Source organism: Carassius gibelio, chromosome B23, assembly GCF_023724105.1.
Source record: "Carassius gibelio isolate Cgi1373 ecotype wild population from Czech Republic chromosome B23, carGib1.2-hapl.c, whole genome shotgun sequence".
NCBI lineage: Eukaryota > Metazoa > Chordata > Actinopteri > Cypriniformes > Cyprinidae > Carassius > Carassius gibelio.
The window spans coordinates 13341074-13392097 of NC_068418.1; the positions used below are offsets into that span (position 1 = coordinate 13341074).

Below are 51024 nucleotides of genomic sequence, written 5' to 3' on the forward strand. Positions count from 1 at the left end.
TATGTAACATGAGAGGAGAAAGGGAGTTACTTGCTAGGGATGATGTTAGGAAGTGATGTTCAGGTTGCTACATTTGTAATGATTACAGTAGTTAAAACAGCTAAACTTCAGCATTTTAGCTGTAAAATGTAACATGCAGTAGCTAATATTAAGAAATATGTTGTTCTTTTACTTTTAAAAATGTTGGTAACGTTACAGTTAATATTTACAAATGTTGAATACAGAAGTTACAAATGTAATGGTGTATTTTCATTTAGATGTGGTATTATTATCTGTGCAGTAAGATTAATTACTGCATAAATTAAGATTATTAAGTAATAAATTCATTTTAAGACAGCATGGAATAGATTGTATAATATACTGTTATAACAGCATATTATATAAACTATGCTATGCTATCTTGGAATAAAACCTGTTTTTTGTGTGTGTTTTTTTTATCCATTCCATCGTTTGTTTATTCAATTACATCAGTGCTATTGCTATAATTTGGATGGTAAAGTATCATGAGCCACAATTAAAGTCTTGTGACACTCATGCCAGGCGTTATTTTTGTTGTTGTCGAGTTTATGCGCGCCGATTGCTTTTGGCCGGGCCTAGTCAAAGTCCACGGCCATTTTTAGTCCCAGTCCGTCCCTGAAAAAGGGTGCTTTTATTATGATGTTAGAATATTTATTCAAATAAAAAAGAACATCCATCAATGTTTGTTTGTAAACTAAAATAATAATTATAAAAAAAATTACCTTGAAATCTCAAAACTATTTATATTAAATATTTTTAAAAAAATATGTACTGTCTCAGTACAGACCATTTCAGTGATAAAAATAAAGTTTTTTAAAGTGACATTTAAACAACCAATAGTAATAAATGTGTTGAGCAATAAATAATTTGTTGTGATGCAAGTGATATGCAGAAATAAATGTTCATAGAGCCAGACATAAATCACATTTTTTAATTAATAATCTATTGGCCCATAATGCAAGCTTTGGAAATGTACCACAGCATTATAATATGAATTAATGGACACACTGTAAAGGTAACTAGAATAGCTCAATATTGAGACCAGGCTGTTTGAGATGAGGCTCTTAAAAAAATATTCCAAATCACCGAAGCAGCATGTTTGGAGGTGTAATGTCAGAAATATCACCTGGGCATTTTGAAGCTCAGGGATTCCAAACATATCTGATAGATCGTTATAATTAATTGTGTGACTGTCTTTTTAACATTCGTGAACTATAAAGATTATATAAAGATAAGTTCTGCGTCACCCTGTCAGTTTATTTTACGATAATGACTGGCTGATTGTACAATGTCTGCTTATTGCACAGCTATTCCAGAAAGCCATGTAATAAACTAGATCAATAACTGTAAAACTAAGATAAAATATCAAATTCAAATTTCCTCCTCCAGATTTCCCAGCTGTCCCAACACATGAGCCTGATGAGACCTCAGAGTTCTGTGTAGGCAAACTGGACGGGTCATATGTAAACCCAGACGACCCTACGACCTTCATTCAGTGTTCTAATGGTGGGACCTATGTGATGAATTGCCCTGATGGAAATTTCTTCAATCCTGACTTGTGCTGCGACTGGCCTAAGAAATAATCAGTGCTCCACCTCGGCAAAGAAAATGTGTCGAATTTTGATGTAATACTACTCTCTTAAACATTGTATAAATTTTTTGTTAAAAAATTCAGTACTCTCCAACTTAACCTATTGACTGATCACATCTAAATTTTTCAATTGGCCAAATTGAATTAGTGTGAATTTAACTTTAAAAGTTCAACTAAAAAATAGATGTAATCAGTCATAGAGAGACTGCATTGATAAGCTTGTGACATTTCTAAACATTTTTAGATAAAGGTGTTTTTTTCCCCAATGTCTGAATGTTAATTAGAATGTTAATTATAAATAAATAAATAAATAAGAGAAAACACCAATCTGTTTCTATTAAAACAATTTATTAATTTAAAATTTAAATTAAAAATTCATGTAACATTCTTGACATTTCAAAATGATTAATGCAAAACATTTACACTCATTTTCAGTCTCAGCACACTCCATTTAAATTACTAAGGATTCAAAGTAACATTTAAACAACCGATAACAATACCTTTGGGTCGAGTTACAGGTGATATGCAGAAGTAAATGTTTATATCCAGACATAATCAGTCATAATAAATCACTTCAGTCCAGCGCTATTGGCCCATAATGCAAGCTTGGAAAATGTAACACAGCACTAACTTAGACCTTAATAAAATCTGAATCAATGAAAACACTATAAAGGTAAGATACATATAATAGAGCTCAGGCTGTTTAAGATGAATCTCTCAGAAATGTATTTATAAGTATTTTGAAGCAGAGTTAACTAATTCAATCATGTCCTCTGCACCCACTCACACTTTCAAATATCACAATCCCCATTTCTTCTGATTTATTTGCATACCTACAGTTTTTGAAGGGGCTCAGCTGAAGTGTAGTCGTGTTCAGCAATGCTTCAGGGTGTTTTTGGTCATGGTCAGGATTGCTTACAGTAAACTTACAGTAATTTGGCTGGTCTAACTGGCAAAACCCATTACTTAAAAGTCAGGGTGATAATACAGTTTAAAAAGAAATACATGCTAAAACAAAGCCTTCTAAATCTTCAGTGTTTTGAGATCCGTGTAAGTAACATCGCACCATTTACAGCTCATGCTGGCTACTGTGAGGTGGCGGCAGCTTCCTGATGTCATTATTCTGGATGAGCTGAAAGTAGAACTGCACGATCTCTTCATAGTTCTGAATGGAGATTCTCTCGTTCACACCGTGAAATCTACAGGAGGAACATTAATGTTTACTTATATAAAAACATGACATTTCTAGCTGGACAATATTACAAAGAGCATATCTCCTGTGTCTTACCTCTGAGGATCACCTGGTTTGAACCATGACGGAGCAAAGCGATATATATCTTGAGTGATATCCTTGTAGTGACGGCTGTCAGTGTTGCCAACACAGACACCTGTTAGAGGAAATCAGCTCAGTTAGAAGAGGCTCTTCACAAGTCAATGATGTATGTAAGAGACGGAAAGCAGAAATGCATCACTTGTCTTACCAGGAGCCACCGTAAGCTGAGGAAACATGCTCTGCACCGTTTTCTTTATGATCTGAAAGCCAAACGCCTGCTCATCATAGGAACTGATGGGCAGTGGGTCGAATCCATTGACTAGCTCTACCTTCACACGCTCATCTGACACAGTTGACTCGACTAACTCCAGAACCTAAAAGAAGACACTGAATCAAACTATGAAATAGTTCAGAGGAAAAGAGCGTTTATTAAACAATTGTAAATAGCATTTGTTTTAAAGGGATAGCCCACAAAAAAAAAAAAAAAAGAATCATTATTTACACACTAACCATCTTCAGTTAATCAGTTTTTAAATCAGAGTGATTCATGAGATACTGGTTGGTGTGAAGAAGGTGCGAAAAGCAAAAGTTAATGGATGATCTATCAGAGTTATTGGTTGAACTGAATGAGTCATTGCTGTGGCACACGGTGTGACCTCTCACCTCCTGCAGTGTTTGGGATGAGTGGATACGGAAATTAACCAAAGCTTCAGCATATGACGGGATTATGTTAATCTGTCAGAGAAGGAGAAATAATCAGATCTACCTTCACGCTACTTTGTGAACTAACTTACAACAAAAAAGAGAGACCCACCTTTACACCCGAGTTAAACATAGTGACGGCAGTTGTGGTTCTTACAAAAGCATTTGTGTCAGGTTTTCTCTCCAACACCCTGCATATGAAAGGGATTCTCCTGGGTTTTAAATGCTTACAGGTGCATCTCAAAAAATTGGAATATCATGGAAAAGTTATTTATTTTTTGTAATTGGATTTTTAAAAAGCAAACTTTCTTATATTCTAGAATCATTGCACACAAACTTTAATATTTAAAGAGTTTTTCGTTTTAATTCTGATGGTTATAATTTACATCTTAAAAATTCAGTATCTCCAAAAATTGTAACATTTTCTCAAAGATCAATAATAATAAAAAAAAAGATTCACAAAACAGAAATGTTCAAGATCTCCAAAGCAGGTTTTGTTATACACTCAATAATTTGTTAGGGCTCCTTCTGTATGAATTACTGCTTTAATGAGGCGAGGCATGGAGGCGATCAGCCTGTGGCACTGCTGAGGCGTTATTGAAGCTCAGGTTGTTTTGATAGCGCCCTTCAGCTCCTCTGTATTGTTTGTGAGTTTTTACTTATCTTCCTCTTCACAATACTTGTCCCTTCATCCCTGTTGCTTGTGCACCTTTTCCTACCACACCTTTTCCTTTCAGTCAACTTTCTATAAATATATTTTGATACAGCACTCTGTGAACAGCCAGCCCTTTCAGCAATGATCTTCTGTTGCTTACCCTCCTTGTGGAAGATGTTGATGATCGTCTTCCAGACAACTGTCAAGTCAGTAGTCTTTCCCATAATTGTAGTTGCATGCTCTAAACTAGCCCAAGAGGTACCCAGTATTTATATTAAAAGTGAATCAAACTAATCAAGCTCAAAATGGAATATTCTAATTTTTTTAGATACTGAATACGGAATTTTCAAACTTGACTTAAGTCATAACCATCAGAATTAAAAGAAAATAAATAAATAAAAAATCTTGAAATATTTTAGTTTGTGTGCAATGAATCTAAAATATAAGAAAGTTAGCTTTTTTAATTAAATTTCAAAAATAAATACCTTTTCTATAATATTCTAATCGGAGATGCACCTGTACATGATGCAATTAATTAATAAAGTGTTTAATTAATTAGTTATGAAAAATAACTTGATTAAAATATTTGAATGCAGTTAATGCGCTAGCCCTGCCCCCAGACCTGTAATATCATCTTATTCATACAGTTGACTGCTGACAAATATGACTCCATAAATGCAGTTATGCCCTAAAATTCAAGATATTTGGGCAAAATTGCTCCTGATGAAGTAGGGTTCATGAGCACAGCACTTCTTTGTTTACAGTCGTTACTGAGTTACCCCTATATTTTTGACATTCCACAAGCACCTGCTACTGACAGAGAATCAAACTGGATTTTTAATAAGCCTGTCTGCTGTTTCACCCCATCCGCCCATATGACCCTGTTTTAAATATAATAATTTATGCTTCTGACTCGTCTCTTTACTTTAAAAAAAAATAATAATGGTTTAATGACTGAAATATGAGGTTTTCCTTTTAGATATATTTTTTTGTTTTTGTGAAAACCTGTATCTCAACTGTAATTAAACCAGTTTTTACAGTTTAATGTTACCATAGGCACTGCCCTACCCTGTTCTTATGGTATTCATTTTTATTTTTAAATACATTTTTGCAGATCTTATAAAAGGTCTTAAAAACAAAGGGCTCTTAAACATTGTTATATTTTACAGTTTGTCAATTGATATAATTGTTACAGCATAATTTACAATATAACTGTTAATTGTTTGTTAATTGATTTTGTAGGCTTGTCAATTTTGAGCAATTTAATGTATCCTTGCTGAAATAAATTATTAATTTATATCACAAATCAATGCTATGAATTATTATCATATGGGTACAAGGCAGACTCTGGCTTTAAATCCTGACTTGTATAACAATCTTTTCATATAAAAGTACAGAATGGGATGTGATGACAGTCATATAGAGAGGGGAAAAAAGCCCATAACCATTATTAAATTGTCTTTGGAGGGTCCGAAAAGTTTTCAATGCAGGAAACATCCTGTATATAAAACACTTTGATATGACATTACTTACTACATTAAGGTAACCAATATGAGCTACCTGCTGAGTAGCGGAGAGAAGAGCCACAGATTAGACATGATGAATTTGAGAGGCAAACCAAACTACAAAAGAAAATAAGAGAAATGTTTTTCACATATATAAAATAAGGTCAGTATTTCATAAACTATGGCCTGCAAAGTCTTGTAGCATTTTACCTTATGGGCTAGGTGTTCAAACATACCACGCTCAGGACCATATCCAAACAGCCTGGGCATTGGATTTTCCTCCAATCTGGGAAAAGATATTACCGTAATTGATAACATTACATACAATAAATCTTAATTTAAATACATGTAGCTTGGTCTAATACTACTGTCATGCAGCTGGTTTGAGAATAACTTGGATCCATCTTTAATCTTTTTTAATTGTTTTACTATTCAAAAATAAATAAAAAAATAGATGTTTCTGCTTGCCTTTTGACTGCTGAAGCCAAGATGCCGATGCTGCTTTCTCTGGGAGGCATGGACGAATGTCCTGGAGCGCTGCTGACACTCAGCTTCACTGTGGCCTGACCTTTCTCACTGATACCTATTCTACAAAAACACACACACAGGGCAAAAATTACACACTAATACAATTACTAAATGACTCTGCTAGTAGAACCACTCAGAATAACAGTCTCACAGGGCAGCAGGTCCATCCAGGCCACTTATGACACCATCCAGCACTGCCAGGCCTTCATCTAAAACATACTGGAGCTTCACCCCACGACTCTTCAGGAGCTTCACGATATTGACTGCCCCATGTAAACCATTCACCTGACAAAACCATAGAAATAAGTTCATATAAATACATATTCTAAACCACAGTTAGTCAATTAACTTGAGACAGACCTCCTCATCGTGACCCAAGCCAATGTAGAAGCTTCTCCGAGGAGTGTAACCTCGTTCCAGCAGGTATTCCAACGCCTGAAGGATCCCCTTCAAAACACACATCGCTACAGTTAGCATCAGGTTGAACTGAACAGATGTGAAGACGATGCAGTGCTGATTCACTGTACCATCACAGACTGTTTATTGTCGATGGTTCCTCGTCCATAAATGAAGCCATTGATCTCTTGAGCAGAGAAAGGAGGAGCATCCCACCCATCTGCCTCATCGGCCGGCACTACATCAATGTGTGCCAGCAGCATGTAGGGCTCCAGATCAGCCTCGCTTCCCGATACAGTCAACAGGTGGCTGTAGCTTCCCACCATCTCATGCTGGACCACACTGGATGAGAAGACCTTCGGGAAGACTGAGAAAGAAAAGATTCTTAAATAACACTCAATACAAGAAAAGGTTTTTTTATTTATATATTTTTAACAATTAATATTTATAAACAATGTAAAAAGAAGTGCTTTACTTTTAGAAAATACTTTTCGTTTTATATATAGTTTGTGGTTTTTGTTATCCTGTTACCAAATTAGTAAAAGTTTAATGCCTTGAATTAGGCTATATATTACAATGTTTTCAAGCAATAAACATTGAACATAAAAATGTACTTGTTTTAATTATATTATGCTAATTAATAAATATAAGTAATATATTTACAGTAAATTAAATGATCACATAATAATGATGTTCTAGGTTAATAAGTAGGCTACTAAGGAAATGCAAGTAATAGGGTTGCAGATTTAGCCTAAATTATACTTTTTTACAATTTGAGAAATCTTAATATGAGTTTTTTTATGCTTTTTATGCTGCAGAAAAGGTTCACATTATGTAACTTCATGTGCACAATTTTATAAAATGTCTAATTTTATTAATTTTTTTATTGTATTTTTTGTAGTGGGGGAGTTCAAGTGGTAACAGGATTGAACTCAAAATATACGAATCAGCTAAATATGTTTTTGGTAATTAAAATTAGTTATATTATATTTATATTATAAGTATTGAGGCATGGTGTCTCACCCTTCCTCAGCAGCGCGTCAAACTCACGCAGCGCGCTCGTGTTCACATTTGTCTCAGTGAATGACACAGTGGGAATCTGGATGGCCGCTATAAAAGAGACGAAAACAACACATTATAATATTTTTAATATCTACAGCAGCAATCTGCTCATGTTGACAGCACATCCTTTATCTCCGTCAACTGTATGCGTTTTCCAGAGCCATCTATTCATGTCACGTGATGAGCTACTGGTTTAGCAATCTGCACAGAGAGGTGTTCTTCGTAGTATTTATTCGTTGTATATTACCTTTGAAATGTGCCAGCTGGTTCTTTCTCTGTTGTGGACTTAAATGAAGAGAAATGGCTGTTGTATTTTCCCATTTTCCCAACAGAAGCCCCGCGTCCGCGTCAAATGTAAACGTCTTAACTGTGGCAACAAGGAACAAAACTGTAATCAAAAATATGACACTAAACAGCAGCACTTTGAGAAACTTAAATAATTTCCACTCAGCGTTTTGGCCTGTCATGTTTCAGGAAGTGCAAAATACAGTCATTTCATGGCCAGAGTTCATGTTTATTTAATACCTCACCGATAACACAGTAACGCCATCTGCTGATGTGGATTGCAGTCGCATGTAAAAAAAAAAATAGACATATATAAATATTTTGAATTACGTTTTATTATATTTTCTTTATAATTTTAATTGAAGTTTTAATAATTTTGTTGTGTGCTACGGTTTTTAAATTTATACAGTATATACACATTTCATATTTTATTTTTAAATAAATATAAATCATATATTTATTTCTGTTTTATTTCAGTTAAAAAAATAAAATTTAAATAGCTTAAATTAATAATAACAATTCATTAATATTAATTTTTTTTCTATATTTAAAAAAACATTCAGTCATGTTTGCAATTTGATTTGCACAATAAGAATCATCCGTAGGCCAGAGTTATAGATGGCAGGTAATACAAAATTCGTTGCAGACATTAGGAGAAAAGCAACAAGGAAGTAAATGAATAACTGTTTGTGCATGAGATTTGAGTTCCTTCTGAAAAGCTGCACTTTATATGAGACATACATATACCTCCCAGTTTCGCAGACTTGGCTTAAGGCTAGTTCCAGACTAAAATGCATGTTTGAGTTGTCTCGACTGAACATATCTTGCTCTGACATATCTTCGTCCTGCCTCAAGATGCACACATTTAACATTTTTCTAAGGCATTCTACACACTAATTCTTACTGGGCTGCTTAAATATCTTAATTTAACCAAGGCCTAGTTGTGGCTTAAGCTAAGCCCCGTCTGTGAAAGCAGGCCATAACAATCTTAAAATGAGGCTCAGCTCATTCTTGTGAAATTAAATTATAATATGAAGCACTAACACTGTATAGACTACCACTGGAAACCAGTGTCTGTTTAATATGCTGTAATGTTGTCGTGACAATTATCTCAGAATAATTTATATATTTTTTCTTTTTAGGTCTGCACTTTCTTTTAAGGTTACTTTTGATGCAACCAAGGAAATTATTGACTAGAGTCTGACACCAAGGAGAGCAATGATACAAAGGTAAAATGCATAACAAGGTTATAAACTACATAAAGGCAATGTCATTTTGAAGAAGTCTTTATCTGCTCTTTGTAACTTGATGACTTTACAGGATAGTTTTATAGGGCAACTATCCTCTCAGACAGATCCATAAACATTTACATACTGGTCCATTTTATGTAATGTTAGAATTATTAATCATTGACAGCTTGATAGAGCAAAGTCAAGAATATAAACTTTGACATACAGAATAAATATTACATAAAGATGCAATAACCTGCGACCTAAGATTGTCTAGTCAGTGAAGAAGAGCAGTGATCTGTGCAGACAAACAATAAACCGGCTGATGTCCTCCACTCACAGAGAATCTCTGCATGTGCAGCGACTGGCCTCAGACCTATAGCCTCCAGTTACTCTGCACTAACAAAATAACCGGTAAACAGCATTTCAGATATTTTTTTTTCAATAACAAGAAAATCTGATAATTGCAATATAGCAAGGAGTATTTTGCAAAGACAGAAGATGCATAGGTTACCCTTTTGAACTTTAAAAACTAAAACAGCTTTAAAATAATAAGTGCAAGCACTGTGGTTTAGCATGAAGGAAGGAAATGTTACTTGTCATATCTTAATAACATTTCCATTGGTATGGCATGAGTAACCTTGTGATTTGTATTTTAATGTAGCAGAAAGTTGACTCACCCTGGGAAAACTAACTAAAGAAAAAAAAAAAAAAAACACACACGTTTTTATTATTATCCATTATGTAATTCCACAAGCAAATTAAGAAAATATATTTACAAGAATTTTCCAAAGTTAGATGCATTTATTTTATCAAAAATACAGTAAAAAAAGCAATATAGTAAAATATTAGTAATTAATTTACAGCCTTCAGTGTCACATGATCCTTCAGAAATCATTCGTACTGTATATGCTTATTTGCTGTTTAGGAAACATTTAGGTTTAGGTGCGAGGTCCTGGCAAGTTCCTGATGTCACTGTTCTGCATGAGCTGAAAGTAGAACTGCACAATCTCTTCATAGTTCTGGATGGAGATTCTCTCATTCACACCATGAAATCTAAAGGGAAGAATAAGCGGTTTATTATTTTGTTATTTTTATAGTACATGAGGCCAGTATGTCGCTTCAGCATTTCTGAGTGTCCTACCTTGCAGAATCTCCAGGTTTGTACCATGATGGGGCAAAACGATAAATGTCCGGAGACAGTTCTGTGTAGTGACGGCTGTCAGTGTTCCCCACGCAGACACCTGTGAGAGGAAATCATTGACAAGACTAAGAGTGGGAGAAGCTCTTCATTGGTCAATGATGTATATAAGGGCCACTTAAACCCCTTGAGCTCTTACTAGAGAGAGCAAACATGCAGTATTTAATGGCACAATGCTGAAAGCCATACCAGGAGATACAGTGACTTCAGGAAAAATGTCATGCACTGTTTTCTTTATGATCTGGTAGCCGAATGTATCCTCATCATAGGAGCTAATGGGCAGCGGGTCGAATCCACTGACAAACTCTACCTTCACTCGCTCATCTGATATAGTGGATTCAATCAGCTTTAGAACCTAGAAAGGAAATAGGAAATCAATCAATGAACTTTTTGCATTTGTAAAATGTAAGACTTTTATTAAAGTTTGAAAATCCTTCACTCACACTGAATATATTTGAAGTAACCAACAGCAACATCCTATCAACATAATATTTGTCTAATTCTTACTGCTGCTCTTGACTTTCAATAACTATTTATATTATTTTTCTATATATTTATTTATACAGTATACAATTTGAAACCAACATTATATAAAAAGAGATGGGTATAAGACTACTTAAAACATTGAACAAAAATGATAAACAAAGAAAAAGAAAAAACTTGAGGCAACTAATAATACCAGACCTATCTCCCCGACTTCACTTCCTGTAAACTTTAAACTGCCCTATCATCATAAAGTCCAAAAAAAAGAGGTATAAAATCAAGTAAATACATACAGGTGCATCTCAATAAATTAGAATGCCGTGGAAAAGATCATGTATTTCAGTAATTCAACTCAAATTTGGAAACTCATGGTAAATTCAGTGCACACAGTTTGAAGTAGTTTAAGTCTTTGGTTCTTTTAACTGTGATGATTTTGGCTCCACTATCTCAACAAATTGGAATATGGTGACATGCCAAACAGCTAATCAAATCAAAACACCTGCAAAGGTTTTCTGAGCTTTCAAAATGATCTCTCAGTTTGGTTCACTAGGCTAAACAATCATGAGGAAGACTGATCTGACAGTTGTCCAGAAGACAATCATTGACACCCTACACAAGGAGGGTAAGCCACAAACATTCATTACCAAAGAAGCTGGCTGTTCACAGAGTGCTGTATCCCAGCATGTTAACAGAAAGTTGAGTGGAAGGAAAAAGTGTGGAAGAAAAAGATGCTCAACCAACCGAGAGAACTACAGCCTTATGAGGATTGTCAAGCAAAATCGATTCAATAATTTGAGTGAACTTCAGAAGGAATGGACTGAGGCTGGGGTCAAGACATACAGACGGGTCAAGAAATGTGTCTAAAGTTGTTGTATTCCTCTTGTTAAGCCACTCCTGAACCACAGACAATGTCAAAGGTGTCTTACCTGAGCTAAGGATAAGAAGAAACTGCCACAAACTGTTGCCCAGTGGTCCAAAGTCCTCTTTTCAGATGAGAGCAAGTTTTGTATTTCATTTGGAAACCAAAGTCCTAGAGTTTGGAGGAAGGGTGGAGAAGCTCATAACCCAAGTTGCTTGTAGTCCAGTGTTAAGTTTCCACAGTCTGTGGTGATTTGGGGTGCAATGTCATCTTCTGGTGTTGGTCCATTGTGTTTTTTGAAAACCAAATTCACTGCACCAGTTTAACAATAAATTTTGGAGCACTTTGTGCTTCCTTCTGCTGACCAGCTTTTTGAAGATGCTGATTTCATTTTCCAGCAGGATTTGGCACCTGCCCACACTGCCAAAAGCACCAAAAGTTGGTTAAATGACCATAGACCAACGCTACTTTGGCGTCATCGAAGGTTAACGCCCCTTTTTGGGGGAAAACAAACGGATTCCTGATACAGAACTCGCTCCAGGGACCTTTTGTTTTTCATTGTTTCTGATGTGTCACACAATTACAAACAGATATTGTATAATAGTTATATCGTTTAGTCCTAGCCTGCGAATATTTGAAACTTAAAATCAATTAACAGCCAAGGTAGCGTGCCTAATGAGAGCTAACGTTAATCACGTAGCTACTAGCAGCTTCGTATTTCTAACTACAACAAAACTGTCAATAGCTTAAATCAAGTGAAATATGATCCAAGTAAACCACCGACTCCTCTTGACATGGCCTCATCGTCTAGTTTATCATACTGGGAGTATGTTAATGACAAAAGTAGGCTCCTTGGTGATTCCACGAGATAATGGTAACGTTAGATGTCCATATTTGGCCACTGCGTGGGGTTATTAATCCAGTTTTTCGACCATTTCAAAGGGAAACCTCTGTAAACACCGTATCCAGTAGCTTCATTAAATACCTCTCACGGTCCTCGGCCGGCAAAGAGAGTGTGTATGTTTCTGCCATTTTTGCTATCAAGAAATTAGAGCGAGTTCTGTATCAGGGGAATCTGTTTGTTTTCCCCCAAAAAGGGGCATTAACCTTCGATGACGCAAAAGTAGCGTTGGTCTATGGTGTTGGTGTGCTTAACTGCCAGCAAACTCACTAGAAATGGACCCCAGAGAGAATATATGGGCTATTGTCAAGAAGAAAATGAGAAACAAGAGACCAAACAATGCAGATGAGCTGAAGGCCACTGTCAAGGAAACCTGGGCTTCCAGACCACCTCAGCAGTGCTACAAACTGATCACCTCCATGCCACGTTGATTTGAGGCAGTAATTAAAGCAAAAAGAGCCCCTGCCAAGTATTGAGTACATGTACAGTTAATTAACGTACTTCCCAGAAAGCCAACAATTCATTAAAAAAAAAATTTTTTATTGGTCTTATGAAGTATTTTAATTTGTTGAGATGAATTGTTGGGTTTTTGTTAAAAGTGAGCCAAAATCATCACAATGAAAATAACCAAAGACTTAAACTACTTCAGTCTGTGTGCACTGAATTGATTTAATACACGACTTTCACTATTTGAGTTGAATTACTAAAATAAACTTTACCACGACATTTTAATTTATTGAGATGCACCTGTAGATAATTTAAATAAATACTTTATAATCATTATTTTTTAACATGTAAGATTACTTAACTCTTAAGAGTTTATTTTTATTTTATTATTTTATTGTTCAGAGAGTAGAGAGCCTGGCTTCAGAAGAACATAAAATAGTATATAAACAGTATATTTCTGTAACTGTAGGTTTAACTAAGGGTTGGGCTTAAACTTCCTTTGTTGTCTTCCAAGCACTGGTTTTCTTTAGGTATAGCAAATCTTATAAAAAATATCAACTAGTTAATGTGCTAATGCTGACCTCTCACCTCTTGTAGTGTCTGGGAAGAGTGAATGCGGAAATTGACAAAGGCCTCTGCATATGCTGGCATTACATTGATCTGTCAGAGAGAAAGAGAGATGCGGGAGTTAACAGTTGGATCTTCATTAATGCTAAGAGTTACAGTATTTTATGTGAATATATGTATAAACAGAAAATAACTGATGTGAATGGCAGCCCACCTTAACACCAGAGTTAAACATTGTGACAGCAGTTGTTGTCCTCACAAATGCATTTGTGTCTGGCTGTTCTTCCAAAACACTGCACATGTGATTGGAAAGTACCACAGATCAAAGCATGTACTCATTAGTTACTGTAGTGAGAAAAAACACAGCCTACCTGCTGAGCAGTGAAGAGAAGAGCCACAGATTAGACATGACCATTCTGTATGGCCAGCCAAACTAGAAGGCAAAAGAGAACGTATTAAACTATTTATTATTGTAGGAGTGTCATGAGCATTTTATATCATGTTTGTTTTATTACCTTATGTGCCAGATGCTCAAATGTGGCACGCTCTGGACCATGACCAAAAAGATTGGGCATCCGGTTCTTCTCCAACCTGGGTCAGTTTTAACCAAAACACAAAGAATTACCTACATAATTACTTTATGTAGGATTTATTTATTCATTAATTTATGCATTTGTTTAAATTATTTATCTTATTTCATATCTGTAAACATCAACATACATTAAGAAAAACGTAATATTACACAAAAATAGACATGAAATTACTTCAAAATCAGATACAAAGAAAAAGAAGAATGCAAGGCAGAATGATTTATTCATAAAACAAAATGTATAAAACAAATTCAGATTCATCATTCAAATAAATACTTTAAAAAGCTCACAAATATTTCTTAAAAGTTGAATATTTCTTTAGTAAAATTGGCTTGTTTATTTAGACAGCAGAAAACCTGGCTTAATTTAATAAGACCATATGTTATAAATTGAAAATTTACATTTATGAATATGAAATTCAATCAGAATTATATAAACATAAATTTTTATTTTAATTATAAAAACATGATATCATTATGAAAATCGGTACTTTACACCACAGTGTAACTAAATAAGTAGAATGGCAAAATAAATGAATAAAAATGCAAAGAAGGTTTATGGTATTTTACTTAATTACATGCTAGAATACAGTGTAATACAATTTTAAGAGCAAGATTTATTAATTTTTTTACATAAATGTGCCTGATGGATATTGATTATGGCTTTTGCGTTGGGTTTATTCCATTCTGTCTTGCTTTTTTTAAATGCAAGATCAAGTCAACTATAATATTTAATATTTAAATTAAGATCATGCTCTCAGTTTTCATATTACAGTAAATGCTTTTGTCTTGCCTTGCAACTGCTGAAGCCAAGATGCCGATGCTGCTTTCTCTGGGAGGCATGGATGAATGTCCTGGAGCGCTGCTGACACTCAGCTTCACTGTGGCCTGACCTTTCTCACTCACACCAATTCTACAAAAACATACAAGACGTATATTAAACACTAAATCAATATCTACATGATCATATTAACGCAGTAAAACGAAGGTCTCACAGGGCGCCAGGTCCGATCAGGCCATCTACCACACCATCCATGATCGTGAGACCTTCATCTAAAACATACAGAAGCTTCACCCCACGACTCTTCAGGAGCTTCACGATATTCACAGCACCTTGTGGGCCACTGATCTGAGAAAACCAAATTAACAGCTGCATTAACACAAGCTTTCTGCTGGGATATTAGCAGATAAACTATGATTAGAACAGAGACGGACCTCCTCATCGTGACCCAAGCCAATGTAGAAGCTTCTCCGAGGAGTGTAACCTCGTTCCAGCAGGTATTCCAACGCCTGAAGGATCCCCTTCAAAACACAAATCACTACAGTTAGCATCAGGTTGAACTGAACAAATGTGAAGACGATGCAGTGCTGATTCTCTGTACCATCACAGACTGTTTATTGTCGATGGTTCCTCGTCCATAAATGAAGCCATTGATCTCTTGAGCAGAGAAAGGAGGAGCATCCCACCCATCTGCCTCATCGGCCGGCACTACATCAATGTGTGCCAGCAGCATGTAGGGCTCCAGATCAGCCTCGCTTCCCGATACAGTCAACAGGTGGCTGTAGCTTCCCACCATCTCATGCTGGACCACACTGGATGAGAAGACCTTTGGGAAGACTGAGAAAGGAACAGTTCAGTATTAACCTTTTACAAATAAAGCATGCAAAAATAATCCTTAAATCATCACTTTCTCACCTCTCCTCAGTAGTAGGTCAAACTCTTGCAGGGCAGTTGTGTTCTGGTCTGACTCTGAAAATGACACTGTGGGAATCTGAACTGCCACTGTGGGAGATTAAATTAAAAATAATAAAATAAATAAAAAAAGAAAATCTGACTATGTTTATATGTATGTCAATATTCCGATTAAGCCTTTACTCTGAAATTAGATTTTCATGAGGTTTTTAGGCCCTGAATTTTCATTTATTTTATTCAGACAAAAGCTCAATAATTAACAAACAAAAAAACAGGACTTAACTTAGCCTAGATTGTATTTCACACAATTTCATTAGGGCTCTACCTTATCAATATATCAGCAAAAAAAACTTTGCTGCAAAATTTGTTTACAATCGGCTATATTTTATACCATATTAGCAAGTAAAAGCCCTTTTGGAATAATTGTAAAAATGTCCATGCTTATGTATTTAAAAAAAAAAATCATAAGCATAAAAGAGTACTTTTAAGTTGTACTATGTTATACTTTTAAGTAATATTTTAAGATGAACACTCGCTGTACTGACAGATCTTAGGTTTACTTAATAATCTCTTTATAAATACAGGTGCATCTCTATAATTTAGAATGTCATAGAAAAGTTCATTTATTTCAGTAATTTAACTCAAATTGTGAAATTCGTGATAAATTCAATGCACACAGACTGAAGTAGTTTAAGTCCTTGGTTCTTTAAATTGTGATCGTCTGGAAGCCCAGGTTTCTTTGACAGTGGCCTTCAGCTCATCTGCATTATTTGGTCTCTTGTTTCTCATTTTCCTCTTGACAATACGCCATAGATTCTCTCTGAGGTTCAGCACACCAATACCATGGTCATTTAACCAACTTTTGGTGCTTTTGGCAGTGTGGGCAGGTTCCATATCCTGCTAGAAAATGAAATCAGCATCTTCAAAAAGCTGGTCAGCAGAAGGAAGCACAAAGTGCTCAAAAATTTATTGGTAAATAGGTGCAGTGACTTGGTTTTTTAAAAAACACAATGGACCAACACCAGCAGATGACATTGCACCCCAAATCACCACAGACTGTGGAAACTAAGCACTGGACTTCAAGCAACTTGGGCTATGAGCTTCTCCACCATTCCTCCAAACTCTAGGACCTTGGTTTCCAAATGAAATACAAAACTTGCTCTCATCTGAAAAGAGACTTTGGACCACGGGGCAACAGTCCAGTTCTTCTCCTTAGCTCAGGTACGACGCCTCTGATGTTGTCTGTGGTTCAGTAAATTGCTTGACACGTCTGTGTGTGATGGCTCTTGATGTCTTGACCCCAGCCTCAGTCCATTCCTTCAGTCCAAGTTCACTCAAATTCTTGAATCGATTTTGCTTGACAATCCTCATAAGGCTACAGTTCTCTCGGTTGGTTGAGCATCTCTTTCTTCCACACTTTTCCCTTCCACTCAACTTTCTGTTAACATGCTTGAATACAGCACTCTGTGAACAGCCAGCTTCTTTGGCAATGAATGTTTGTGGCTTACCCTCCTTGTGAAGGGTGATGTTGTAAGGTGTTGTAATGATGTGCTATCTGACATTATCAAGTATATCACCAAATCACACAGAGTGCCCCCATGTGATTTATTAGTTTAATAAAACTCAAAATTCCAGGAAAAATGCTTCTGTATCCTTTTCTGTTTATAATTTAATATAGTTAACAATCTACATTACACAAAGTGTACCGTTTTTTTTTTTTTTTTTTTTTTTTGCAAATGTCAGCATGAACAAATGTAATAATAATTTTTATAAATTTCAGTAAAGAAATAAGTGACTTAGGGTTTAGACATAATATCGCTTGTTTTGATCAATTTTGCTAACGAAAAAAGCTCCAAAGAAACATCACAGCACTGTTTTGTGTCTCTAATCAATGGACGGTGTTTACTTATTGAAAGAAATGAATCAGCTTTCTGAACGAATAAGTTGAATAAATGATTCAGTGATTCACTCATTAACAGTCAAATGCTTTGTTTCTGAATGAAGCAGCCCTTTGAATGAATCGGTTGAATCTCAATGACTCGCTCATTAACAGTAACTTGTTGCCACCTACTGGTGGTTTTAATTTCACATTGTGACTTTCTTTTTTTTTTAATCAGTATTCAACATTTTGTTGAAAACAAAACATTATCCATCTGTAACTGCAGATTAAATGCATCCGTGTTCTCTCTGAGATACATAAACTGTAAATATACATAAATGCTTTTTCAGATGCAGATTACAGAAAGGTTTTCTTTTGTTGGAAAGACACTAAAGTACAGATGAAGAGCTTCTTGGTCATCCAAAAATACAAAATGGATAGAGATAAAATGAAACAAAATCTTTCTACTCAAGCTGTGTATGAATATATTTGCTTATTTTCCATTTTGCACTTGTACTATGTACAATTGTTTTTACTTACAAAAACGTGTGCGTTTAAGATAAAAAAAAAAATAATAATACTTTTTGTACTTAAGTACAATAAAAATCACATATTTTAAGACTTTCACTTAAGTAATATTAAAAATTGTGACTTCAACTTGTCATTTTCTGGTAAGATATCTGTACTTTTACTTGAGCATGGCTTTCAGGTGCTTTATACAGCACTGCAAATAAGTTATCCCAATCAGGGTATTTCATTGAATATTTAAATTTTGCATTGTCTGAAAATAACCAAATTCTGATTCTTTACTTTTTTATTATTACTTTCTACATTCAATTTATAAAGTATTTATGTATGAACAAGTATAATTTTAATATAATTAGGCATTTCTTACCCTTGAAATTTTCCAGCAGCTGCTTTTTCTGTTCTGGATTTAAACTGGGATAAATTGTTGTTGCATTTTCCCATTGTCCAAGTTCGGTGTTCACTTTAAATGTAAACGCCCTACCAATCACAACAGCAAATAAAATTAAAACTGGAAGCACAAGGATTAACAGCAGTATTCCAGAAAACTTCAAAATTGTCTTCTTAGTGATTTTGGTCTTCATCTTTCAGAAGTTCAGGAGGAATTACATCTGCATGATCAGGGTTCACATTTTTATAGCCTTATTGTCAACTGGTGATGCAACATAAGGGGCCTGGGTTGGTGTGGAGCCAATCACAAAGGTAAAAAGCAGTTGAGATTTTTTTTAACCACCTGCTGGGGGTTTGAATAATCAGCAACAGATATTTAACAAAATTATCAATCATTAAATATTGAAGTATTTACACAAATTTGGCATCTAGAGACCCTCCTGGTGTTAATAAATTAATTTGCAAGTGTATCTTCATTAAGACAGAACAATCACAGGAGAACAATTTTTATTTACTTTAAATAAAACAAACAAAAAGTAAACATTAAAAACTGCAAGATATCCCATGACTCATTAGTCCAACTGTATAAGACTGTAGGAGAAGAATGTGATTGTTTCTGTGGGAGTTCAAATCTCAAATAAACTGTATAAAATACACATCTATGGTAAAAGATCTATCAGAGAAAACACCATGCACAGGATCAGCCAACAACATATCTCATCAATTCAAGTTTAACATCCTATATGATCATTGAAAGCAAGTGAATGCAGGTGTTCTGATGTAGCTCTCTTTGGGTTTCATTCAGTCCAATCACACGGTTTCCTCTGATACCGGTTTAAAAAGATAATCGTCTGAAGGACTCTTGGCCTGAGGTAAATTTGAATGAACCTTCTTTAGCATCCGTGTTGCACACCTAAGCTGTAGAGTCAGTGGTGGATTAGTCCTCTGAGGTGAATATGAGAGCAGCTTCTTGCAGATCTTCAAGTAGATCAGTGAAAGTATTGGAGAGCGGCTCCTCCATGGATGCATAGATGAGGTACAGCATGCAGACAACCAGGAGGAAGACCACGATCTGAACCCACAGAGGCACCAGACGCTGCTGAATCTCCTGCCTCTCCAGTGAAGTGGGACTCAGTAGTGGCATTTCAGGGTATTTAAACTGCACAGGGCGGCCCGCTGCTCCCTTTATAGGCCGCCTCTTTGTAGCACTGCAGGCAGAACAAGACGTACTTACAACTAATTTACAATGGTGTATTGAAATTTAGGCATGCAAGTCCATAGTTTGTGAACAATGTAGTATTTAGCTGGGAGTAAAGTATGACAGGTGTTACTCACTAGATGCCAGTGGGGGTTCTGGCAGTGTCAGGAAACATCTCTGAAAGAACATCCGTCACAGGTTCCTAATGGCCAGAAGAAACCAATTAAAACAGACGGAATAAGAAAATATACTTTAAATGCGTGGTCAACAAAAAACAAGGAAGAGAATTTAGAGTCAAACAGACACCACCAAAAAAAAAAAAATAATAATAATAATTGAGGGAGGATGGAGTGAAAAAATATAGAGATGAAGCCCAGGCTCATGAAAAGCAGATTTGGAAGTCATGTGGAAAGCACAAATCACAGTCCATGAGTGATAAGATACATTTAAAGTTGAATGTCACATGCTCCTTTAGAAATCATACTAATATGCTGATTATACCCTGATAGTTTTTTTTTTTTTTTGATTAGTAAAAAGAAAATCTTCTGTAAATGTCTTTACCATCACTTTTAATCAATTTAATTGGTCTTGAAAGAGTTACTTTTTCCAAAACAAAGTCTTACTGACCCTAAACATTTAAATGATGTATACTAATGTTATCTGAGAATTATATTTTCATGACAATAAAGTATTTCATCAGAATCTCAAGTTATAAGTTACATTATATTATAGATAGATAGAGGGGTGTAAAACGATTAATCACATCCAAAATAAAAGTTTTTGTTTACATCATATGTATGTGTATTGCGTTTATGTATATATATATATATATATATATAGTACGGTATATGTTTTGAAAACATTTACACATTTCTATATTTATATTATTAGTTGCTTAAAAAAGCCAACTTACTGAAATCCTAATTAAACAACTTCTTCCGAGACCATATTTTAAAGTGTATTTCCTACAACCACCAAACATGCTAATCATGCTAACACAATATAATTATCACAACGATCGGTACATTTAGGAAACTTTTTCCTAATGCTTCTGGATTGAAATATGGCACAAGAAGAAGTGTAACAGTGCAGCTCAGCCGTACAGGGCTTAAGCATCATGTGATCTGCATTCATGTGCACAGCATTAACATCTAAGAAACACGAGTCAGAAACAAGAAAGCCAGGCCTTTGATAGAACTTTTCTCTGTCTGATCTACCAAACATCAATGCTGTGATTAAACTTTACACTACCTTTTTACATAAAATAAGGAAGAGAGGAATACAAAAAAACCCATCTCTCTCAAATTAAAAAGATGCATTTTCCTGACATTTTCCTTTGAACATTTCACTGTGAGTACAGCTCTTTCATCTGAAAAGCCAGTGCAATAAAGGGAGAAAAGGAAGAAACTAAAGAGAACTCAGAAGTATTTCCCAAAGGACAGAGGGAGTGTGAAAGCCCATTAGATGTCTGGCAATGCAGCATGTCTGCTGAATTAAACATCCACCGAAAGAGTGAGGACAAACGAAGAGGCAGACCCTGAGGAGAGAAGAGGAAGGCTGAGGGGGAAAAAGCAGTTACTGTGACTGTTAGTTTCTGATGGGATGATGGAGATGTTAAACAAAGAGATCTGCCAGTCATGGTGTCTTTATCCAGTCTCATGAAGTCCTGATGAGAAAACCAGAGCTTTTGTTAGATTTGTTGAAGGATGCTATTAAAGCAAACATATCTGTAGACACAAACCCGCAGGACCCTGCTGTCCACCGTCTGCTTGCTTCTCGAACCAGATCGCCTCTCAATCTCTGTTTGTTTTGACTGAGGACTGAATCTGGTCTCAATCTGTTGACAAAAATACAATCCCACAGCAATAATAAACACCCAAGGCTCACATAACTTACAGTTACCACTGAATATCATCCTAAAATGATTGAGATTCTCAGTTTACACACACACACACACACACAAACACACACACTCCCCTCTTCCACCATCTGAGTGATGCTGAAGGATCTGTACGGGGACCCGCTTTGACTCAAAGATTCATTCTGGGTGGCATCTGAAGACTTGTGCTGAATCTTTCCCTGCAAGTGAACTAAACTGAATAAGCAGAACTGAAAAGCATTACGATATCTTGAATAGTCAATCAGTTGCTGCAACAAAAGCCCACAATCCTTCAGTGAAATGGAATCCAATGTTTTCTAAAAACCGAAAAGTGCAAAATATTCAAAATTGTTCACACCACAAAACAATCTGTGGAAGAAACAGAATTACAGTGCTGTTGACTTCTTTATCCCCTGCATCCCTGTGCCAAAAGGAAATGTTCATACTGTACATTTATGAATCCAGCTGAGGGGAGAAAGCAGCGTGGGTAAAAATCTCTGCTCTGACTGACCGTCCCTGTCTGTGGATGTAAAAATTGCAGTATGACATTCATCGCAATTTAATGTCATATCAATTTTAACCACAGAGTGGTACCATTGTTCATCCTACTGAATAACAGAGACATTAAACTGCAACATAAATTTTTATATGTTAAATACTTTCTCCTGCCCAGCTTAATAAGCAGAAACAACTTCTTATAGGGCGTCTCTGTAGGTTGAAACAATGAGGCTCTGCAGTGCTAAACACTGTTCTGCTCGTAGAGCTTGCCTCACTTTGGTGTGTGGGTGCAATTAGGTTAGATGCAAGCTGCAGAAATTGAATAAAGCCCATACAAAATACCTGCAAAGAGGAAATCAAAGGAAAATGGCTCAAAATTGACATTTATTTAGCTAAAGGTATTTTCTTAACAATAATGACAAAAAAGCAATTTAATGACTTTTCTACTTAGGTGGCTATAGATGCACAGCACCAACTGCTCAGTTTGTTTAAAGGCTATCGGCAGGATTTGTCAAGTCAAAATTAAGGCTTTTTAAGGCCCTTTAGAGATCTGCACTAATAGCAATACTGTCCATTCAGAACAAACTTACATAACCTCAAAAAAATAATTAAGAAACTCTCTCAAATGTTAAAATCTTTTGCTTAATTAAACAGACCGCAGCACACATTTAATGAGGACTTCACACTGCTAATCAGCAATGTAAAATAATCAAGACATGTTTTATTCACTGTGTATTAAAATGGTTTGTGTCAATACACGGTCACCACAATGTGCATGGATGGACTATCCATAACATGCATTTATAACATAGATATTTTGATTTTCAATTTCATGCCATTTTAAGATTTATATCCTCATATTATAGAACGGAATTTAAGATTAGGAACCTTGATGTATCCTGAGCAGGCCAACACAGCAGCATTGGCTCTTTAGGGCAGGATTATCTTGTTTGTCATTATTTATCACAGCATTTTGTGATGCTAGAGGCACTACAATTACACACTTCAGCTTTAAACTCATTATACCACCAAATCAGCTTGAGTTACCATCAAGAGCTTCTATGATGCATCAAAAGTGTCCGTCCCACATACATAATTTATATAAGTTACACAACAAAACTGACAGACAGCTGGTTGTTTGACCTCTTTACAAGCAACAACTTCTGCTCATGTTAATGATCAACATACACTCATTGCAGAACAGGCAGTGGAGATAATGGATGAATCATGTTTAAATCTAGGGGGGGGGGGTGGAGGGGTTGAGGTGCATGTAAAGCCACTTACTCTGCTTGCCGTTTTGCTGGTCTCAGTCCGGGCCATCGTATCAGACCGAAGCTGCTCTGACTCTAAAGAAACATGTAAAACACATGTATAACCAGCAACAACAGTAATATACAGCCTTTATATGAAACAGACAATAACTATAACTTAGTGATGACCACAAGACATCCACTCTTCAGAAGTTAGTTTAGATCATTTTACATCCACTTCTTTACTTGCACATCCTATATGAGGCTGTAAACCGTTCTAATTGGGGTCAGGTGAACTCAAACAAGCCTAATCATTCATGGTTTTGTTTTTAATGGCTCAGTCATTCAGGCAACCCCAAGACTTTTCAGGAGTCGATGATGCTCCTTACCGGAGGACTCCTTGTCCTCGTCTTCCTCCCTCCCGTCCTCTTCCTCATTGTCTGAGTAGAGGCCTGCATCCCTCGTGCCATTGACCCTGTGCTGTGAGGCCTGTGCTGAAGAATCCATCAGCCTTTTCAGCTTCTTTTCATATAAAGCTCTAGTAGAAGCTGCTCAAAACATACACACAGACACCATAAGAACATGTTACATTTATTGCATTTTCAGTTTTGGAAGGAAATGAATTTAACTCAAACAGACTAACCTACAATGGGTCCAGCTTTGACTCCATACTGGAGCAGTTTGGCTTTTAGCTGATCATCAGTCAGTAAGCCCAGGTCTACCATTTTTGCTTTCTCTTCCTTTTCGGCCTGTACAGTGGAATACACACAACGAACAATTTAATAAACAAATCCTGTCGAGGCAGTGAAATTATAGCGATTCATCATGCTGGAGTGAGGAATCAGCACATTTTAGCATAATCTAATAAACATACGCTGACACTAGCTTGCCAAAGGGTGAACCTCGGCTCATGCAATCCTCAACAGACTCTTGTTTTGAGGCTTTTTTCGCCTTCGCATCTTGCACCGACACGTTCTGAAAAAGGGGTCACATCCAATATTAGCTGCTGTTGCAGTTTCCCAACCAACCTCAGGCTGAAGAAACTTCTTCACTTTTTAGCAGAATTGAGCAAAAACTCTTTGTACAAAATAAAAAGATAGCGATTAAATAAAGTTTGAGTCCGGATGCAAAGTCAACACAATTGTGACAAATTGAGAAAAAGTATAGAACAACTTAAAAAAAAAAAAAAAGAAAGAATGATGCTGGACAAATATTTGAGGTCTGCATTATGTAAAAATACTCAGCAGTGCTAATGGCTCAGAACAGATGGCATTTATCTGAGCCATTTCATCGTTACATTTAGTCAAAAATCCCTTTAGGACTTTGTTCTTCAAACTTACAGGCGGCAGACCACTCCAACTATAAAACTAATTGCAGAAAACCTAATAGTCTCATTTGCTAATAGACTTCACTGATCCTGCCTTGAGCCTCCAATATTATCCATCATTTTTCTAACAAAATAAAAAAACAACACTAGACAGCAGTTTGGAATGAACTAGAATGCTACTATCAGATAATGAGCCTAAATAAGCCGACTGTTAGCCAAGTTAAGCCAAACATTTACATACACTGACGCATAACTGAGTCACATAAATCAGAAACTTAAAAACAATCTATATATGTATAATATATATGCACATTACATTTAAAAAAAAAAAAAGATGTATTCTTAGTATTGTTTTTACACTATTATAGTATTTTTGGTTTACCTTTTCATTTATAAATGTTAGTAATTTTATAGTTTATACAATTTATTTTCATTCCAGTTTTAGATTTTTTTTTTTTTGTGTGATTTTAGTGCTTTAGTTATTAATACTAGATATAGATTCAAAAGTACTAGCTTTAATGCAAAATATAAAATAGAAATGGCCAACTCCTGAATCTGGCAAAGACCTGCTACTTTCCAGTGCAACACCACTTTGGTCATCGCACATTAAACACGTCTAATCATAAACTGAGAATTTGACACCCAAGTCTAAGATGGCTCTGACCCAGATTCCCCAGCCCCCATTCAGGGCCCCCTGACCCACACACACACACACACCTGCAGTGGTCTCACACACTTCCAGCGAGTGTGTGTGAGACAGCTGGAGCTTTATTTCACAACTAAGAAATCATGTTTCACTCTCAAGGAAGAAAAAATATCCCCATTTTGACAGAGCAGTCTTTGATGTTTTGAGAAGCATGCGTGCTTTATCTGTATTCCACTGCAGTTGGGAGCTGACAGGCAATAACCCACAAACCTCTCAACAGCTTGAAAGCAAAGAACATATGGGTATGAATATTCACAGCATAAATCAAATCTATTTCAATCACGCCACCTTGTGTCAAGCTGTTGGACAGACAAGGGCGGATATGGAAAGATTTTTGGGGAATCCTTCAGAATCAGTCTGCAAGACGTGAAAACCCGTCAATCACAGAAAGACAGTCTCCGGGAATCACGTTTAATAACGTGACCTCTACAGCTGCTACACCGGCGTCTTTCTTTAACTCACGCTGCCACCGAGATGATCCTCCTCTTCATCGCTAGAGAAATCCGTGGTGTTTGTCCTCACGTGTTTGAGATAAAGCTCCACATAAGCGTGTTTCTTGCTCTCCGGTGGGGGCAGATCCACATTATGCGCCATGAGCTCCGACTTGAGCCTCTCTTTAGAGAAAAGAGCGGGGTCTTCCACAAACACTGGCATGTTGTCAGGTGTGGGAAACTAATGCATCTGAAAACACAGGGCCTGAGGAAAATGATTTCCGATGCTCGGTGAACGAAACGTCGGCTTTGTTTTCCAGAAGACTGTCTAAGTAATGTTAGTAAGCTCGCTCGGTTTTGAGTGTCCCACAGCCGTGTCGGCAGCACCAACAGCTGTTCACAGGGGTCTGTCTCTCTATATGTTCACAGAAACGCCTTTCGGTTCATTCATGTGGCCGTGGAAAATACCACAGACAACAATTTCCAAGTTTAAATCAGCAGAGAAGACACGGGAAACTATATACGCGGATATTAAGTCATATTTAAGGTGAATAACTCATGTAGGCTGCATGTGTTTAATATAAATCTACGTTAGTGTGTCTGGTCATGTAACTTAAGTTAATGTTTTAGCGAGAAAACGAGTGTTTAATGTGTGAATTAATTTATAAACTCGATTACATTTACTAACTCACCTTGTTAGAAGCTGGTGTGAAATTTACCTGGGACAAAGAACAACATAGTGCTTTAAACAAACCTTAATGAGGCCGCTTTACCTGAATAGTATTTCTACGTCCACGCGGTGAGACTCACGCGACGTCCTCTGGTGATTAGTGACAACGTCACGGGTTGGGTGTTTTCCCGCCATTTCTTCAATGAAATTTGAACTGCAAAAAAATATATTTTTATTGTCAGTGTTTATGTATTTTAACAATACAATTGATTTCAAATGTATATGTAAAAGTGATAATTACCTGCTGACTGCACTTCATCCTTCTTTTCACTGGACTTCATACATACTGCATGCCAAAAAATAAGTAGTGTAAATAACCATTAGTATATTTTGTTATAGAAAAGTCTTTTATTTTGAAATTTATATAGTGAAATGGTTGACTTCCGGTTTTAAGTTACACGCATTCCCTCTTCCTTTGGAAGCGCGCGCACCCTGGTTAGCGCAGTTTCAGTATACAGCTTGTTAGCCCAAATACGGTAGTAACTTCAACACGGAGCAGTGATGAACATTAAATTCATATTTGCAGCCCCTCCAAAGAGGCAAAAGGTATTTAAATAATATGAGATATGATCATTTTGCTTGATAATGTGTTCGTTTTTGCATCAATGTAAGACAGCAGTATGTGAACAATGTTAGCTAATCGGTCACATGTTTTGTATGCATTTCAGCTCTTACGTTGGTGATATGGTGTATGGTTTATAGTTCAAAAAGAAGGATTAAACATCATAAAACCATCAGTAAAAGTCTCATTCTTCTACGGGGGGCCTGCCACAGTAAGAGCTTCTCCTCAGCGAGCTACATCGAACGGCACGTGCTACGTAAAGAACAACGGTAATTGCACAGTCAGTAAGCTACAACGACACGGAAAATGGACGGTATCGAAGAGCAAACACGTAAGCTACAAACTGAAATCAATGAAATGAGAGTTTTATTACATCAAGGAGATGTAGAGAGCATGTCAAGACAGGAATTGAAGGAAGATATTGAACGTAAAGAAAAACATTTAGCCGAACTTCTTAAAATGGAGGCTGCGACCGAGTTATCGTTACCCAGGCGTTCAGAGCGGCCTAGTGTGCTAACGGAGAAAATGCTAGCCTACCAAAAAGACGAAATGATGAAAAAGGACAGAAAGTTGATGAGTCTCTACGAACAATGGAAAGGGCTAATCAGAACATCCAGAGAAAGCTTAAAAACTGACTTATCAGAGCACGAGTTGTGTGTAATGGCCGATGATATTGAAAAGGGTTTGAATGACATGATGAAGGTGTACAGTGAAATAAGGGAGCGTACTATGCCATCCTCTGAAACAAGACGCAAAATGGACTCTTGTGAAGCAGTAACTAAGGACATTATGAAAATACTTAATGAACGTATAACAGCAATAGACGGTGATTTCGATGTAAGTAGAGAAAGGCAGCGCCTTCATCAGCTACTGTCACATCAGTATGCCCACTCCATCTACGGCACCGCTTCTCAGTCTAGCGTCAGTAAGCAGTCTGACACTTCAAGCATCGCAGTCAAAAGGATTGATGCAGCGGCGGAGTTAGCTGTAAAGGAAGCAGAATATAAGATTGTGCAGGAGGAAATTAAACAAAGAAAAAAAATGAAAGATATAGAATCCGAACTTGAGCGTTTAAAGGCAGAAAAGGAAATGCAAGCTGCTCGCGCAAAACTTGAGATCTACGACAGAGAAATGAACATGGACGTGGACAGTCAGCAAATACAACCAAACAATATTCCTTTCTCTGTTGACCACCAATCTGTTCATGAAGCGCCAGCTCCCTCTAGTGGCTTACCTCCGTTAATGCCACAAAACAATGTGTCTATCCATATGTCAAGTCACACGGTGAACAACCCAAACCCTCAAATTGTAACTCAAACGCCTCTCACAGACATTTCTCAGTTGGCCCAAGCAATTCAAAACAGTATAGCTATAAACAGAATCCCAGTGCCAATGCTTACAGTGTTCAGCGGAGATCCAATTAACTACATTGAATGGAAGGCTTCATTCTCTTCACTTGTCGACTGCAAAGACATCTCACCTGCTGATAAGCTGCACTTGCTTAAAAGGTATGTCACAGGCCCAGCTAAAAATTGTCTTGAGGGCACATTCTTTCGCAGCGATGAAGAGGCATACAAGGACGCATGGCAAAAACTTGACCAACGTTATGGACCGCCCTTTATCGTCCAGAGAGCTTTCAGAGACAAACTGTCAAAATGGCCTAAAATAAGCTCGAAAGACGCTGAAGGATTAAGAACATTTTCAGACTTTTTAAATGCATGTCTCCAAGCCACACCATACGTAAAAGGCCTAGAAATACTAAGTGACTGTGAGGAAAATCAAAAGTTACTACAGAAAGTTCCTGACTGGCTGGCAGCCCGCTGGAATCGACATGTCACAGTTACACTTATGGACGGCAAGGATTTTCCCTCTTTTAAAGACTTTGCACAATTTGTGGCAGTCGAAGCGGAGATCGCATGCAACCCGATCACTTCGTCATATGCTCTACACTCATGCAACGCATCTAACGAGAAAAGGTCCACAAAAGACTCAAAACCAAACAGATCCACACAAGTCTTCACAACGCAAGCCACGGTACAAAACAACAAGGCAAGGACAAGTTATACAAAGGTAAAGGTACCCTGCATGTTTTGCAAAGATGAAACCCATCAGCTGTCAAAATGCTCTAACTTTTTAGATCATCCCTTAGAAGAGAAACGCACATATGTTAAGGACAATAAACTGTGCTATGGATGCTTAAAGGTGGGTCATAATGTCAAAGATTGTCGCCATCGTCACACTTGTGACATTTGCGAAGGAAGGCATCCCACTTGTCTGCACAATGACAATTACAAGGCATATGAAAGGTCTCAAAGCTATGGAAACACCACTCCAAGCACTCCAAATGAGACTGCGGCAGTCACAGCTCTCAACATATCTAAGGTGGGTCAGTCAAGTAGCACATCCATGATTGTTCCTGTGTGGGTGTCTACGGTTCAGAGCCCGTCCAAAGAGCAATTAGTTTACGCACTACTAGACACACAGAGTGACAGCACATTTGTCTGTGAAGAATTAAGCAAACAGCTACGAGCGGACACGCACCCCGTAAAGTTAAAGCTAACTACCATGCTGGGTGTTCACTCTATTGTTAAGAGTCACAGAGTAACTGGAATGCGTGTGAGGGGTTATGACTCAGACATTTGCATCGACCTACCCCCCTCATATACCAAAGATTTTATCCCAGTTAACTATGACAACATACCCACTAGTGACACAGCAAAGCAATGGCCCCACCTGACAGAAATTGCTGATAAGATACCACCTCTTCTGAGTTGTGATGTTGGACTCCTTATAGGATTTAACTGTCCCAGAACTTTAGCTCCAAGACAAGTTCTACTAGGAGAAGGTGAGGAGCCATATGCTATCCGCACGGACCTAGGGTGGAGTATCGTTGGAGGCTCCGCACCAGAGCTCAATGAAACTCAGTTAAGTTTGTGTCATCGAATCACAATAAAGGAATTACCCATTGTAACTCCCATGGACGTGATTAATGTGCTAGAGTCAGATTTTAAGGACACAACGGCAAGTGACAACACAGTCTCACAAGAGGATCTCATCTTTTTGGACAAACTCAAGGGAGGAATAAGGAAAAACGAACAAGGACACTATGAGATGCCTCTTCCTTTCAGACAAAGGCCACACTTGCCCAACAACCGAAAGCTTGCTGAAATCCGACTCGAACACTTAAAGCGAAAGTTCAACAAAGATGAAAGTTATAAAAGAGACTATATAGCTTACATGAAAGACATGACCGAAAGGAATGATGTCGAAGAAGTACACAATGAAGGAAAACAAGGTGAGCGATGGTACATTCCCCATCACGGGATTTATCACCCCAAAAAGCCCAATAAACTACGTGTTGTGTTCGATTGTTCAGCCAAACACAATGGTACAAGTCTAAATGATTATCTTCTCCAAGGGCCAGACCTGATTAACAATCTAACCGGCATCCTCCTTCGGTTCAGACAACATCCTGTTGCTTTAATGTGCGATATAGAGAAGATGTTTCACCAGTTTCACGTTCAGAGTTGCGACAGAGATTACCTGAGTTTTCTGTGGTGGAAAAACGGCAACACAGAGACTCAGCCACAGGTATACAGGATGAAGGTACATCTTTTCGGTGCGACATCATCTCCAGGGTGCGCAAATTATGGTTTAAGGTATTTGGCTAAAGAACACTGTCACACACACCCTGCAGGATCTGAGTTCATGGAAAGGGACTTTTATGTGGACGATGGAGTCACAAGCACAGATACAGTTGAAAAGGCAATACAGCTCGCACAAGAGGCCACAGAGATATGCAAGCAAGGAGGGCTCCGTCTACACAAATTTATCTCAAACAGCCCTGCTGTTCTACAAAGCATCCCACCATCTGAACGTGCAATAGAGATAAAAATAAAGGACTTGACATTCAAAGACATGCCACAAGAAAGGGCCTTAGGCATCAAATGGAACGTTGAAAGAGACTGTTTCAGATTTGATAACACTTTAAAGGACCAACCAGCAACACGTCGAGGTATTTTATCTACTGTTGCATCCATCTACGACCCCCTTGGCTTCCTGGCGCCATTCGTGCTTCATGGAAAAAGGATCTTGCAGGAAATGTGTCATCAAGGTATCAACTGGGACGACTCTCTGCCAGAAGCACTGAGGCCAAGGTGGGAGAGCTGGCAACGTGACTTTGCCAACTTAGACAAGGTAAACATAACTCGCTGTTACTTTCCTGCTAGTTTCGGAGAACTTAAAGAAATAGAGTTGCACCACTTTTCTGATGCGAGTACGAGTGGTTATGGACAATGCACCTATTTAAGAGCCAAAAACGTTAAAGAGGAGATCCACTGTTCATTAGTAATAGCCAAAGCCCGTGTTTCTCCTACCAAGCTAACTACAATCCCCAGACTCGAGCTAACTGCAGCTGTAGTTTCAGTCTCAGTTAGTAACATGTTGAGAGATGAACTCTGCTATGCTCAAATCAAAGAGTATTTCTGGACTGATTCAAGAGTAGTTTTGGGATATGTAAACAATGAGGTACGGCGTTTCCACACTTTTGTAGCGAATAGGGTCCAAAAGATTCGCCAAAGTACAAACCCTCAGCAATGGTTTTACGTGCCATCTGAAGAGAATCCAGCCGATAGTGCATCTAGGGGTAAATCCGTCACTGAGCTTCTCTCGTCTAACTGGTTCACAGGCCCCTCCTTTCTCTGGGAGAGAGACCTGCCCACACCACAAAGTTTAGAGCTAGAATTGTCTCTTGGTGATCCAGAAGTCAGAAAAACACAGGCAATGTTAACCAATGTTACAGAGACATACAGCCTTGCAGAACGTTTGTCCAAGTTCTCGTCATGGTCCAAAGCAGTCAAAGCTGTAGCACGTCTCATAAGAAGGGCCAAGAAAGTTAAATCAGATGCGCCGGCTACAGTGAGTGAACAAGAAAGTGCAGTACATGTCATCATTCAGGATGTACAAAAATACACGTATGGAAAGGAGATAAAGCTATTAAACAAAGGCAATCAGCTCCCACACCACAACAAACTGTTCCACTTAGACATTTTCAGGGACACGGATGGTCTCATCAAGGTCGGAGGGAGACTTTCATCTAGCAAAGACTCTTTCAAACACCCTATCGTGATTCCAAAAGAACATCACGTGACTAAACTCATAATAGCTCACTGTCACGACAAAGTAAAACACCAAGGAAAAGGCTTCACCACAAACGAAATCAGATCCAGCGGCTACTGGATCCCCGGGATGAGCAGAACCGTTTCTTCTTTCATCCGCCAGTGTATCATTTGTCGTAGACTTCGCAAGGCTCCGGAGGGTCAGAGAATGAGCGACCTGCCAGCAGAACGCTTGGAGCCCTCTCCACCCTTCACATATTGCGGTATGGACTGTTTCGGCCCTTTTGTAACTACAGAAGGCCGAAAACAACATAAAAGGTATGGACTTTTGTTCACTTGTTTTTGCTCTCGCGCCATTCACATCGAGCTGTTAGAAGACCTATCCACTGACACATTCATTAATGCACTAAGGTGTTTCATTTCTATCAGAGGTGAAATTCGACAAATCCAGTGTGATCAGGGAACAAACTTTGTTGGCGCAAAGAATGAGTTTAAAACTGCCCTAAGTGAACTGGACACTCAAAGACTGAGTACTTATCTGTCCCAAAAGCAGTGCGACTTTGTGATGAACGCACCTCACTCCAGTCACGCAGGTGGAGTGTGGGAACGCCAGATAAGGACTGTCAGAAGTGTTTTGAATACTACTCTGTCACTTGCACATGGTAGATTAAATGATGCTTCACTAAGGACTTTATTTTATGAAGCTATGGCCATAGTAAACAGTCGCCCACTGACTGTAGACAATCTTAACAGCCCTGACAGCTTGGAGCCGCTTACCCCTAACCATCTGCTCCACATGAAATCCAGCACAACACTGCCCCCACCTGGTGTCTTCTCAAAAGAGGACCTCTATGGAGCAAAGAGATGGCGTCGTGTGCAGTTTTTGACTGAGCAGTTCTGGTGCAGATGGAGGCGTGAGTATCTGCAAAACATTATTGCCAGACAGCGCTGGCACTCACCAAAAAGAAATCTAAGAGAAGGTGACATTGTGTTGGACATTGACGAACTGTCACCCAGAGGTGAATGGAGACTCGCCAGAGTCCTGGAGACCATTAGCAGCAAGGACGGACTCGTGCGAAGAGTGAAAATCTCCTTTGGAGACAGGAGACTGAACAACAAAGGTCAACGCAGTAATAAGCTCACTAGTGTAGAGCGTCCTGTGCAAAAGCTAATTCTGATATTAGAATGTTCATGAGATACGAGAAATGGTTATTCCTGTTGAAAATTCTTCGTTGTTGTTATCTTGATATAACAAATCATTCATAATTTTGGTGGGAGTGTAAATAACCATTAGTATATTTTGTTATAGAAAAGTCTTTTATTTTGAAATTTATATAGTGAAATGGTTGACTTCCGGTTTTAAGTTACACGCATTCCCTCTTCCTTTGGAAGCGCGCGCACCCTGGTTAGCGCAGTTTCAGTATACAGCTTGTTAGCCCAAATACGGTAGTAACTTCAACACGGAGCAGTGATGAACATTAAATTCATATTTGCAGCCCCTCCAAAGAGGCAAAAGGTATTTAAATAATATGAGATATGATCATTTTGCTTGATAATGTGTTCGTTTTTGCATCAATGTAAGACAGCAGTATGTGAACAATGTTAGCTAATCGGTCACATGTTTTGTATGCATTTCAGCTCTTACGTTGGTGATATGGTGTATGGTTTATAGTTCAAAAAGAAGGATTAAACATCATAAAACCATCAGTAAAAGTCTCATTCTTCTACGGGGGGCCTGCCACAAGTAGGCTACATTAAATTAAATTACTGATTTGAAATTATTGAATATAAATTATATAAGTTATTTTATATATTGAATTATGATTATTATTATTGTATCATTGTGTGTGTGTGTGTGTGTGTATGTACATAAATATTTTACTCTTTTTTTTTTTACTTTTTTCTTTATTTTAGCATGTGTACATTACATTAGCATAAAGCTCAATAAAAAAGGTCATTGTCTAAGCTTTCGTTAATGAAAAAAAAATATTTATTATTTAAATTATTAGTTATTTTTTTATATATCGCAGTGTTTTTTATTCATGTGCACTCATAATCTTTAAACATAAACAACAACATGTGGCTCACATGAGATCACAGAGTGCTGCAGGGATATTTTGGAGATGTTTTTATTGGCCAAAACCTGGAACAAGCTTTCCATCGGGTTCTTTTTTTTTTTTTTTTTTACACAAGCTCACAATATTTTAACATTTTATAGCATAAAATACCTTTTAAATTATATAAAATATAAGCTTTTACTTGTTGTCAGTTGTCAGAATATTAATGCTGGTGGTGTTAATGTCATGTGACCTTAGCATAGCTTGTTTAAAAACCTAAATGTATTGTTAATTTGGGAAGATATGATGAACAAAACTTGTAAGAATCATAAACGCTTTTTTTACGTTTTAACAGAGCTTATTTTCTGCAGTAATTCAAAAGCCAATGGAACATTTTTTTCACAGAAATCAGGGTGATTCTACTTCTGGGTTGGCCTGGGTTGGTATTTTTACATCATCAATGCAGCACTCATTAGACAATGATCTAATCATGAAAATTCACTGATCTAATGGATAAAATCAACTCCCGTACAGCATTTTTGTTTGTTCCAGTAGCTGTATCACTCAAATATATGTCATAATAGGAAAGAAAAAAATATCACAATCCATTTCATGTCAATCTTGAAAAGGACCTCTGGTATGGTGAAGTCCCCGGTTTATTGGTCATATAAAATTATTTTACCATTCATTGCTATGATAAGAATTCCAAAGATCCACATAAGAACAAAGTTCAGAAACGACATACATTCATGTAATGGCATCCTAGAGTTTCTCCTAATGGAAAGGGGAACATTTGAATAATAGAATATATATTTTACTTTTACAGATAAAAGGCAAAGGCCTGTATCAAAACTACCTCTCAACAAACTGCAAATAATTTTTTTTATTCCTCACACACTTTCGGTTTTCAATTCCATGCTTGCTCCGGACTGCATTTTGGTTATTCACCAGACTTATATCTGCCTCATACATTACTCCGTGGGGCTTCTAGCAAAAGGATTATCGTGTACTACAAGCCACTTTAATAAGCTTCAAGAGTCCAGAAGGATCTGCCAACAGTAAACATGCCGTGCATGACAACTGCGCTCTGTCTCCCTCATGTCTCTGGCAGGCACAGGCACAGATGCTGTGTGTTTCACCACTAAGGTGCATCCCTAGTGGATAAACTCCAATTCACTACGCTTCTCTATTCTGGAAATGCAATGCTTTGCCTGTTGCCCAGATTAGTGGCATTCATTCGCTCATCAACATGCATAACCCACATCCCTCCCCACACCCCGTCTCTCTGTGTTTCTCTTTCTCATCTTTTTTGTTAAATTTTTTCTCTTTTCATTCTCAAATGAATGCATCTCTTCTCCCAGGAAACCATGATGCAAGGGAGGGCAAATGTGCATGTACCATCACCCCAATGCTCACCCAGACAGGATGAGACTGGAGCAGCAAATTACATGTTTAACATTCAAAACCGACGCTCTGTTAAACAATAACACTGCTATCTATTGAGGCATTATTATGTTGCTGTCTATTTCTTGCAAATGAAACATCTCCGCTCTCCTGGCCTGTTTTATAGCCCATGTTAGTTCAACAGACAATTGCGCCTGAACTGCATCAAATGTGTATGCTCTGGATACTGGATTGATTATATCCACTGCTGATAAACCACTCTGTACCTAATGGCTTTGAACCCTACATGAGACACCATATCAAAATCACATAGGAATAGAAAGCCATAAAGCACAGTAGTGTTTAGAGTTGAATCAGACTTTACTCGTGTTTAGTTCTGAGGTGAAACCACCATGAGACTTGCAGTGTTTCTGTACTTTTATTACGTGTTTTTTTTGTATGTTTTTTTTCACAGCTAAACAGATTCTATTTAAACCACTTGAGCCAAGTTGCAGTCTGCAGAGAAGATTAAAGAGAGCAAAAAAACTCACATCATCATGAATAATTAAACAAAAGAGAGACTATTATTCAGTTTTTCTGGCCTGGGAGGATTAAAGTGTTTGTATCTCATTGTTCTTTTTAAAGTTTCTCCTTGGGGGAAATTCTGGGATTTCTCTTGATTTATGTATGGGTTTACTTTTTCATTTCTTGCACTAAGCCTTCGATGAGCTCCTCATCACACTTCAGTAGCGAGATGTGTTTTTGTCCATCAGTCTTCAAGAACATTCCAAACAGTCTTTGATGAGACATTGTAACGATGCCAAGAAATAAAAAGGTACGGCGCTAATCAAAGGCTTTTGTGATTTCCACAGTGGCCCTGGTGAATGCTGAGGGGATTATGTAAACATTCAATTTACAATTAGACTTCAGAAGTCTAGCTGACTTTCTGCCTCTGACAAAATCACAGCTCAAGGGAGTTTAGAAGATCTGATTAATGAACACAATCTACGCATAAACAGTTAAGTAAACTTGCCGTTCCGACACTAATGAAATGGCTGATGAAAATGGCACATTATAATCAGATTTTTGTTTTGAGCCTGTGCTTGGTGTTGTTGCTTATTCACACAACTAAATGGGTTTTTTGAGAATCCCAAAAGAAACACTAAAAATTATTGCTAATGGTTATGTCCCCTCATTAGATCTTGTGCTTCAAATTATTATCATAAAAAACAAAATTAAGATGGCTGGCTAATCATTCCAAATAGGCTGTGCATTAGTATTTATAGTTGCTCTTTCTAAAAGTGACTATAAGTGAGAGTCACAACTGATTTGTTTAAAACACAGATTCATTCAGGAACAAACCAAGTGACTTATTGTGAGTCATTAAATCATTATCTGAACTGATTCTTTCAATTCATTCCAGTAGCCCCTGACTGCAGAACACAAGAACCAGGGGGCGTGTTTGGATCCACATCTAGGGATAGAGATTGGTAGGTTTAGGGATTAGGGGTGGAGACGGATCTGGAAACCACGCCCTTTGGGCAAAGGCAAAGGGTCTGAAATTCTGCATGGTTGTCAGTATCTGCGACAATAAAGTTAATTCTGGAAAAGAAAAGACTAAAGATGCTGGCAAATCAAATGTAGGCCATGAATGCTTACATCATATTTTCACAACATTTATTAGTTCAGAATAATACAGTTGCTTATTTTCTGTGAGTCTCATATTCTGTAGCAGATTGTCAGTTTTGATGGTTGCATCTCTCTCTGCCTCTCTCTCTCTCTCTCTCTCTCTCTGGCAATAATTATACATTGGTCGTCTTTGCCCATTTATCCTCATAAATATCTGGCAAAGAGCTGATTATAGAGAGTCTACACATGTCATCAATTCCGCTGTTTATCAGAGCTGATTAATATTTGATTAACATTTATATTCATAGCCTAATGTCTTCTGACAACACAGTGTGATCAGAATGGGAAAAAGACACCTGTGTGTGTTATGACAATACATCACAAACAATATCCACATACTGCCATTGCATTTCTTCCTACCTCATTATCTGAGAATAATACACTGCGAATAGAAATCCCTCTCTGGATGTGATGAATATGCCCCTCCAAATAGACTAGAACAGATTGATAACTGGAGGAACATAAGCTATGCAATAGCGAATTTTAGCTTCAGAAATGCCCTAATTTTCTTTGTATTATGAACAGCGTATTATGTGGAGCATATGAGCTATAAATTGCTTTTGCAGAAAATACAGTTTAATAACACTGGGCGAAGAGGGAATGTGTAAACTCACCCATGCAAATTCCCAGAGAAAAATAGGAACTTGCATAATATCAGCCGTTTTTGGTGACATTCGAATGAAAGTATTTATTGCATGTGTGTTGATAGCTGTGAAAATATCTGTAAATGATTCAGAATGTTGTTATTTTTAACTAAAACTATTAAAATAATTATGGCTGTATGCTGAAATAAAGTAACCTAAATATTAGATGGAACACATAAAAATCTTAAATGAATATTAGAAATGTGACTCTAGCAACTAACTGAAATTAAGTTAAGTTACTAAAATCACTAAAAATTAAATTATCTATCTGTCTGTCTGTATGTCTGAAACAAGGTTATTAAATGAGAACCTAAAAACTTGTGGTTTTCAGTCATTAGGGTAGTGTTGTGATTCTTATTTTAAATATCGATGACACACTCCACACCTATACACTGATATGAGCAACAATGTGCATGTGTGAGCTCATTAAGTATCTGGCAGTCAAGGCTGTCGCACGCTTTCTGATGCTTATTCAGGGACACTAATTCAAATAGAATCGCTAATGGCAACAGTAAAAACTGCACTAATAGTATCACGGCTCTGTTTTTATATCTTGTATGTGACAGCTTTAATCAAGCAGCAAACCAAGCCAATTAAAATGTTGTCAAGTAAAACCTGTGTCACATAAATATAAATACAAATGTAATCTGGCAGGCTTGTTTCACATGCATTATAATTCATCCTCAGGAAAGGGATAAGGAAAGATATGTGTCTTACTCTGGCCAGTGATACAACACGGAGTTAAATTAAGTGTTTCAGGTTTATGCATTAGACGAAACTCTAATTACTCACATTATAACAGACGCATGCACTAATGATCATTATGCCAAGCCATTGCAACACAGCAAAACAGTCAGTTTAGAGGCTCTTACGATCTTTCTGATTGGCTGTTAACTCTGACTCGCTGCCAAATCACTATCGAAGTCACATCCCATGAAAGCTAATTAGACAAAAACATTACAGTGCTTGGTCAAATGGAATTGTTAATGGGATATAAAGCGCACTCATTGTTTGTGTATGTATTAAAAAGACATAATGCTCAAGACATTAAACATATTAAACAAATGAGTAGCTCACCAGACTGAGGACGAGGGAATGAGCAACCAACTGCTTAAAGAAGCGAGAAAAATGGGACCAAGAGAGCCTGAAAAATCAAATTGGTTTAAGTCCGGTAACAATGTTTCTGTGACATGAAACAAGAAAGAAATTCAAACATTTTTAAATGGCACAATAAAATGTGAAACAAGGGTGAGAACGGGGTCCATCTTTAACCAAGCCTCTTTCTTACTTTCTTCAATGAGTCCTTGTGCTTGAGTTTTGGCACTGAGCCATTGCCTCTTAGATAGAGAGTACACGGAGGGAGGGGGAGAGCAATTGTATGTGTCCCCCTCTTCTTAACACTACAACTGCTATTTGAGTTACACAGACACTGGATGCTGCACTCTTCATACTCCACCGGTTTGATCTGCTCCGGAAAGGAGCACCAAAAACCCTGTTTAGGCAAATTCCCTCATCTGAACACAAATGCGTTTATCAGCATTCAGACAGAGGGTTCCCACCGGAGCCATTCAGGGTTAAGTGCCCTGTTCAAGGGCACAACATCTATGTCTAGGGGAGGGACATAAAAGCAAGACGGATCGGGTGGCATTTCATGAGTGGGGGTGGCAGATTCTCCATCGTGCTCCCAACTGTTGAGAACAAGGCATAGCAAACTCCACATTTGAATAACATCATCTTTTTAATTTTTATAAGCCTTTGGAAGACTATAAAACAGTACACAAGTCTTATGAACCACTTTTATGGTGTGTTTTTTTTTTCAAATTCACATTTATTACAGGTATTAAAAAGAGAGGCCATAACATTTTACAATAATTCACTTTTTGGGTTCCACAAAAGGAAACATGAAAGTGAGTGATATGACATTTATTCACATTAAAGTCGCAATGTAACATAAGAAGTGACAGATCGTTTTTTTTTTCTGAATTGAGACATACAACCGAGTTAAATGGATTATTGAAAAATAAAAAAAATATATAAAATGTATAATAACTAAGTAATGCATTTATAAAATACTACATATATAATGCCAAATACTATTTTATTGTATATTTAAATTGTGTGTGTGTATATATGTATGTATATAACATATTAAAATAACAGCATGTGAATATTAATACAAAATATACAAATGTAATAAATAATACTTTCTACTGTATTTACATTTTTTAAGTTCTTACAAATGTTATGAAAAAGCCATTGCAATTTTGACACAAATTTTAATTAATCTGTATTAATTAACTATATTTAGATGCATTATATTAGTACAATATACAGTATCTATCTATCTATCTATCTATCTATCTATCTATAGACATAAAAAATTCTAAAATGTAATATCTTACCAAATTTGATGTTTCCTTCCATAGTCTTTTCTTTCCTTGTGCCCCTTTAGGTGGGTAGAGGAACACAGAACAGTGAGGGTCTCCGTGAAAGTGCTCTGTCTCCCTGAGGTGAATTCAGTCTGTTTTTCTCTCTTTCTTCAAACTAAAATCTCTGAAATCTCTTTTTTTTTTTACAGATATCCAGCATATCTTCACTGAGAAACATGAGAAATCACAAATAATTCAGTACATCTTCACAACTCTTCTCCTCTCAATGCCGCTTTTCACAGAAACTTGGCAGACCCCTGTCAAGAAACTGAAGGGAAAGAGGACAAAAAAAAATGAGATTACATAAGAATTCAGTAGTATATCTTCAGAACTCCTTTCCCTCTGTCGGGGAAAAGCAGAAGTGAGAGGGGAGGAGTGGAGGAATGGGAAGACTGTCTCTATTCTCCTCTGCATCCCTCTGCCTTATCCTCACAGCTCTCCCTGCAACACACACACACACCGCACAGCCCCCACCTCTCCCCCCTTCTTCTGCACTGTCAAATAGACACACAACCTTAGTTCATTACTATTCACCGGGTCTTCCTAAGACGCGCAACCCTACCCTACTAAGAGAGGAAGCCAGCGAGGGGAAAACAGGCTTGTTGCATTTAATGTGAAATGGATTGTCTCATGCTCCGTCCATTCTGAAATATCAAAAGCCTTCCACCTCCCCTCGTCCAAAAACTGTGACGCAATAAGCAGCAATGTAATATATTCCTTTGTCTGTCCTTTATGTTGCTCATGATACACGATACAGGTATGTGCTGAAATGTCTCGAGTCTTATCTCAAAGTTATGCTCCCACCATCTTAAAACGCTGTCTTATCCCATTCATCGAATCCCTCTTGTGTTACCCCCAATCTTTGTTTTTCTCCCATTTTCCCTCTACTAGCGTTTGCTGGGAGTGATCTGTCTCGCTTGGCTAGAGAGCTGGCAGCAGGGCTGAGGTAAAGAGAGAGAGAGCGAGTACACTGAGGTTAGCCATGTGAGTCTTTCAGCACTCTCAACTTCACCAGCTGCTTCCCTCGAGGAGCCGCGTGCCTCTGGGCTCTGCACTCGGTTCGATCAAGTTCAATAACTTTTTTAGTTGTGAAGCTTTGAGTTTTGATGACATTTGAAAGGTTGAGTGTAATGCATGGAAAAAAAAAACTTGACAAATATGACAGAGTGTCACTGAATCCCTGTTCTGTAAGCTTGTGATATCTGTGCATCGATGCAGGAAAAAAAATTGACATTTTGTTCTTGGAGGTATTTCTTTGTTTGTGTGTGCCAAATTCCTTGCAAGGACGATCTTGCAAGTTACCTTTCCTGCATTTTTTCCTCCTCTTTAGCCACCCTGCCTCACGCTGTTGACAAAGGAGTGAAATGAGAGTGGAAATCCTTTTACACATGATCTGGTCCGTTAGGCTTGGTTGGTGGCGCCTTACTTGTGATTTTTGGTCTACATTAGGTCTCTTACAATAAAATATCTCTGAACAGAAATGGGTTGACTGACTATTCAATATGGAATGTGTTGGTATGAGTGGCCTAATTTAGGTTAAAACTAAAAAGTCTCCAAGAAATGGAAATTCATATTACGTGTTTTTGGTAAAACTTTAGTACATGGACCAATTCTCACAATTGTAATATTGTAATATAGACACATACTGGGTGTCTATTAGTACAAATCGTCTTAAAGTGAAAGATTCATTCATGGTCATATTTCATTTTGGACCTTGAAATTTTTCATCAACGTTTCATAAGTGATTTAATCCAATTCTCGAATCATTTAGATCACTTAAATCCTGTCCACAAGCTCAACAACCACGTCCAACCCTTCATTTCTTTTTTTTAATGATCGTTTTCATTTGTTTTTTATGTGCATAAAGGTCATTAATTACTCACTTTCATGTTTTCTTTTGTAGAACCCATAAAATGTTTTTTTTTAATGTTATGGCCTCTCTTTTTAAATAAACCTGTAATAAAAGTAAATGAGAAAAAAAGCACCATAAATGTGGTTCAAATGACTTGTGCACTGTATTACAGTCTTCCAAAGGGATATAAAAATGATTGTGTGAGGAAAAGATGGAAATTTAAGTCATTATTCATGGAAAAATATTGACATATGCCTTGGCTCTGCTTGGTGAGTTCATAAAAGTATCAAAGCTGTAGCGATTTATGAATGAATCATTCTTGTGAGTCAGATTTCTTGCCTCAAAAGAATTAAGAAAGTTTGGAATAAATGAGTGTGAGTAAATTATGACATTTATTGCAAGGACATTTACATTTATCTTTGGTGGTAATTTAATGAAAAATGAATGACATAACTTTATGACCTCTTTATTATCCCTTTAACATCTATGCAATAATTAAACCATAAAATAAATTAATAATTAAACCTAAAAACTAAATAATATATAAACAACAACAAAAGTGTTAATGGAACAGTTCACCCGAAAATTGAAATTTACGCCCCCTCCACTTGTTCTAAATCTGTTTGAATTTACTACTTCTTTTGAACACAAAAGAAGATATTTTGAAGAATTTTCCAGTTGCTGGTAGCCATTGAGTATTTTTCCCATACATATTACCATCATACTTCAAAATATCTTCTGTGCTTTAAAGATTGACAAACACTGTTTGAACACACAAAATTTCAGGTTTAAACTAACCTGATTGTGACCGTTAAAAAGTACTATATATAATAAATATCATTAGTATAAATGAAATTCAAAGTATCCAACATTTTGTCAGTTTCATGTGAGTGCCATTCACAAATCCTCTCATCTGGCCTCGTGGGATGGTAAAGTGTTCATCAGATGCACACTTCAGAATGAATCTTACTTCATTTAAGTCATTCAAGTGCTTTTAATTGACTATTTTATAAATATGAATTCTCTTTTCATAAAATGTTTTTCACTTACTATATAGAGGCAAATACACATATTCAGACGGATGAATTATTATTTGTACTTGCAAGTTCTAGGGCGAGACATTCTCATTCTAGAGCGCATTTGATTGGACGAACACATCCAACACATCCTTGAGTGCAAGATCATTCATGAAGATTTTTATTTATTTATTTATTTTTTTAATGAGAAATAAAAACAAAATGGTTGAAATCACTTTCAAAAAATTTTTTTTCAGTCAGTAAATAATAAAAACATTGGCAGCCAATCAAAATCACCCAATTTAAAGAGTTCAGTATAGATGCTAATATAGTGAGAGTTATCTTTATGGTATCATTCTTGGTGTGAACACTAGCATATAGATGACCTCAAAACCACACAACATCACTGCTTTACATACAAAAGGATGTGTGATGCTTGTCAAGAGTTAATTTCTCTTCTCTCTCTTCATCTTTTCTCCGCTCTCTCTCTCTTCTCAGCTGTCAGTCTGGTCAGGTCCAGTCTGTTTGTAGCTCTATTTTAAGCGAGGACACAGCCGGGGGGAGGGGAGGAGGAGCAGGGGAGGATGAAGGCTCCAGGGGCGAGAGGGTGTCGTAATGAAAGACTTATCAGCAGGCCAGAACACCCGTCCAGACTGTCTATGAGATCAAGCAGCATGTAGATTTTCATATCCATTCATTGATACTCACCTCACATATCAAAACCGTCAATAATTAACCAGGCCTGGAGCTATAATTATTCATTATCCATCAGATGTGCTGGTCATGGCTTTACGATAGACTCGCTGCTCAAGGTTATTTGAAAATGAGGATCATTAAAGTAAGCCTGCTTGCATATAAAAAGCATTGTGTAGCATTTCTGGATGTTTCAGATCTGTTATACAAAAGCTTTCTAGATTGTGTATGAGCAAGTATGGTTTTGTGGGGCATTTTGGCAAGAGATGTTCAGTGGGACTTTGTTTTTCATGTGGTCCTAAAAGGCAGGCTCAAAACAAATTGTGGCTGTTGTGGATGCCAAAATCGAGAGGCGTCTCATCAGAATTGTGGCCATTTTATCTTCTTTCAGCCAGACGGCTGTGTGCAAGCACAATCTAAACCTCTAAGAAACCTCCAGAGCATCTTCCTCTTAATCTGCATATTTAGATGGTGTTCAAAGTTGTGATCATCACACAGGCCTGCTCTTGTGTGCAAGGAAGCCTGCTTTTGTCTCAGATCTTCACAGATGTTTTCCATCAGTCTGAACAGCTGGCTGAACAGCAAATATGATTTACCTTCATTTTTTTCCCCTAGCATGCCTTTCATGATTCTTTACATTTCAAATACAAACATTAAACTGACACACTTTTATTAAACTGCCCCAGAGAATAGGATGAATACTAAATTGTAATTCAATTTAAAAAAGTATGTACACTAAAGCATATTAGAAGTATAACATAGATATGAAAAGTAACCAATCAGCTGTGCAATTTTAATAACCATCTAATGTCAGACTGTGTTTGAACCTGCTGGACTGTGCCATCTAGAGTTTCATGACAGAACTTACTAACTATTCTAAAGTGTGCTACAGTGCTAATAGTAATGATACTAAAGCATGATATAATGTTTATAAATTGTATACTAAAGTGTGTTATAATTATAACAGTAGTTTTATACTAAAGCGTGATGTATTGTAAATAGTTTGTATATTAAAGGATGATGCTAATAATTTGAATACTAAAGTGTTATAAAGTGTGCATACTGAAGCATTATATAATGCTAGAAGTTTGTATAATACAGTGTAATACAGGGTGCATACTAAAGTATGATTCAATAGTTTGTATACTAATGCATTGTTCAAATGGTTCGTATACTAAAGAATGATAGTGCTGATAGTTATTTTACTATAGGGTGCATACTGATGCATGTTAAAAAAGTACGTAAAGAACATAAAGTGTACGTACTGAAGCATGATACAGTGCTGATAGTTTGAATACTTAAGCAAGATACAAAATGCATACTAAGGTATGATACAGTGCTAACAGTTTATATGCTAAAGTACTAATAGCTCATATACTAAAGCATGATGCTAATAGTTCTTATACTAAAGTATGACAGGGATAATGGTTTTTATACTAACTAAAACATATTACAATGCTAATAGTCTTAATACTAAAGAATGATATAGGGCTAATAGATTGTATTTTAAACCATGATAAAGGTTGCATACCAAAAGTATGATACAGTGCTAAAAGTTTATATACTGACATATGATACAGTGCTTATAGTTTGTATATTAAAGCATGGATGCGAGGATGTATACTGATGCAATGCTAATAAGTTGTACACTAAAGCATTATACAGTACAAACAGTTTAAATACACAAGCATGATTCAGGATGCATAGTGAAGTATTATCCAGTCAGTGCTAATAGTTTAGGCTACTAAAAAATGATACTGAGGCAAAAGGGTGCATGCTAAAACATGATAGAGCAATAATAGGGTGCAAAGTGAAAGATGCATTCCTGTTCCAGGCCTCCGTTCAATCTCAGTCAGATACACAGAGCAGCAGCACACTGAAGTCTATAGAGCTCTAATTATGACAGAACAGTCCGCCTGTAACCAACCTGCAAACACCACCGAAGCCCCATCTCATGCCTCTCATTTATCTTGTTTGGAGGAGGAGAATTGGGTTTCAGAAAAAGCATATAGGATATGGTCCTGCTCCTGCCGGTGGGATAGATAGTCTACCTTGGTGTGTCAAGGTGGAATAGATTGATTTGTTGTGGTTGAGGTCTGTGTGATAGATGTTGAAAAATCTCGTTTTGATTTTATTGCCTTTAAAACCTTGGGAAGGCTTTTTTATGCCTTGTATTGTACACTGGATAGCATTTGTTGAAGATAACTTGGGTTCAGAGTAACATTTGACCAAAAGGTATTAATTCTGGTTTTCTTGATTTGTCTTTTCTTTCATTATCTGATTTTTTGGATGTAACGTCAGCCTGTCCTTTGGGAAACCCCTCAGACTGGGATAATGTCAGGTCCATGCTACCCCTGCTGTAACTGTACAGCTTTAGTTACAATATTTGTGTGTGTGTGTGTGTGTGTGTGTGTGTGTGTGTGTGTGTGTGTGTGTGTGTGTGTGTGTGTGTGAGAGAGAGAGAGAAAGAGAGATGGAAAGATTAACTGTGTGAGATAATTAAAAATTCACCGTGGAAGAGTCAAACAATTATTGTGTACAGATTTCTAATTATCCTTAGTTTAAGTGTGCACACACAGTGCATTTGCTGGGAGTTAAAGTGTTGCTAAATGTCAGGCAGGGGAGGAGGGTCATACCAGCTGCACAACCCTGCCGTGGCACCCATACCAAATATCAGCAGATATGTCTGGATGAATTAAGGAAAAGAGTCTGGGTGTTTGTGAGATGTGTGTGTGTGTGTGTGTGTGTGTGTGTGTAAATAGTTCTGACTGAGGAATTAGTAAATAATTGTTCAGTGACACAACTAAAGTATGACTTTCTGTCTTTTATCAGGTACTGCTTTATTTTGCTATTCAAAAAAGCAAAAAGAGTAATTTCTTGTAACTTTTTTTTGTCACTTTTCTCAAAATATTTCAAATATTTGTCTAAATGTAGAAAATATAGAATGTACATTTTATATTATAAAAAGCATTTATACAATGAAGAAGCAAGAGAGCTGTTTCTTTCTTTAAATGTTATTTCAATATATTATTTGGTATCAAATTTAACAGATTTCATAAAGTAAAATATTGACCGTTAAATGTAACATGAACACATGTTATATGTGACACACAAAGGTGTGTATGTGTGAGGGCTTAAATGCAGAGGGCTTAATTACTATTTAAAATCATGAAAAATATTTTGCCCAAATGTTTTTATATATTGTTATGATTATTATAATATTAAGTAAAATGTTTTCTTTATTTTCTGTTTTCTATTTTCTGATTTAAACAGATATTTAAACTTTAAAATACATTTATGAATTTGACAATAGTAATATGACAATAAATTAAAAATGTGCAGAAGCTGTGACTAATTTAGAGTTTTTTTTATGATTGCTTAAGCATGATTTTAAAAACAAGGTTCTTCTTGTCAAAATACACATAATTCACACATCCACATGAAAAAGTAGCGAAACACCTCAGATCTTTTGCAAAATGAAGCACTTAATTCAAAACTTTAGAATTTAACAAAACTCAATTTTGACAACCATATGGCACACACATGGTTCAATCTGATTCTGTTTGAACCACTTACACACTGTGTTGTTCAATCTTAAACACATGTAACATTTCTAATCTTCTAATGGTATACTGTAGCCTGGGTTGGTATATAGGTGTGCTATTTTGGAAAGCAGTGTCTTGAAATGGCAAAATCTAATCATATTAGATTTCTGTGTCTTATGCAGAGAAGTGTGTTTAGTATCTTGCAAAACAATGTGTGTAACATTTAGCAAAAAGTGGTGTTAAAGTTGTACTTAAAGTTCAGATCTGGGTTAAGGTTTTGCTCTTTGAGTGTAAGGATTCTCTAACGGTGTGTTATTTTTCATTTTAGTGTGCAAGCAATTGTAAAAAGAAAAAAAGAAAAAGAAAAAAGAATGAACTATAATAATAAATTGGCTCCTAAATGTTCAGCTACTGTATAAAAAATGTTTGCCTTGTTTCACAGTACTTCATTGATTAGATGTCATTATAATATGACACCTAGTGGAGACAAGAAGAAGTCACAATTATTTTCACCAATAATTAGTTTTCCACATTATCTAAGACACTAAAACCAATTCTCTGGACCAAATTCTCAATAGCCTAAACCACTTTATCAAAGCAACCACTCTTTCTGCAAAACCAGTTCAAGCTGTTTAGACACTGTTTGCAGAACTTATGCATTTCTTTTTTTACAAAACTCTAAACACATTCTCACTAAAACACATTTTACACTGTGATAGACTTGTGATGCAAAACCCTAAACTCAAGCACAGCTGCAACACAGCTCATTGTTAATAATTAAAAATTGTTCACACTTGTTTCAGATGGCCCGGGTGCATCAATCGACAACGGATAGCAATCTGACAGGTAGAGAAAGAGTGCATATTCGAGGTTGCTGAAGAGGAGGAGGATGAAGAGCAATACAAAGAACATTCATTTCAGATGAAATCAGAGCTACTGTGATGGATCATGTTCTCGTGCATGAAATGACAGAGCCTAATTTGAGCAGATATATAATCAACTGGAAAGTTCAAAAGAACAACTAAAAAAGAAAAAAATTTACATTGTTTATTTTTTCTATTGTATTTTTTATACACTGTATTTTGGTCATTTCAATATTTTCTTGTGTAAAACTGCAAGAACGTTAGGGTGGAAGAACTAGGGTGGGTATCTATCTGGTCAAGATGAAACAAAGAAAGCAAACATTTGTTTGTCACGTATAACAGGTTTCCCTTTCTCATCTCAATTTGCAAAATTTTAACATCCCATGACCTTTTGCATTGCACATATCATCCTGTCATTAAAATACAACAATGGTTAACTGGTGCTCATAACCAATGCTCTTGTATATACATCTACTTTTGCTCAAGAGACATTGGAACATTGTCTGTTGATAAATATAAAAAAGCTTTTTTTTTATTATTATTTTAAACAATTTTCCACCACTAAATGTGGACAAATGAATTATCAATTTTTTAGTACAGCAGCTGATGCCAAAACTGCAAGGCAAATGAAATATGTGGTATTTGATAACAACAGGGCGATGCATTAATAATAATTATGGATTTGACAAATTGCAGCCTCTGTTAGACAATCACTTTGCAATCAATTTCATTTGGTCTCTGATGCTTCAGAGCTGCGTCATGCTGATGAGACAAATGATGCCTCCTTCTTCTGATGCTGCCATATGACCGAACATAGAAATATAACGACTTCTCCTCAGATCTCTGTAATCACACAATTCTGCAATTCACAGAATGATGGCTATGTTGAAAATTAACATGTCTTCATTCAGAATGTCAGACATATTTGAGGTCTAGTCTGCAATTACTTTGCAATAAGTCACTTTCAGTTAGCTTTAGGAAATGTGAAAGTGCTTAAACGTGTTAATCAATGTCCATTATAAAAGCACACATCTGTCATGCAGCTTCCTCTCCTCTAAGATCGAAGACAGCCATTTTATACGTTCCCTAAATCAGATTGCTCTCTGTTTGGTTTCATAGCATTACTGGCTATTGTTATCTAATCAGACTTGATAGAGAAGAAATCAGCATGCATGTGTGCATGAGCCCAATAAATGTTTGAAAATAGCTGCATCAGTGGATCATGGTTTGACAGCCACTGAAAGGTTTTTGTTGCTAGGAGAAATATGCACGTCTGTTGCAAACTCCCAAATGGGTCCCTGAAAGGCAACCTATGCAGATTTGAACACATTTTGTATGTTGTGCAGCTGCTTGATTTGAACTTGACTTTTAAGAAAGTTTTGCTTTGCAGAAATATAAATGCTTCCTCTTATTCTCACTATACAATATAGAGTGTAACAGAGCAGTGTAAACTAAATGCAGAACTCAGTGCAGCTCATCAATCCCAAAAGTTGCAAGTTACAATAAGAAATGAATAATCAAGCCTTACATGCAAGAAAAAATATTCTCTGTTAATAAATACAAGACGTTAAAGTAAAAGTTTTGGACTGTAGGTCCACAGAGCCTTGAGATTCCTTCAATGTTTGAATTTATTGCAATGTTGTTGCAGTTTGTAGTTATTATATGATTAACCTGATTATTAATTGTATTTATATAGTTTTATTTCCACAGTAACTAAATGTGATTCATCTACTAAAACTTTAAAAACTTCTGTCTGTCTATCTGTCTTTATATCTATCTATCTATCTATCTATCTATCTATCTATCTATCTATCTATCTATCTATCTATCTATCTATCTATCTATCTATCTATCTATCTCTACATGTCTGTCTGTCTATATGTCTGTCTGTCTATCTATCTATCTATCTATCTATCTATCTCTACATGTCTGTCTGTCTATATGTCTGTCTGTCTATCTATCTATCTATCTATCTATCTATCTATCTATCTATCTATCTATCTATCTATCTATCTATCTATCTATCTATCTATCTATCTATCTCTACATGTCTGTCTGTCTATATGTCTGTCTGTCTATCTATCTATCTATATATCTCTGTCTGTCTGTATAATGAATTATAAAATAAATAAAGTTAGTTATTTAAAAATGAAAAAATACAAATAATATATTTAATCTTGAATTAAAATGTTTTTTATATATATTCTGCAGAATAAAATCAGTCATGTAGATTTGACACTATAGGGTGAGTATTTTCATTATTTGTAACTTCTATTCTTTAAAGGGATGTGCATCTAAACCTGCAGGTCTTCACCTGGACCTTATAAACATATGGGTTTGAACATTTCAAACAAACATTAGGATGGGTTCATAGGAC

General features: G+C 36.7%; 4 protein-coding genes across 12 annotated transcripts; 1 reads left to right on the forward strand and 3 right to left on the reverse strand.

The window, feature by feature from the left end:
- Positions 1–1940: 1940 nt before the first annotated feature.
- Positions 1941–8241, reverse strand: pm20d1.2 (peptidase M20 domain containing 1, tandem duplicate 2). 2 transcript variants are annotated; one of them, XM_052593878.1, is made up of 13 exons: positions 7978–8240; positions 7692–7778; positions 6800–7035; positions 6633–6719; positions 6424–6557; positions 6213–6332; positions 5955–6030; positions 5800–5861; positions 3697–3775; positions 3546–3617; positions 3091–3256; positions 2898–2997; positions 1941–2808 (listed from the first exon to the last, which is right to left on the reverse strand). In XM_052593878.1, exons 1-13 carry the CDS (start codon positions 8195–8197, stop codon positions 2679–2681), a joined length of 1569 nt encoding a protein of 522 aa, XP_052449838.1. In that variant the 5' UTR covers positions 8198–8240; the 3' UTR covers positions 1941–2678. The 2 variants fall into 2 exon arrangements, with proteins under 2 accessions (XP_052449838.1, XP_052449839.1); XM_052593879.1 differs by lacking the exon at positions 3546–3617 and having other exon boundaries at positions 7978–8241.
- Positions 8242–9285: 1044 nt separating this feature from the next.
- Positions 9286–19096, reverse strand: pm20d1.1 (peptidase M20 domain containing 1, tandem duplicate 1). Its single transcript, XM_052593880.1, has 13 exons — positions 18759–19096; positions 15988–16074; positions 15674–15909; positions 15507–15593; positions 15287–15420; positions 15085–15204; positions 14218–14293; positions 14074–14135; positions 13917–13995; positions 13724–13795; positions 10635–10800; positions 10389–10488; positions 9286–10300 (listed from the first exon to the last, which is right to left on the reverse strand). Exons 1-13 carry the CDS (start codon positions 18970–18972, stop codon positions 10186–10188), a joined length of 1548 nt encoding a protein of 515 aa, XP_052449840.1. The 5' UTR covers positions 18973–19096; the 3' UTR covers positions 9286–10185.
- Positions 19097–19268: 172 nt separating this feature from the next.
- Positions 19269–27093, reverse strand: lemd1 (LEM domain containing 1). 7 transcript variants are annotated; one of them, XM_052593886.1, is made up of 11 exons: positions 27039–27093; positions 26878–26951; positions 24247–24352; positions 23993–24151; positions 23638–23699; positions 22307–22375; positions 21954–22055; positions 21718–21813; positions 21556–21642; positions 20114–20178; positions 19269–19986 (listed from the first exon to the last, which is right to left on the reverse strand). In XM_052593886.1, the coding sequence occupies exons 1-11, from the start codon at positions 27076–27078 to the stop codon at positions 19716–19718; spliced, it is 1131 nt and encodes a 376-aa protein (XP_052449846.1). In that variant the 5' UTR covers positions 27079–27093; the 3' UTR covers positions 19269–19715. The 7 variants fall into 7 exon arrangements, with proteins under 7 accessions (XP_052449846.1, XP_052449848.1, XP_052449847.1 ...); XM_052593888.1 differs by lacking the exon at positions 27039–27093 and having other exon boundaries at positions 26841–26925; XM_052593887.1 differs by lacking the exons at positions 26878–26951; positions 27039–27093 and adding an exon at positions 26760–26877.
- Positions 27094–27110: 17 nt separating this feature from the next.
- LOC128011450 (uncharacterized) lies at positions 27111–34328 on the forward strand. Of its 2 annotated transcripts, XR_008182561.1 has the most exons (3): positions 27111–27343; positions 27466–33992; positions 34115–34328. XR_008182561.1 is itself a non-coding variant. In XM_052593877.1 (2 exons), the coding sequence occupies exon 2, from the start codon at positions 27666–27668 to the stop codon at positions 33669–33671; it is 6006 nt and encodes a 2001-aa protein (XP_052449837.1). In that variant the 5' UTR covers positions 27111–27343; positions 27466–27665; the 3' UTR covers positions 33672–34328. The 2 variants fall into 2 exon arrangements, 1 of the variants encoding a protein (XP_052449837.1); XM_052593877.1 differs by having other exon boundaries at positions 27466–34328.
- The last annotated feature ends 16696 nt before the right edge of the window (positions 34329–51024 follow it).

Bases quoted from the DNA above. Each gene is read 5' to 3' on its own strand.
- pm20d1.2 (XM_052593878.1), bottom strand. From the start codon at position 8,197: ATGACAGGCCAAAACGCTGAGTGGAAATTATTTAAGTTTCTCAAAGTG. The intron at 3,776-5,799 runs GTAGCTCATATT...TTTCATATGCAG, and splicing joins TTCTCTCCGCTACTCAGCAG to GGTGTTGGAGAGAAAACCTG. The intron at 2,998-3,090 runs GTAAGACAAGTG...TTCCTCTAACAG, and splicing joins TCAGCTTACGGTGGCTCCTG to GTGTCTGTGTTGGCAACACT.
- LOC128011450 (XM_052593877.1), top strand. From the start codon at position 27,666: ATGGACGGTATCGAAGAGCAAACACGTAAGCTACAAACTGAAATCAAT.
- pm20d1.1 (XM_052593880.1), bottom strand. From the start codon at position 18,972: ATGAAGACCAAAATCACTAAGAAGACAATTTTGAAGTTTTCTGGAATA. The intron at 13,996-14,073 runs GTAGGCTGTGTT...TCACATGTGCAG, and splicing joins TTCTCTTCACTGCTCAGCAG to TGTTTTGGAAGAACAGCCAG. The intron at 13,796-13,916 runs GTGGGCTGCCAT...TCTCTCTGACAG, and splicing joins TGTTTAACTCTGGTGTTAAG to ATCAATGTAATGCCAGCATA.
- lemd1 (XM_052593883.1), bottom strand. From the start codon at position 26,290: ATGCCAGTGTTTGTGGAAGACCCCGCTCTTTTCTCTAAAGAGAGGCTC. The intron at 24,353-26,098 runs GTGAGTTAAAGA...TCCACTGTACAG, and splicing joins AGGATCATCTCGGTGGCAGC to GCCGAAAAGGAAGAGAAAGC. The intron at 22,376-23,637 runs GTAAGTGGCTTT...TTACATCCACAG, and splicing joins CCAGCAAAACGGCAAGCAGA to ACAGGGACGGTCAGTCAGAG.